This window comes from Triticum urartu, chromosome 7A, assembly GCF_056163025.1.
Source record: "Triticum urartu cultivar PI428250 chromosome 7A, HENAU_Tu73, whole genome shotgun sequence".
NCBI lineage: Eukaryota > Viridiplantae > Streptophyta > Magnoliopsida > Poales > Poaceae > Triticum > Triticum urartu.
The window spans coordinates 79293239-79365327 of record NC_141879.1 but is presented as its reverse complement, the minus strand read 5'-3'; positions in this window follow the sequence as shown (position 1 = coordinate 79365327).

Below are 72089 nucleotides of genomic sequence, written 5' to 3'. Positions count from 1 at the left end.
AAAATTAGTAGTCATGTAATTTAAATTATCTTCTTTGGATAATTTTGGCTCACATATTTTTGCTATAATTTCGTTCTCTAATTATTGTTGTTACGACTTTTGTAGTGCAACACAAAAAGGCAGCAATGCATATGTTGTTGGCAATCACGAACAAGTGTTATAGCCAATAATTAATCCGCTACTTAATTGTTTCTTTTATCTTTTCCATATTATATATATACACATCTAAGTTTTTTCGGGTTGAACCAGTAGAACAGGCCAATGTTTTCTCTTATTTCTCCCAGATGTTTAGTTACATCATCAAGTTTCAAGTACACACACATCTCACCAGGAAAGTTGCCGATCCATGTAGATTAGTATTTGATGAGTTACTAGGAACCTTTTAGGCTATTTTTACATCTTCAGATATACTCTCATATGGGCCATATATGGACATGAATTAACAGAAAATCCGTATCCAGTCCTTTCGTATAAGTGTGAAAAAATTACAGCTAATTTGTTATTATGAAAAAGAATAGTAATCAGCTAGCTGAATCGAATAACATTCCAGATTTTGATAATAAATCAGCATGATGATTTAATTAAATCATTTGTGGATGTTGACATGGGAAGGAGGCCCCTGTTGGTTTGCCAAGATAGAAAATGTTGTTTTTTTCAGCAACAATCCAAACATCTATGATGTTTGAGACGTCTGGACTTTGTCGTTCATTTTCCTTTCTCTTATACTACATATTTTACTCCTAAAGGTTCGTTCTGACACTACGTATGACCCTCATCGGCACATAAAGTTATCCTCTCCAGCATATCACCCGGTGGAACTTTGATGGGGAACCTTCAGATTCATAAACAGCTAATCTTTCTGCCTGCCATTTATATACATATAAATAATGGACAATCACAGGATTTTCGTCGTGTGCATGAGCGTATCCCCCCCCCCCCACATAAATGTGTCTCTTATCCTGCATACATTCTCACATATTAGATGATAATTCATAGATGATCGCCACATATATAGATGTACAAATCTATATCCTGCAGAGCTTACATCTGTGTTGAGACAAAAATGTTTCTACAACTGTTAGTCCAAGTATAATTAAGTCAATGGAGCACCTATCGAATATATGTTCGTTTGGCAGCTACCAAAGTAATTCTTTTCTTATGAAACAAATTACTTACATATATTCTGATTCTTCCCATAGTTGTTTCTTATGGAACAACCAATGGCGGAGGCAATATATTTTACCACTTACAGAGTGACCTTGATTTTTTTTAATACATATATACATTCAGGATCTATTTTACATGTTTATTCCAAACCGTGTTGGGATGCTTAATAGCTTTTCCTATATATGAACAAATTGCAAGAGATACTTAACACAATTTCGGACCTGTAAACGACAGTTTTTATACCTTATCAATCTCACAGATTTACCATCTATGTAGAGGTATCTATCAGTTCCTTTTTCTTCCAAGACAGATATATATGTGAGTTCTTTGTACTTCATATGATGTAATATATATAAGTATTATGATTATGTTTAGTTCAATATATGTACCCTTTGCTAGAGGCAGTGAGAACTGAAAAGTGCCATAGAGAAAATTGTCTGGTTAAACCAATAGGTAATGTTGTAGTCGTAGTTGGCCGACAATGGTTCATTGTTTGTTAATTAACTTTATCTACTATTTTCCATAGTTTGGACTTCCTGACCAATCCATATAAAGAAGAAGTTTGTAATTATACAATAACTTTATAATTGCTTTCTCCTTTCTACATAATTGTTTTGATTGGAAATGTGTGCGCTTCAAGTTTAGATGGAAATTTATCAGTGTGGGCCAGTCAATGGACACAACAACGACACTACGAAATCACCAACAAGAATGCAAATGTGTAGAGTATGATCATAATCCTCAATTTGAGAAGCCAATGCAATGGAGACTGCTAAACACGTTCTTCCTTTCCTCATGTTTGTTGGCTTGCCCATTCTAATATGTCCGACTTAGATGAAGCTTCATTATACACTTGGCATTTGATTCACATCACACTTTTACTTCTGGTGCAAGATCGTCTGAGCTGATGACGATGGTAAAGCCCATGTGCCTCAAATAACCCATGTCTAATCCGGAGGAATCCACAATATTAAGGCCTCGCACGAACGGGATAAGTTGGAAATAGGAAGAAAAACATGGTTGTCAACACAGAAGCACATAATTATTAGCTTTTGATGGTTCACATGACAAAATTAGAGATATATTGACATAAAGGGAGGGAGGCAACCCGTCGTTGTTGCATTGTTTACTTCCCAACTTAATAGCGATCGTGGTTCACATATTTTGGTTATAATTTAATCAAATTTATAGATTTTTGGTGGGCACCCATGCTATTGTATTTTTTGTTTGTTTACTGATCATATTGATGCAAGAAATTGTGGTACTTAAGAATAAAGGAAGAATACAAAAGAAAAATTCATTGATCTGACTCCGACCAAAGTACTATCTTGCGAATTCTCTTAGTGCCTTCCTGTGTTTTAAGAATTCTTAGAAAATAAAACCTAGCCCGTGCAGCGGCACGGGTTGATGACTAGTGTTAATAACTACTTTTCAGCATCCAATTGAAACTCTTTAATTCCTTGTTTGTTTAACTGGTTTGCTGTTATAACTCCCAATTGAGATGTTTTGCTAACTTCAACTTTTCTGAATCCAATCGGGACTTTAATGGCAAAACAGGTTAGCCCAAGATCAAAGAGCGAGGTCCCCATGGACGTTGCATCATCCCACAGCAGTGGCACCGGCCCAATCGTGCATTATGAATTGCCAACTGCTGATACTCTAGAGGCTAAACTAGTGGTAGAAAGAGATTCTGCTTCTGCACTTAGAGATGAAGTTGACATGTTGAGGAAGCAAACAACACAATCACAAGCAGTACTCAAGACAACCATTAAATATTTGGTGGATGTCAAAACGAAGCAAGCTGAGACTGACCAGATTATTAAGGTCCTGAAGGAAAAAAGGAAATTAAATTCCTACTTGGTAAATCATAGGTGAAATGTTCTTTCCATAGTTGAATAACATTTGTGTTGTCTGTTCATGTAATCAATCAAACCATTTGTTTTACAGATCGTGTAATAATTTTTTTTTGTTTGTAATTTTATTTGAGCACAAGTCTGTATTAATTGATAAGACTCGAAGACATTTCATTTGGATTGCTGTGCCAGGCCTACAAATATGGCAATCGGGCTGAATGTGCATTCAGCAATAGTAGTATAGATGGACCATAAGTGACACACATCAGAAAGGGCCAAGATGCTGGCTAAAAAGGATGCTGTTGTAGCAAAAAAAGTACAGCAACCTGGCTTATGTATGTTAGTTGATATTATTGATCCATATACTCTATAAGTGTTTATATGTCTGTTAGTTCCGTACATTCTTGGTTGATTGACTTGGTATTTGAATCTTGATACATCGCTTGTGTACATATCTAAATGGGAGTACACATTATGCTGCGTGTGACATTTGAGTTGGACATGAAGCGTTCCAAATATTTGAATTCACCTTAAACTGGATTCTAGTTTCTGACTTTGAGTATTGGCATTTGTAAACCATATTCATATATGACAGTGGAATACATCTTTGTCGTCCTTTTGAAGATATATAAAAACACATAGAATGATTTATAAAGATTCATATAGGAATACAAAATGGATTCGGATTTAGTTGCCAGGGTAAACGTGGATGCTTATTGTCCCAAAATTCAAAAGAAACAGCAAAATGTCCACTCCCACATCGGCTGCCCGAAGCCAAGTGTTTGGGAGACGGAAATTACTGTCTACCCATTACACGGACAATCCATCGGCCCGATTTCCACTGCTCTAAATAGGGGTAGGTTAGTAACTTCAATTAGACGTGACACGACCGCCTTTGAGCCCATTCCGACATGGTGGGCGTCAAACATGGGTGGCAAAACTCATTTGATTCAAACTCGTCCGAAAGACCTCTATTTCTCCCTCCATTCCCCATTCATACACGGTGGGCGGCAAAACACCCTCTCCTCGTCCGAAATAGATGTAGGCTAATATTTTAAATAGGGGCAGATGTGTAACTTCCATCAGACGTGACACAACCGCCCTACCTGTCAGCCCCATTCATACACCGTGGGCGCCAACCGTGGGCGGCAAAAAAATCCTCTCCTCGCCCGAAATAGTTACCGGCAAATATTTGGGAGATGCGAGATTACCATCCTATCCCCAACCGACGAGACGTCCAAATTTGAAACGGGGGATAAGTTCGTAACTTTCCCATATTTCAGACAGGCGCGTCCCAAAAACATGGTTCCCCGTACCTCTCCCTCCATTTTCCCATTCATACACCATCTGCGCTAGAACACCCCATTCCCACACCAGCCTCCGTCCGCCACCCCATCCATCGCTGCCGTCCTCCACCACATCCATGGCCACCGTCCTCCACCATGCCGGAGCGCCTACCAAGACCGCGTCGTCCACTGCTAGAGATGGACGTTTCTCATCCATGGCGACGGACCAATAGCCTTGCATCGCGTCCTCTTGCTTCATCGGCGCCGTCATCCTCTTTGTCGAGGCCGCTCACACGACCTTCTCTTCCACCGCAACGGGACTTATCCCCCGATGCACCCGTCTACCGTCGCAGATCTGCTTCAACGCCACCGACAGCCATCGCACCCCCGATGCCTACACGGCGCCGCAAGAGAGGTGGTACTTCATATCTCCTCAACTTTTTGATCTCAACCAAAAAATAGATCTTAACTTGGTTACTCTACTTTCTTTTCAGCTCTTAGAATTTAGTTCTTAGTTCGAAGCAAACAATGGATGCTAAATATCATTTCTTCGGTTTGCAGCTTCAAATCTGCCATGGCATAGCCATAATACGGTTTAATTGATCATGCTTAGGGTTTAATTGATCATGTTGGTTCCGTGGTGGTTTATTTAATAGAAATCAGAGGGGAAACCCTCTTTTGCTAAAAAAATATATGCTTAGAGTTTCCCCCTTTTATGATCACTATACGATCAGAATACATGCTTTGTGTCATAATAACATTGCTCCACCCATCAAGCTAAACAAGCTTAGTTGTTCAAATACGAATCTGATATTATTAAAACAAAGTTGTTTAATTGGTCAGCTAAATGTTCCTAAATTAGTTTTGAAAATGCATGTTCGCCGCTCGGGTGTGTATCTCTGTGTGTGGTCTGGTCAGCACGGTGGGGGAGGTGAACTTTGCATATGCAGGGGTTTATAGGGAGACACTCTCCAAGTTGAAACCGCAATGCATTCCATAGATAATCTGACTACTTTTTATGTTTTCATGAATCTCATATTCTGAACAGCATCATAATGATTATGAGCTTGCGCGCATGAAAACAATAAAGCAGAACAATGCCATGGCTGTCAAACTTGGCATTAAGGGACTGAAATCAAGTCTGGATGCAATGCAATGCAAACACTCTCCACCTACAGATTCATGCTCAGAATATGATCCTAACAGTGATTCTGAGCTAGAGGGAGACCTAAGTCAATGTAGCTCCCTAGTGGAGGAGTCATGGGAAGATGCCCTATCTTATTCACCCATCAAGGTACTTGCTCTAACTTTCCAAGGTTACATTGCTCGCACATATCTTGCAACTGATGCTTTACATTGCTTCTACTTTGTTGAACTGCCATTAGCTTAGTTTACACATCATGTATGTGAATACGCCCTGCCTATCCATTTTCAATACATATTCCATCTGTCATCATACCATATTTATCCATTCAAATGTTGTTCTTGTGTATCAGACGTTCAAGAGGAAGAGGGCGATTGATGATCGTGGAGGAGCACAAGCAAAGTATTTGGAAAAGGTAGTGGCACCTGATAAATCAAATAGCCCATTAGGGGTAGTTGCAATATCACCTGACCCACAAAATACCCCAATTCTAGCAGACTCTAGCCCTACTACACTGGTCATTTCTAATGCCCCAACTCAGCAGACCCCAACTGCAGCAAACAGTATGATTATGCCAGTTGACATAGCACTAGTTCTATGATGCAAAACCCCCATTCCAACAAAGAGTACACCAAATCCAGTTGCCAAATCCCTTTTCGAACCAGAGAGAGCCCCAATTGCAGCAAATAGGACCCCTCTTCCATTTCTTCCCAGTTTAGAAGACGAAGCTTATGTTGTTGTCAGTAACTTTGTGCACATCTTTCCTTCATGGAAAGATTATACTGCAGACACAGAACAATTTCTAGTCTTCCTCCGCAACTTACGGGTAAGTAATGTAATAATGTTATTCATGGTCATTACTGCATATGTTTTTGCTGACAGAAGACACAAGATTTCATTCTTTTAAATAGGCGAGGTGCAAACTGGATTGTGATGACAAGCAAGGGTTGGTTGCGCTTTTCAAGCACTCGTTGATAAAGTATCGTTCCTACCTGAGGCAAGCGCACTTCGATGGCAAGCCTCTGAACGAAATTTCTGTAAAGTCTCCGGTGCTACATTTATCCGACGGTGACTGGAATAATCTTGTTACACATTGGTCTCGGCTGCAGCGTAAGGTACTGTCTATGATATCACATCACAATTTGAACTACATTTCTGCATTTGCCTTAATGTCTCACTTGTACGAAAACTGTTAGCAGAAGAACATTCGTTCTCAAGGGACCACATAATCTCGCAACTATACTGCACACTGCATTGCTCTTGTGAGTACCTCTTGCCCTGTATGACCATACTTACTTTCATAGCTGTTTGATATGTAGCATCACTGCACATGTTAGCCTCGTAATCGTCCATTTGGTGGACATTATAAGATCCATATGGACTCATACATAAATTTAGAATCAACCCAATGCTTTTGAAGAGGTTTAGCTCTGCAGTCCTCTTGTAAGGACTGAACATGGTCTATCACTGTACTTACATTAACAGCTACTCCCTCCGTCCCATAATATAAGAATGTTTTGTATAGTACACCAGTGTTCAAAACACTCTTGTACTATGGGAAGAGGGATTGGTTCATTTTGTAGCATTCTGCATCTTATCTCCCTCGCCCACCATTTACTAAAAAAGATCAGATCTATATTTAATCTTACCAACAAGTAGAATACACAGACAATGCCAGTGCAGAAGTGTAGCTCATTGCTCTTGTCAGTACATTTTGTCCTGTAACGCTTGTACTTCCAGGGATTGGTAGTTGATTATGTAGCATCAATATGCATCTTATCTTCATTATCCTCTATCCCTTCCAGTATTATCATATCTATAATTACTCTCTACAAAATGTAGAGTACAGGCAATGCTTATGAAGAAGATTCTGTGCTGAAATTCTTGAGTTGTCCTTCCCTTGCCATGGAGAAGGGCATTATAAAGCCGGTGTTAACTGTTAATGTAAGTCAGTCCTTCTAAAGCCTTTATCCTCAACTGCTGTTTAATTTGCTCATATTCCCTATCGTTTACTATTGTTTAGTTTGCTGTTTCTACCAAAATGCATGTTCGTAAGAACCGTAAGTTGTAAGTTTTACTTGTAAAACCAAATTCCTTATTCATACCATGCACATTACTTAATACTCCATATACGTATGCTTGTTTTGTGGATCTGTAATCCAGTGTGTGGTGAAGCAGCCCACGTTTGCACCTTGTCATCTCCTGTTTTATCTTACTGATCTGGCTGATGATATGAACAACATGACATGCACATTATCCAAAATAGATACAATGATTTTCTTTGCCCTTCATCTATGCTTGTTATGTTGACATGGTAATCCAGTAGTGTGGTGAAGCTCCCCGCATCATGAACAATGCCAAATTATGCTATTGATATTTTGAACATACTCTTTATTTTCTAATTTGAAATTGGATAGAATTGATAGAACAGTTATCATCTTTGTTTATACACGTTCAAAACCTGTCATCTCTTTGCTTTGTTTCAGGGTGATATGCTTGATGGCATGCACAAGTCTGCTGAAGGCTGTGAGACAAACCCAACATATATTGCAGCAAAGAAGGCAAAACATCTTGAAGATAGTGAGACAACCCCAAAGTCTTGTCTTGATGCACTGTTCAAGTTACTTGAGACTAACAGTCAGACAAGCTCACAGAATTCGTTTTCTGAATCAGTTCGACTTCTTCAGTCCCAAGTTCGAGCAGAAAGGCATTCTGCAACTCAACTTCGACTTGAAGTCCTATCTCTAAGAAAGATTGCGGAGAACACCAATGAGAACCTCATCGCTAAACAGCTACACCTGGAAGCTATGACCGACATGCTAGGCCGGTCTCACAACCTTGCTCAGCAGCTTGCGCAGCAGTTCCCCCGCAAGGCTAACCTTTCTTGAATTGTCTTGGAAGTGGTCTCGGTTTAGTATTATTTTGTTACGCTGCAATGGTGCCCGGTTTTTGTAATCTGCTTCTTCGTTGCGCTTTATGATCACTGGTGGCGAACTTCGATACCCAATGGATGTAATATACCTTAAATCCTTTATTGTGTAGTGTAGGTTTATTCTTAGTTACTATGCCGTAATTTCTTTATTGTATAGAGTAGGTTTGTTCTTAATTCCTACTAGTTACGCAGTAGCCCGAAATGAACCCCGGCCCATGATTGTGCGAATCAAATCATGGGCTTTTAACAGGCCAAAATTGTCTGGGTCCTTATTTGGCCCAATCAGATATCGGGTGCGAGCAGGCCGGATGCAAACCGGGCCGTAGTTAGGACCAACTATATGACGGGCTTTTAACAGGCCGAAATTAATATAGGGCCGAAATGTTAAACGGGCCCTTAACAAGACAAAACTAATATCAGGCCGAATTACTAAGTGGGCCTTTAGCAAGTTGGCCCAAAAGCATAGTGTCCAGTTGAGGGGCCGAATCTGATATGGGCCATAATTGAGCCCAAAGCCTCTTAAAGGGCCGCACCTGATCTGGGCCGTAATTTGGCCAAGAACGTGGTAGGCTTTTAACGGGACGGATCTCATATGGGCCACTATTAGGCCCGGAGCATGGCAGGCCATTAATGGACCGGATCAAATATGGGCTGGCATTTGGCCCAAAACATGGCAGCCAGTTAATGGGCCGGCCTAGTAGGGTCCTCAAAATCTTCTAGGCCTACAGCTGGGCCGGCCCATTGATGTCGGTGAAATCTCGTGGGCCTTTAGCTGGGCCAGCCCATTATGACCCGCAAGAATCTTATGGGCCTTTACCTGGGCCGGCCCATTATGGCACACAAAAATCTTATGGGCCTTTACCTGGGCCCGCCCATTATGGCCCGCAAAATCTTGTCGGCCTTTAGCTGGGCCAGCCCATTATGGTTCGCAAAATCTCGTGGGCCTTTAGCTGGGCCGGCCCATTATGCTCCGCAAAATCTTGTGGGCCTTTAGTTGGGCCGGCCCATTTAAACTTATTGGGTCGTGCCACGTGTCGACGTATCATAGGCGCCTTCTGTCCAGTGAGTGGATGACATCTGTCCCGACGATGAGCCGACACGTGTTTCCTCTAGCCAATGATGATTTTACACGTGGAAAATCCCCATTGGTCGGGGCTGTTAACGGGTTATCAGATCCAAAACCCGACCCGATAGCTTAACGGCATTCCGTTATGGTGGATGCCACGTGTCGGTCACCCTTGACGAAAGCACTTCTGTGACATGCGATTTATCGTCATGGAAGTGGACACTTCCGTGACGATAATTTTGGTAATGTCATGGAACACTTCTACGATAGCAAAGGTATGACTATCTTGATTCTGTCATAAATTTGTCATGGATGTACATGCATGACAAAAAAAGCGACCTACTGTGACAAACATGTATCATCACGGAAGTTTATTTTTTTGTAGTGTATCATCATTTCACCCACATAGCATGTGCTAAAGAGTTGAGAGGGTTACGGAAAAAACTGGATGCACTTCGTGTACAAAATGGACAATCTCTTTCGAAGTATCAGGGTTTCATACGGAAACTCGTCTATTACAAAAGGCATTTCATTTCTTCACTTGTAAGTGTAGTGATATTCTAGATCAAAGGCATCATCATAATAGTTGTGGAGAGAAATTCTTCACTTTTTCTTCGCTTGTGTCCTTTGCTTATTGCACCATAACCATGGATATTCTTCATAGCTTAACAGGGTGCTTGGGTCAGCCTTGACTTTGAAGGGAGGAATTTCATGAAACTTTTCATAATCTTCGGACATGTCTATCTTGCCCTCCACTCCCACGATGTCTCTTTTTCCTGAAAGAACTATGTGGCGCTTTGGCTCATCGTATGATATGTTCGCTTCCTTATCTTTTCTTTTTCTCGGTTTGGTAGACATGTCCTTCACATAGAAAACCTGCGCCACATCATTGGCTAGGATGAATGATTCGTCTGTGTACCCAAGATTGTTCAGATCCACTATTGTCATTCCGTACTGTGGGTCTACCTGTACCCCGCCTCCTGACAGATTGACCCATTTGCACTTAAACAAAGGGACCTTAAAATCATTTCCATAGTCAAGTTCCCATATGTCCACTATGTAACCATAATATGTGTCCTTTCCCCTATTGGTTGTTGCATCAAAGCAGACACCACTGTTTTGGTTGGTCCTCTTTTGATCTTGGGCGATCATGTAAAATGTATTCCCATTTATCTCGTATCCTTTGTAATTTAGTCAATATAGTCGAAGATGGTCCCCTGGACAACTAGTACAGCTCATTAGAAACAGTGTTGTCACCTCTGAGACGTGTTTCCAACCAATTGTCGAAAGTCCTGATGTGTTCACATGTAATCCAGTCGTCACTCTGCTCCGGGTGTTTGGAGCACAGACTGTTCTTATGTTCATCGACATACGGGGTCACCAAGGTAGAGTTTTGTAGAACTATGTAGTGTGCTTGAGACCAAGAATGCCCGTCCCTGCATATTATTGAGTCCCCTCCTAGCGTGCCTTTTCCAGTCAGTCTCCCCTCATACCGCGATTTAGGGAGACCAATCTTCTTAAGGCCAGGAATGAAGTCAACACAAAACCCAATGACATCCTTTGTTTGATGGCCCATGCAGATGCTTCCTTCTGGCCTAGCGCGGTTACGAACATTTTCTTTAGGACTCCCATGAACCTCTCAAAGGGGAACATATTGTGTAGAAATACGGGGCCCAGAACGACAATCTCGTCGACTAGATGAACCAGGACGTGTGTCATGATATTGAAGAAGGATGGTGGGAACACCATATCGAAACTGACAAGATATTGCGCCATATCACTCATTAGCCTTGGTATGATTTCTGGGTCGATCACCTTCTGAGAGATTGCATTGAGGAATGAACATAGCTTCACAATGGCTAATCGGACGTTTTCCGGTAGAAGCCCCCTCAATGCAACCGAAAGTAGTTGCGTCATATTTATTATTCCCTTTATATTCGACGAGAAGCCAGACGGGACCTTCATACTAAGCAGGCATTCAAAGAAGATTTCCTTCTCTTCTTTGGTAAGAGCGTAGCTGGCAGGACCTTCATACTGCTTTGGAGGCAGGCCGTCTTTTTCGTGCAAACGTTGCAGGTCCTCCCATGCCTCTGGTGTATCTTTTGTCTTCCCATACACGCCCAAGAAGCCTAGCAGGTTCACGCAAAGGTTCTTCGTCATGTGCATCACGTCCATTGAAGAGTGGACCTCTAGGTCTTTCCAGTCGGGTAGGTCCCAAAATATAGATTTCTTCTTCCACATGGGTGCACGTCCCTCGGCGTCATTCGGAAAGATAGTCCGCCGGGACCCTTTCCAAATATTACGTGTAAATCACTGACCATAGCAAGTACGTGATCACCGGTACGCATGGCGGGCTTCTTCTGGTGATCTGCCTCGCCTTTGAAATGCTTGCCTTTCTTTCAACATTGATGGTTGGTCGGAAGAAATCGACGATGGCCCAGGTACACATTCATCCTGCATTTGTCCAGGTATGTACTTTCGGTGTCAACTAAACAGTGCATGCATGCGTGGTATCCCTTATTTGTCTGTCCTGAAAGGTTACTGAAAGCGGGCCAATCGTTGATGGTTACAAACAGCAATGCATGCAGGTTAAATTCCTCATGTTTGTGCTCATCCCACACACGTACACCATTTCCATTCCACAACTGTAAAAGTTCTTCAACTAATGGCCTTAGGTACACATCAATGTCGTTGCCGGGTTGCTTAGGGCCTTGGACGAGAATTGGCATCATAATGAACTTTTGCTTCATGCACATCCAAGGAGGAAGGTTATACATACATAGAGTCATGGGCCAGGTGCTATGATTGCTGCTCTGCTCCCCGAAAGGATTAATGCCATCCACGCTTAAACCAAACCATACATTCCTTGGGTCACCTGCAAACTCTGCCCAGTAGTTTCTCTTGATTTTTCTCCACTGCGACCCGTCAGCGGGTGCTCTCAACTTCCCGTCTTTCTTATGGTCCTCTCTGTGCCATCGCATCAACTTGGCATGCTCTTCATTTCTGATCAGACATTTCAACTGTGGTATTATAGGAGCATACCACATCACCTTGGCAGGAACCCTCTTCCTGGGGGCTCGCCCTCAACATCACCAAGGTCATCTCGTTCGATCTTATACCGCAATGCACCGCATACCGGGCATGAGTTCAAATCCTCGTACGCACCGCGTGATAACCCACAAGTATAGGGGATCGCAACAGTTTTCGAGGGTAGAGTATTCAACCCAAATTTATTGATTGGACACAAAGGGAGCCAAAGAATATTCTCAAGTATTAACAGTTGAGTTGTCAATTCAACCGCACCTGAAAGATTTAATATCTGTAGCAAAGTATTTAGTAGAAAAGTAATATGGAAGTAACGATAACGGTGGCAAAAGTAATAGTATTGGTTTTGTAGTGATTGTAACAGTGGCAACGGTAAAGTAACTAAGCAAAGATCAATATGTGAAAATCTTGTAGGCAATGGATCAGTGATGTATAATTATGTCGGATGTGATTCCTCATGCAACAGTTATAACATAGGGTGACACAGAACTAGCCCCAAATATAGTCATACGTGCTTATGGAAAAGAACTTGCATGACATCTTTTGTCCTACCCTCCCGTGGCAGCGGGGTCCTATTGGAAACTAAGGGATATTAAGGCCTCCTTTTAATAGAGAACCGGACCAAAGCATTAACACTTAGTGAACACATGAACTCCTCAAACTATGGTCATCACCGGGAGTGGTCCCGATTATTGTCACTTCGGGGTTACCGTATCATAAAACATGGTAGGTGACTATTGACTTGCAAGATAGGATCAGGAACTCACATATATTCATGAAAACATAATAGGTTCAGATCTGAAATCATGGCACTCGGGCCCTAGTGACAAGCATTAAGCATAGCAAAGTCATAGCACATCAATCTTAGAACATAATGGATACTAGGGATCAAACCCTAACAAAACTAACTCGACTACATGATAAATCTCATCCAACCCATCACCGTCTAGCAAGCCTACGATGGAATTACTCACGCACGGCAATGAGCATCATGAAATTGGTGATGGAGGAAGGTTGATGATGACGATGGCGGCGGATTCCCCCTCTCCGGAGCCCTGAACGGACTTCAAATAAGCCCTCCCAAGAGAGATTAGGGCTTGCCGGTGGCTCCGTATCGTTAAATGCGATGAATCATTCTCTCTTATTTTTTTTCTCCCCGAACGTGAATATATAGAGTTAGAGTTGAGGTCGGTGGAGCCTTAGAGGGCCCATGAGACAGGGGGGCGCGCCACCCACCCTCGCGGACAGGGTGTGGGCCCCCTGGTGTTGATTCTTTCCCCAGTATTTTTTATAAATTCCAAAAATATTCTTCATGAACTTTCAAGTCATTTAGAGAACTTCTATTTTTGCACAAAAATAACACCATGGCAATTCTGCTGAAAACAGCATCAGTCCGGGTTAGTTTCATTCAAATCATGCAAGTTAGAGTCCAAAACAAGGGTAAAAGTGTTTGGAAAAGTAGACACGATGGAGACGTATCAACTCCCCCAAGCTTAAACCTTTGCTTGTCCTCAAGCAGTTCAGTTGACAAACTGAAAGGGATAAAGAAAAACTTGTGCAAACTCTGTTTGCTCTTCTTTTGTAAATATGTAAAGCCAACATTCAAGTTTTCAGCAAAGTTTATGAACTAACCATATTCACAATAACACTTAGGTCTCACTAGTCATCAACCCGTGCCGCTGCATGGGCTAGGTTTTATTTTTTGAGAATTCTTAAAACACAGGAAGCCACTAAGAGAATTCGCAAGATAGTACTTTGGTCGGAGTTAGATCAACGAATTTTTCTTTTGTATTCTTCATTTATTCTTAAGTATCACAATTTTTTGCATCAATATGATCAGTAAACAAACTAAAAATACAATAGCATGGGTGCCCACCAAAAATCTATAAATTTGATTAAATTATAACCAAAATTTGTGAACCACGATCGCTATTAAGTTGGGAAGTAAACATTGCAACAACGACGGGTTGCCTCCCTCCCTTTATGTCAATATATCACTAATTTTGTCATGTGAACCATCAAAAGCTAATAATTATGTGCTTCTGTGTTGACAACCATGTTTTTCTTCCTATTTCCAACTTATCCCGTTCGTGCGAGGCCTTAATATTGTGGATTCCTCCGCATTAGACATGGGTTATTTGAGGCACATGGGCTTTTCCATCGTCATCAGCTCAGACGGTCTTGCACCAGAAGTAAAAGTGTGATGTGAATCAAATGCCAAGTGTATAATGAAGCTTCATCTAAGTCGGACATATTAGAATGGGCAAGCCAACAAACATGAGGAAAGGAAGAACGTGTTTAGCAGTCTCCATTGCATTGGCTTCTCAAATTGAGGATTATGATCATACTCTACACATTTGCATTCTTGTTGGTGATTTCGTAGTGTCGTTGTTGTGTCCATTGACTGGCCCACACTGATAAATTTCCATCTAAACTTGAAGCGCACACATTTCCAATCAAAACAATTATGTAGAAAGGAGAAAGCAATTATAAAGTTATTGTATAATTACAAACTTCTTCTTTATATGGATTGGTCAGGCAGTCCAAACTATGGAAAATAGTAGATTAAAGTTAATTAACAAACAATGAACCATTGTCGGCCAACTACGACTACAACATTACCTATTGGTTTAACCAGACAATTTTCTCTACGACACTTTTCAGTTCTCACTGCCTCTAGCAAAGGGTACATATATTGAACTAAACATAATCATAATACTTATATATATTACATCATATGAAGTACAAAGAACTCACATATATATCTGTCTTGGAAGAAAAAGGAACTGATAGATACCTCTACATAGATGGTAAATCTGTGAGATTGATAAGGTATAAAAACTGTCGTTTACAGGTCCGAAATTGTGTTAAGTATCTCTTGCAATTTGTTCATATATAGGAAAAGCTATTAAGCATCCCAACACGGTTTGGAATAAACATGTAAAATAGATCCTGAATGTATATATGTATTAAAAAAATCAAGGTCACTCTGTAAGTGGTAAAATATATTGCCTCCGCCATTGGTTGTTCCATAAGAAACAACTATGGGAAGAATCAGAATATATGTAAGTAATTTGTTTCATAAGAAAAGAATTACTTTGGTAGCTGCCAAACGAACATATATTCAATAGGTGCTCCAGTGACTAAATTATACTTGGACTAACAGTTGTAGAAACATTTTTGTCTCAACACAGATGTAAGCTCTGCAGAATATAGATTTGTACATCTATATATGTGGCGATCATCTAAATGAATTATCATCTAATATGTGAGAATGTATGCAGGATAAGAAACACATTTATGTGGGGGGGGGGGGGGGGGGGGATACGCTCATGCACACGACGAAAATCCTGTGATTGTCCATAATTTATATGTATATAAATGGGAGGCAGAAAGATTAGCTGTTTATGAATCTGAAGGTTCCCCATCAAAGTTCCACCGGGTGATATGCTGGAGAGGATAACTTTATGGGCCCATGAGGGTCATACGTAGTGTCAGAACCAACCTTTAGGAGTAAAATATGTAGTATAAGAGAAAGGAAAATGAACGACAAAGTCCAGACGTCTCAAACATCATAGATGTTTCGATTGTTGCTGAATAAAACAACATTTTCTATCTTGGCAAACCAACAGGGGCCTCCTTCCCATGTCAACATCCACAAATGATTTAATTAAATCATCATGCTGATTTATTATCAAAATCTGGAATGTTATTCGATTCAGCTAGCTGATTACTATTCTTTTTCATAATAACAAATTAGCTGTAATTTTTTCACACTTATACGAAAGGACTGGATACGGATTTTCTGTTAATTCATGTCCATATATGGCCCATATGAGAGTATATCTGAAGATGTAAAAATAGCCTAAAAGGTTCCTAGTAACTCATCAAATACTAATCTACATGGATCGGCAACTTTCCTGGTGAGATGTGTGTGTACTTGAAACTTGATGATGTAACTAAACATCTGCGAGAAATAAGAGAAAACATTGGCCTGTTCTACTGGTTCAACCCTAAAAAACATAGATGTGTATATATATAATATGGAAAAGATAAAAGAAACAATTAAGTAGCGGATTAATTATTGGCTATAACACTTGTTCGTGATTGCCAACAACATATGCATTGCTGCCTTTTTGTGTTACACTACAAAAGTCGTAACAACAATAATTAGAGAACGAAATTATAGCAAAAATATGTGAGCCAAAATTATCCAAAGAAGATAATTTAAATTACATGACTACTAATTTTCTCTACTGAATGGGTCTAGAATTGAAGAGTGTCGAGGAGGTGCACAACAATTCACTGCTAGTCTTTACCAAGAGGTTAACTTGCGCATAATTTTCCAATCTACCATGTTGCTTCCAACAAATACTGCTAGGTTGAGACATTCTTGTCCTCTTGAATGCATATATGCTCCAGATTTACCAACAGTTGTACAAAAAGTATCCATGAGAACAGACTGTCTGTGCTTCTAAGATATCAAATCGTAGTGGACTGTTGGGTGATCATAGTTGAAAGTACAGATCCATATGAAAATAAACATGTAGCTTTTTCTGTAAGAATAAAAGAGAAGTTGACTGGAAGCCATGTAATGCTCCAAAACGACTTATCCACTTTCCGACAAAATTGGAGGAGGTGCGTTTGTACCCAAGTACGTTCCAATATTTGGTGAATTGAATCCCCTAATTCAATGGCACATCACCTACAAATATTACCCATCCTAGTAACACGTCTATAAACAGGTCTGAAACCAAAGGATGCACATCTCCAAAATCCCACAAATAAAAATCATAGGATTTACTTGCTTATTAGAGACCAAGTCTGCAATCGAAGGATGGAGAACATAAAAATTCAAAAAAGAAGTGTGCCTCAGCCTTGTTCCTTACGTGCATTCAATCTGTCACCATAGTTCCTTGACCCTGCAGTTTCCTGGACTTTGCAGCTTCACCAACAGTGGCGGCTAGATGATGTGAAACAAACTTCCTTCGATGTACGTACGACCTTCTCCACCGTATCATCCACCACGATTTGTTGTTTGATCTGAACATGAAAGCATAGATTGAAAAGATCTCCTGAGGCAAGATTCATTGCTGCGTGTTTGGGACAGCATGGATCAAAGATTGCATATGAAGGGACAGGAAGAAGGAACATAGGCACCCGGAGGAGGAGGAGAATCCCTAGCCGAGGGTGGATGATACCTGGGTTCCTCGGATGTGAAGGATCCAGGGGGAATTAGTCGGCCAGAGGTTTTTTTTAGGGAGATACATCCCGTGAAACTGTATTTTTTTTTCTTGAAGGAAGCATCACGTGAGGCTAAAAGGGTGCAAGTTGGGCGACTCGTGACTTGTGAGGACTCTCTAATATATATCTCAAGGGTGCACGTGGGACAACTGGCGAGGACTCTCTAAAATACCTCATCTGACGGCTATTAATTGTTAATACGGATATCCGATGGACAGAGTGCTTAGTTTTGAGGATTAATTTGGAGCCTTGGTTGGTGCCTCCAATTAGTAAATATAAGATATTTACTCATATCAATGGCATAATCAACTAGCGAGCAATAATAGTAAATCTCGGATGACAACACTTTCTCAAAACAATCATAATATGATATAACAAGATGGTATCTCGCTAGCCCTTTCTAAGACCGCAAAACATAAATGCAGAGCACCTCTGAGGACCAAGGACTGACTAGACATTGTAATTCATGGTAAAAGAGATCCAGTCATACTCAATGTAAACTAATAGTACCGCATGCACATGACAGTGGTGCTCTGCAACTGGTGCTTTTTAATAAGAGGATGATGACTCAACATAAAAGTAAATAGATAGGCCCTTCGCAGAGGGAAGCAAGGATTTGTAGAGGTGTCAGAGCTTGATTTTTGAAATAGAGATAAATAATATTTTGAGTGGTATACTTTCATTGTCAACATAACAACCGAGAGATCTCGATATCTTTCATGCTACACACATTATAGGTTGTTCCCAAACAGAGTGGTAAATTTTATACTCCCCCACCACCAACAAACATCAATCCATGGCTTGTCCGAAACAACGGGTGCCTCCAACTAACAACATTCCTGGGGGAGTTTTGTTTGCAATTATTTTAATTTAAGCGTTGGACTAGGCATCCCGGTTACCAGCCATTTTCTCGTGAATGAGGAGCGGAGTCCACTCCTCGTGAGAATAATTCACCTAGCATGGAAGATATAGACAGCCCTAGTTGATACATGAGCTATTCGAGCATACAAAACAGAATTTCATTTGAAGGTTTAGAGTTTGGCACATACAAATTTAGTTGGGACGGCAGGTAGATACCGCGTATAGGAAGGTATGGTGGACTCATATGGAATAACTCTTGGGGTTTATGGAAGTGGATGCACCGGCATTATTCCCGCTTAGTACAAGTGAAGGCTAGAAAGAGACTGGGAAGCGACCAGCTAGAGAGCGATAACAGTCATGAACATGCATTAAAATTAATCAACACTAAGTGCAAGCATGAGTAGGATATAATTCACCATGAACATAAATATCATGGAGGCTATGTTGATTTTGTTTCAACTACATGCGTGAACATGTGGCAAGTCGAGCCACTCGAATCGTTCAAAGGAGGATACCACCCTATGATACCACATCACAACCATTTTAATAGCATGTTGGCACGCAAGGTAAATCATTATAAACTCCTAGCTAATTAAGCATGGCATGAGCAACTATAATCTCTAATTGTCATTGCAAACATGTTTCATTCATAATAGGCTGAATCAGGAACGATGAACTAATCATATTTACAAAAACAAGATAGGTCGAGTTCATACCAGGTTCTCTCATCTCAATCAGTCCATCATATATCGTCATTATTGCCTTTCACTTGCACGACCGAACGGTGTGGATAATAATAATAGTGCACGTGCATTGGACTAAGCTGGAATCTGCACGCATTTAATACAAGGGAGAAGACAAAGTAATATGGGCTCTTGGTTAGATCAACAATAATGCATATGAGAGCCACTCAACATTTTCATTATGGTCTTGTCCTCTTGACCCCCAAAGAAAAGAAAGGAAATAAAACTATTCACATGGGAAAGCTCCCAACAAGAAAAAGAAGAATGATAAATCTTTTTGGGTTTTCTTTTAACTATTACTACTACAGGCATGGAAACTAAACTAGCTAAAAGCTACAACTAATGTTTTTGGTTTTTCTTAAGGTTTTTCAAACACACAAGAAGAAAATTGGAAAAGGAAATAAACTAGAATGGATAGTACAATAGAAAAGTATGAGCATCGACAACTGGAATGAGTGTGTGAATATGAATGTAATGTCGGTGAGAAATACGTACTGCCCCAAGCTTAGTCTTTTGGCCTAAGTTCGTCTATAGCCACGGCTGGCCTGGTGGATATCCAAAGTTGTAACTGGGGTCGTACTGAGATGCAGCAGCTACTGCCTGACGAGCTGCAGCTTGGAGGCGAGATACCTCCGTCCTCCTCTCATATTTGTTTGCTTCCTCCCTGGTTATAACATATCTCCTTTTTTCCTGAAAGTCAAAGAAAGTAGGAGTAGGGAGGGCGATATGGATGGTGCGCCGTCTGTCAAAGATTAGTCGGTACTGGAGAAATTGTTCATTCCTCTCAACAAACTAATGGCGAACCATGCACTACTAGGGAAAACCTTATACACAGAACTTTAGCAGTAGCGCGGGTCAAAAAAGCACGCTGGGGCTAAGTAGCAGTAGCGCGTCTGTGCAAACCGCGCTGCAGATAAAGTTTTAGCAGTAGCGCGTCTTGTTCTAAACACGTTACTACTAAAATTCCCACGGCTTAGCCGATAGGCTACACATAGTAGTAGCGACCTATATCGAACTGCGCTACCGCTACTTTCTTTGTAGCAACGCGTTTTAATCTAAACTCACTACTGCTAAAGGATCTAAAATTAAATGGAAAGCAAATAGAAAGGTAATTGGAAATGAAAGAAATAGAATAAGGTGAAAGGAAAAAAATAAAATGTGAAGAAAACTAAATGAAAAAGGGGGAAGGAGAAAGGAGTAGCAGTAGCGTGTATCCCAGAACGCGATGTAGCTAACGTAGCAGTAGCGCGCTTTCTGGAACGCACTACTGCTACGTCTGACTTAACCACGGGGTTCGTCCTTCCCCACGGCCACTTCCCCAAAATCCAGCTCTCCACTCTCGCCGCCGCTGTCGCCCGTCGGCCGCCGCGCGCTCTCCGCACACCCTCTATGCCGCCCCCGACCTCAACGCCGCCCCGGACGCCGCCCCCGACCCCGACCTCGACGCCGCCATCCGCCGCGCGCCCGAGCCCCGACCCCGACCTTGACGCTACCTGCCCCTCCCTCATCGCAAGCACCCGAGGTGAGCACGCCTGCTCCTCCCTCTCCCCTACCTCTGCCTAGGGTTTCTTTATATTTTAGTTGCATCAAATTAGTTAGGGTTCATGTAAGGATGGAAACGAATCGGATGCGGATGCGGCTCAAATGAGTTAGGGTTCATGTAAGGGTGGAAACGAATCAAATTTCTAAGAGGAATCATAAAACGAGTAAAATTTGACCACTTATTTCACTTTATAGTTGGATAATTGGAATATCCGCTACCACTTTCCACCCCTAGCTTCATCAAATTAGATGGTAATTAGGGCAGTAGTTCATAGGTACTAATTAGTTAGTAAGAACTAGGTACTAATTAGGTACTAGTTTATTTTTATTTATAGTAAGTTTATTTTTAATAAGAACTAGTTGAATTAATAGAACTAGTTAGTAAGAACTTGTTGCTATTTTTTTAGTTAAAGCAATTTTTCCCGCATCGACGTGGACGATGCCTATCCCGCATCCTCGTCGTCGAGTCGGCGGAGGACGACACCAGCTTGACCAGATGGGCCATGTCCGGGACTGGGCTCCGCCGGGGTGGTACTGGGAGGCGCTACCTACCGGGGGGGCACAGGTTGGTGACGAGCCAGCCTGTCGTTGACCCGAACCTTCTTTGGTGGCGGTCGCGTGGGCCAGTGACGGTCCAGAGGCTCGAGGACCCCCGCGGAGGTGGTGCGTCACCGTGTCAGTGAGGAGGATGCGCACGTCCATCGCTATTTGTTTGCGTTGGAGCACATGCTCTCCAATACCTGGCAGGTTCTCCAGGGATCTCACTGGAGTTATGATCCCGTGATGGTTCCTTCTCTGTGGGTGTCCACCGCCCGCGCCGATACACATCATGTGCTAGGGTTTTAGTTGTATTAGTGATGTTACATGTATGACACTATTCGGGATGTATTAGTGATAATATTCGACGATGTACGGACGCATGAGATGATTTACTTTTGCTTATTGGATGCATGCTAATTTGAGTCCTATAAGATATTTTGAAATGTATATCTTGTGTTGCTCAAATAGGATATGTGCTTGCCCAAGTGGCCGGTCATGTTTGCAGGTTACACCTCCGAGTGGCCTATGTTTTGCCGGAGTGTTGATTCATTTCCGTTCCGGCAAATTTCAGGCGCTCGATATGTCCTATTTTAGCAAAGGTCATGCCGGATTTTTCCGTGAATTTTGGCATGACTTGTGCCAGAATATGTAGGAAATATCGAGTGCCCCAGATTTGTGTGTTGAGTATCCTGGTAGTTTTCTTCGATCGATTTTCAATTAATGTTTTAACTATGAACATAGGAAATGTCTGACGACAAAAAGGATTTCGGTATTTGCAAATACTGCAAAGACGAGCGCGGCCTGTGTGACGGAATCTTCCTAGATGATGATAGGTGCTTCAGCATCAAGCTGGACGAGAACTTCGAAGTGGATACAGTAAGTCACAACGACAAGTCTTTTTCGTAATTAAGCATGACATTTGCTTCATTTGCTTCAAGTTATAATTTAACCATGACATTAAGCATGACAAGTCTTTTTTACTATTCTACTAGCGTATCCCCTGCCATGCAAGAGTTTTTGTATTGGATAAGATAGGTTTCAATCATACTATGGAGGAAAAGAAAGTTTACTTGAAGACCAAGCATGGTTATATTTTCCATGCAAAATTATACAATTCAGACGACTACACCTATTTTGGATGCAAAACATGGCGAGCACTATGCAAGACTTATGCATTTGAGCCTGATATGGTTATCACCTTTGATATTCGTCCGGAAGGTGATATTGAAGGTAATACCGACATCTGGGTCAATGTGCAGACGCCTCCAGTTATACCATTATGTAAGTTTCTCAACCATATTTATGTCTTTGATATTGTTTATTCAAAAATAGTTGACAACTAATTTGTATTGTCGGCTTATTTCGGTGCAAGCAAACATGTCCAGCGCTTGGTAGACAGGACCCTACTACTGTCCCGGGGCTGAACTAAACTACGAGGAGTTAAGTCATTATGTTTCGTGGCTTGAGGATCTTGATACTGTCAAGACAAATTTTCTTCCTGCACTTAGAAATGTTAGTACTGAAAACGTGCGACCAATAGTGTTCGTAATGAACTACGGTCACATCTTTTTAGGAAGGATGGTAAGATTTTTACTATTTGTCCTCAGTGCATCTTTTCCATACATTATTTTTGAAGCTAAACTTCATTGCTAAGTATGTTACCATACGATGTTCTTCAACAGGGACTCCCGATGAATGTTGTGCCTTATGGGATCGAGACTAAAGGTACCATGAGTATTATTAGCTTACGGACAAGATATCCTACATATTACTTTAGTGCATTCAAGATTAGCGACGGATGCTTAATAGTGCAAGACTGGACCAAATGTGTGATGGAGAAGCACAGAGAAGTACTAGGGGGCAGCAAACAGATGCGCTACCCACGATTAGGAGACAGGTTCATCTGCATGCTCCAACTTGATCAAGGAGGAGCGCTACACATGTTTTATGTTATTTTACCTAAGAGAGAGCAGCAGGAGCGATAGCTAGCTAGAAATGAGTTTGAGGATGATGATGTGCTACACTATTACTATGATGATAAAATAGCTAGTGTTGGTGGTAATGACTATGATGATTATTATTAGCTAGTGTTAGTGGTGATTAAATAAATATTGTTGGTGGTAATGACTATGATGATGATTAAATAGCTTGTGCTGGCGGATTAGATTCAAGTGGAGGCAACATGTGGTGCACATCGAAAGTACTACTAGTCCAAACTAGATCAAGTTTGGATTAGTAGTATACTTTTGACATGCACCACATATTGCCTCCACTTGAACCTAATCCACCTTCATTTGACACACTGTTATGGACATAATGATGTAAACCTCATAACTGGTATTGTACCAACATTTGTACGATGGCGCATAAATACACTAAAAATAAAAAAATAAAAAAAGAATACTAGTAGAGATGGAGAGAAAACACGCTGCCAGTAGTTACATTAGCAGTAGCGTGGGAGTGAACAAACGCTGCAGCTATTTGTCCTAGCAGTAGCGCATGTGGGCACGCGTTACTGCTAAGCAATAGCTGTAGCGCCTTATTAGTAGCGCGCCTACCCACGCTACTAGTGAGCACAAAACCAGCGCTACTGCTAGGGTTTTCCCTAGTAGTGATGGCATTATAATCTAGGTAAGCAGGAGGTAATTCTATATCATTTCCATGTATGGGTATATCAAGATAGTTAGCTACACGAGTTGCATAAATTCCATCAAACAAATCTCCACTTATACTGTTGTGATGCAACCTACGTGCAACAATAGCCCCCAAGTTATATTGTTTATCACCTAATACCGCACTCTTGAGGACACTAAGATCTGGAATGCACATGTGACAAGCCTCATCTTTACCGTTAATGCATCTACCAATGAAGAGAGCAAAATAATGTATGGAAGGGAAATGAATGCTCCCTATGGTAGCTTCTGTGATTTCTCTAGATTCCCCCACAGTAATACTAGCAAGAAAGTCTTTATATTCAGGTTTGTGAGTGAGGGAGTCCTGGATTAGGGGGTCTCCGGACAGCCGGACTATATCCATTGGCCGGACTATTGGACTATGAAGATACAAGATTGAAAACTTCGTCTCGTGTCCAGATGGGACTCTACTTGGCGTGGAAGGCAAGCTAGGCAATACGAATATGGATATCTCCTCCTTTGTAACCAACCTTGTGTAACCCTAACCCTCTCTGGTGTCTATATAAACCGAAGTGTTTTAGTCCGTAGGACAACAGCCATAACATACAATCATACCATAGGCTAGCTTCTAGTGTTTAGCCTCTCTGATCTCGTGGTAGATCTACTCTTGTACTACCCATACCATCAATATCAATCAAGCAGGACGTAGGGTTTTACCTCCATCAAGAGGGCCCGAACCTGGGTAAAACATCGTGTCCCCTGCCTCCTGTTACCATCCGGCCTAGACGCACAGTTCGGAACCTCCTACCCGAGATCCGCCGGTTTTGACACCGACAATGGTGCTTTCATTGAGAGTTCCACTGTGCCGTCGCCACCAGGAAGGATGTCACATCCCGTCTTTAAAGACGGCACTGTTGCTGAGGGAGCTTTGGCTATCGGCCAAACTCTCCGGCTAGTTGGTATTCTTATGACCGCCTGTTCGGCCGCTGCATCGACAATGACTTCTCGGGTCATCGAAACTAATCTTCACGTCAACTCGGAACTCGCCGAGCAGTTAGATCCAATGGAGCTCTCTTCCCTGAACGAGCTCTTGGATCACATCGCCGCCCTGGGAGTCGCTACAGACTATGATCAGATTGGGCCTAAACCCGATCTGAGAGAGATCAACTCTCCCCAGGTCACCCATCACGTTGCAGTGGTGGAGGAACAATGCGGCAACCCTTCATCTATCTTAAGGACTAGCTATGTCCGGATTCCCAATCTCTCCAAGCCGGATATCCGCGGAGGGGGGGACATCACTCAAGGCCTGAACCTAGAATCAGGCAGTGGGCTAGATTCATCGGAAAGCATCCAAGAATCCAAATTTCCGAGTTCGGAAACTCCTTGGCCCCTGAGTCTCAGATTGGGTGTGGATTCGGATTCAATTCCACCCACCCAGCCAAACATATGCGATCTATCCCAAATTAGGCAAGAGCCCGAAGAAACAGTACACCATTACTGGGCCAGATTCCTCCTGGTCATGAACAGGATAAAGGACTGCCGCGAGGAAGACGCAATTTCATTCTTCTACAATAATTGCACGGACAAGGGAATCCTCAACGCCATAAGTCGCCGCGAAATCACACGCTTTGCCGACTTGGCGTCCATAGTACAAAAGTTTTGGCTGACTTCGTCGCTGAATGGACGGAAGCCGAACTCCCTAAAGAGTACGGCACATATTCAAACTGGATCATGCACTTCGACGGCTCCAAAATGTTGGCTGGTCTCGGGGCTGGCGTCGTTTTGACGTCCCCAACAGGAGACACCATTCAATACGTACTACAGATAATGTATACGGACTCCAACAATGCCGCCGAATATGAGGCCCTCCTACATGGTCTCCGGATGGCAGTATCCATGGGCATTCAATGCCTCGAGGTGCGCGGGGATTCGAACCTCGCGATATCCCAAATAAATGGAGACTTTGATGCCAAGGATCCAAAAATGGCAGCTTATCACAATGCCGTCCTAAAAATGTCTGCTCGGTTCGAGGGGCTCGAATTTCACCATGCGGCTCGGGAAAACAATCAGGCGGCGGATATCCTCACTCGCATCGGCGCAAAATGCGACGCGGTCCCTCCCAACATATTTCTGGAAAGGCTTTTCAAGCCATCCATAGCATGGGAAGGGGACACCGGTAACAACAGTCTGGACCAGGCCAAAATACCCGATACCGAACTCTCTGACACAATCGGAGGCTCCGCCACCGGAATAACACAATCAGCCCACGAAATAATGGCCATTATTGCCCCGTGGACAGAACCATTCCTGGCCTACCTAACTAGACAGGAACTTCCAGAGGACCAAAATGAGGCACGCTGCATAGTGCAGCGATCCAAGGCCTACAGGGTCCATGAGGGAGAATTGTACAAAAAAGTGCTACCGGAGTCCTTCAAAGGTGCATCTCCGAAGAGGAAGGGGGAATCCTTTTGGCAGAAATTCACGCCGGACTCGGCGGTCATCACGCCGCAGCCCGGGCTCTTGTAAGCAAGGCCTTCCATACAGGATTCTATTGGCCAACGGCCCGGGCAGATGCACAGGACATGGTCCAACGTTGCGCTGGTTGCCAGCTCTTTGCAAATCAAAGCCACATGCCACCCACCGCCCTCCAAACAATCCCCATTACATGGCCCTTCGCGGTCTGGGGGCTTGACATGGTTGGACCCCTTAAAGGGGGAACCCACAAGAAAAAATACTTATTGGTCATGGTGGATAAATTCACAAAATGGATAGAGGCTAAACCGGTTAAAACAGCCGAATCCGGACCGGTGATAGATTTCATATCCGGGGTTGTACACCGTTACGGAGTCCCCCACAGCAGCATCACCGATAACGGCACGAACTTCACGGCTGACGAGGTAAAACTACAGTGCATCAAAATGGTCATCAAGCTCGATTATGCTTCAGTCTATCACCCACAAACCAACGGTCAAGTCGAACGAGCAAATGGTCTTATAATGAGCGGCATTAAACCCAGATTAGTGCGCTCCTTAACGGAGTCTGACACGCACTGGGTAGAGGAGCTCGACTCCGTACTCTGGGGGCTGCAGACCACACCGAATCGTAGTACCGGATATACACTGTTTTTTATGGTGTACAGCACAGAGGCAGTCCTGCCCTGTGACATAATTCATGACTCACCTCGAGTGCGCATGTACGAAGAAAGAGAAGCCGAGCTCGATTGGCAGGACAGTCTGGACACCTTGGAGGAAGAGCGTGATGTAGCCAAAGCCCGTTCCGCATTTTACCAGCAACAAGCTCGCAGATACCAAAGCAGAGAAGTACGGGCCAAAACTTATAACGTTGGAGAACTAGTTCTACGGCTGCCGGACAAGAAAAAGAACAAGCTCGAGCCCAAATGGGAAGGTCCCTTCATTATCGACCATGTTCTGACCGGTGGAGCGTACCGACTGCGGGATGCATCGACTACTCGACTCGAGCCGAACCCATGGAACGCAGCCAGGCTCCGAAGATTCTACGCCTAGCACCGGACTTTATGTTAGTCCCCTCCCTTTGTCCATTTTCTGCATATGCATCATCTGTCTTGTTTCCCTTTCTTTCTTTTATTTCTCTAGGCCTTCAAGGGTCACCTTGTGCCTCACTCATACATTACAGATGTGCTAGCCGCACTCTTCATACCTAGGGGCTTATTTCACCGAAGCTTAAGTTATTTACCTGGGCCTCACGCCCGACACATGTGTTATACTTCCGCATGTACCTTTTTTCACCATTATATGCATCGATATGACTTAAGTTTTGGCCAAGCTGGGTTGCCTGGCTCTTGTATTTATGCCCTGCGTTCCTATTAATTCGGTAGGGCATAAGGGGAGCACCTCTGCGATTGTTACCGCCGGGTCAGCCGGACGTGTACCTCAAACTGGGTGAAGCCGAAAGCTAGCGTTCTTAAGGGAATATTCGGTCGATGAACAAAAGATGACTTTTATTTATTATCCATATCTACCCCCAGATGCTTTTTCTGCGCTTCTTGTCGCAGTCCGGACATGCAGTTTAGGGCATGCTTACCCAGGGAAGGGAACCCTTAACGGAACTATTCTCCCTGGAAGATGTTTCTTACTACCCATGTAATATAACATAACTAGTTGGGCACTTGTCTGATAAAGAACTAATGACCCCTACGCCTGGTCTCCACGCATGCCCCGGTTCTTACATAACCGAGAGGGTATTCGGATACACTCTGGACTGTCGGGTCCCGAGGTTGAAGCGAAAAGGTCCGCCACGACAAACGATCTACAATCCGGCTAGAAGGCATTATACATGTCACTTTAATATTGCATAGTCAATTTGACTGGTTGAATTCCTCTTCAATACCATCCAATAGGCTGTCTAGTCTATAGTCCTGTTGGGAATACTTTGCGGCCAATTCTACTTGGCCGTACACTAAGCTCACAGGGATCTCCTTCCCATCGGGCCCCACAGGTCCGACTTCGGCCATGTGGTTCGGGTCAGCCTTCGTGTACCGTGTCTTCACCATTGCCCAGGCTTCCCTGGCACCCTGACGGCAGGCCTATATCTTCCATAATCGGAAGCGCCGCCGCGCTCCCTTTAGCTTTTCTGCAAGCTCTCCAAGGCCTTCGGGTGTGGAGACGGATGGCCACAAGGCCTGGGCGACGCCTTGCATCACCTGCCGAGCTTGTTCCTGCAGCTGTGAGAGCTCGAGAAGAAGGTCACCCGTTGAACCGGGCATTTCCTCGGCAGGACGGCCTGTTAGCATACCTACAGATATAACTCTGTCAGCCAGCTTCCTCGCCAAACTCTTTTTCAATGTTCGTTCAAGCACTAACTAAATATGCCGCGTCGAAGCCGCCGATTTTCCTTAACATAGTCCGATAGTTGGGCACGAACATCTTGTAGTTCCACGCCCATCTTGGTGTTGGCATCTTGGAGATCATTTTTCTCCTGCCTCACACTCGTAAGCACGTTCTCACCGGCCTTCAGCTGGCGTTGGAGCTGTTGCTTATCCGGATTTACTCCAGTGTCATCTGCAATTTTATCATCAGATCTGCATACACACCGCATTCTATATGATACTTATCATTTGAAGCATATGTTACCAGAGGGGGTCTCTTTGGGCTCCCCTGCTGCGGCCAGTGCAGCCTGAAGTTGGGCTTTGCACTCTTCCAGCTCCTGGGACAGTTGAGTATTCTTTTCTGTAAGAACCTGCATAGCAAATGATCCTTAAATCAGTTATCCTAACTGTTTCAAGTCTCAGGGGCTACTGATATATATAATCACCAAATTTTCTCACCCGTATGTCTTTTACATACTGTTACTGGCTCTGGCTAGACCATTTTGAGCGGCACGGAGGTGCGCGTCTCCCGAGTTGAAGGCATCCAATGCCTCTTGGGAGAAACAAGCGTCACGAAGAATAGTCCGGTGACGCCTGTGGTTAATGGCACTTTCCACCTCGGAATGGGTGGCGGACAGTTTATCCGCATCCTCTATCGGAGGAGCACCCGGCGCACGCCTTGTTGTGGTATTCTCACGGGGGGTGCAAGACGACATATGCCACAAGGTAGCTTCGTGTGAGGGCAAGACTGCTGCCGGAATATCCAGGGACAGGTATGCGAGTATCACGCGCTAGTTTACCCAGGTTCGGGGCTCTCCGGAGAGATAACACCCCTACTCCTGCATGTCTGAGTATATGTCTGGTAGAGAGTGCTCCTGGAGCTGTATCTAAGGTCAGTGCCATAGGCATCTGGCCTCGTATATGCATGTGGCATGGTGGCCGTTGCTCTTGGCCGAATGGGTGTGCTTGGGCATGCTTTCCCGTAGGAGTGGATGGATGGATTGCTAGCTAGCTCTCTTGCTAGCTAGCTAGCTTGTGTGTGTGCGTGAGTGTGTCCATTCCCCGATGGACGGATGTGTGCCTATATATATAGGAGTTGGCATGGGTGGTAGTGGCTTTGGTTGTAAGCTACCTTGGGTAGCTTACAAGCCAAGCTATGTAGGCATGGCTAGTGGCATGGTGCATATCATGCTTGTCCCCTGGGGTACTTTATAAATCAGTACCCAGGGGACACGGTACACTGTAGATGACGTCGCGGTATGGTCGTCCCGTCGGTGTCTCGTCAGGCTGCAGTTGATTTCGGGCAGTCAGCCTGGCGGAGGAGTCGGCAGCTAGCAGTCAGCCTAGTGGAGGAGTCGGCAGCCAGCAGTCGGCAGCCAGCAGTCGGCCTGGTGGAGCAATCAGCAGCCAGCAGTCAGCCGCCGGCCAGGTAGTTGGACTGAGGGGCTTTGCTAGCCCCGATATCTTGAATTCTTGTCTCGTCGTCTTCGGGGTATCCGTGTCCAATTACTCCGACAGTAGCCCCCAAGCCTCCGGACAACTTGGCAAAGTTGGGCGGAGGTTTTTTGGCGAGTGTTCATAGAAATGATCATGAAAAAGACAAAGTTAGTCCACGCAGATATATCAAATGTTTGCTTTCAGCATTGCAAGTTTTATGCGGAGGGTGCCGACTCAGTTTCGTTTGAGCCCCCTTCAATCTTTTTCATGTTCCCTCTGCCTTTTGTCTTGTGCTCTCGCTCGCCGGACAGCCGCTCTACGGTCTGTGGCTGAGAGTGGGCCGCAAAGTGGAGTGTACAGTACTCAGACTCTGGGAGTGGATTTAACCGAGCATATACTTGTAAAGGAAACGGTCGGGTCGCCCGAAGCATTTTTCTCCCCGGACGTTTTTCGCGTGGGTGGCCTCCAGCGTTCACTCTTGCTAGTCAGACAGCCGTTCTGCAATCTGTGACTAAGAGTGGGCCTTTGGTACCGCGCACGATACTAAGCCGTCTGCGGGGACTAACGTCTCAGGCCAAGCGGCCAGCCCCCGAGCCAACTCTGGCTGGCGCCGGGGCGAACAATGATGCTATTGTAATAAAATGCGGAGACAGCCCCCGAGCATCGCTCGGGGTTGTCCGTGCTTGCGTGGTGCAAAAATATGCGGGTGAGGAGCTCACATTGGTTTTCGTGTAGCCGAGGCGGAGTTTGCTGAAAACAGCCGGCGCACCCGCTGGGTGCAGCCTTCGAGCCTCCGGGTGCTCGAAGGGAGTCCCGGCCGGTTAGGCTCGACCGGCCAGGTGGTGAGGCGTCTTGCAGCACCCTTTTTTTCTTCTTGTCTTCTGCCGGCTGCTCGGAGCCGGACAGAACTCTTCTCTTATTTGCAATCTTCCGTGAGGGCGCGCCAGCGCACCCACTGGCTGTAGCCCCCGAGATTCGGGCCGACTGCTAAGCACTCGGGCCGGATCTCCCGGCGACTATTCCGTCTTCTTCTTTGCAGGGGCGCGTCAGCACACCTGCTGGGTGTAGCCCCCGAGATCTGGGTCGACTGCTGAGCAGTCGGGCCGGATCTCTCGGCAACTACATTGTCTTCTTCTTCGCGGGGGCACGTCAGCGCACCCACTGGGTGTAACCCCGAGATCTGGGCCGACTGCTGAGCAGTCGGGCCGGATCTCCCGGCAACTACTTTGTCTTCTTCTTCGCGGGGGCACGTCAGCGCGCCCGCTGGGTGTAGCCCCCAAGATCTGGGCCGACTGCTGAGCAGTCGGGCCGGATCTCCCGGCAACTACTTTGTCTTCTTCGCTGGGGCGCGTCAGCGCACCCGCTCGATGCGTCGTCGGAGCAGGAGGCAGTCCAGCCGGCCTGACATAGCCGGCAGCGCGGGTCACGACTGACCGTCCGAGTGGTGAAGCAGGCGGACGGACAAACAGACATATTTTCTTTTCTTCTCTTTTTCTCGTCAGCCGGTCGGGCAGGCGAACTCCGGCATAGCAGTCGGGCTCTTTACAGCCGGCCAGGCAGTCAGCGGTCGGACGCACATCTGGCAGTCGGACGCATATTCCAGCCAGTTGCATGCTGTCGAACGCACATCTCTCTCACTCTTTTTTGTCTGACTCCACGCGGGGAGTCGGACCCTTCTTTCCTCTGCCTGCTTGGGCACTCGGACTGACTTTTCTCCATCCGACATTTTCTCTTTCTTTTCGCCCAGCAGCCGGTAGCCGGCTGTTGACTTGGTCAGTGTGAGCAGCCAGACACGCTTTTTCCAGCCGGCCAACAGGCAGTCGGCTTCTTCTTTCTTTCTGTTTTTTAGACAACCTGCCAGCCGGACCCTTGACTTTTTCTAGCAGCCCGATTCTTCTTTTTCTTTGCTTATCTCGAGCAGTCGGTTGGAGTGGTCGGTTGGAGTGGGAGGCGTCCAGCAAGTGCGGGCTGGTACAGCAAGCCTGACGATGGGAGGCGGCGCAGCCGGCAACCGGCAGGCGGGCATGGGGCATCCAGTCGCGGGGAGAAGCGACGGGGCGGACGCCAGCCAGCGGAGCAAGGCGGAGCCGGCCGCGAGGCGGCGCGGCACAGCCGGCCGCGGGGCGGGGCGCCGGCTGGGGCAGAGGCGGAGCCGCCCAGGGGCGCTGGCGCGCAGGAGGTGACCGGGCGCGGAGCCCGCTGCGGTGAGTCAGAGCGGAAGAGGCCGGATCTGCCCGGGCACGGGACAGCGCCAGCCCGGCAGCAGCTGGACTCTAGCGCGGCAGAGGCCGGCGTGCGAGAGCGGAGCCGGTGACCGACGCGGCAAGTTGGAAGCGCTAGCCGGAGGCAGATGAGGACGCGGCAGCGGCCGGCCATGAGGGAGGCGCGGCGCGAGGGGCGACGAGGGCGCGGACGCGCTAGCGAGCGGGCAGGCGAAGCCGGCCAGAGGAGGAGCCGGTCAGGGCATCGGAGTGGGCCAGCCAGCAGCGAGCCGGCAGGCGCGGCGGAAGGCGGCCGGGCGCGGACGGGGCCTCGCCCGCATGAGGAGAGCAGCAAACGGAGGAGAAGGCGGCCGGCCAGGGGTATCGGGACGGAGCGCGGCCGAGGGGCGGCCAGCGACCCAACGGAGCAGGCAACGCGGACGGAGCGCGCGAGGATGAGGGAGAGCAGGCGGACGCGTGTGTCGGAGGGCGGCCGCAGACGAGAGCCGCAGGGGCCATGCGGACGCGCGGGCCGCGGGAGCCAGGCGCGGCGCTACGCACGCGCGGGCGCGCAGGAAGCCGTAGCCAGGTGCGGGCGCGGACTCGGGCGAGGCGAGCGGAAGCAAGGACGCGCAGCGGGACTCCTGCGCAGGCCTCAGCACCGCTGCTGGTGACGGCGCGAGCTGCAGACAGAGGTAGCAGCCATGGCGAGGCGAACAGGCAGGCAGCAGTTTGGGCGGTGACGCTGAGGTAGTCATGGCCGTGGCGGTGTATGGGGAATATCTGGGAACTATCTGTGTAGTGTAGGGCCAATGGTTTGACCATTGTTGACTAGCATCTAGCTAGCTTGTAGATGGTATGGACTGGAAAATGTGTGCTTCGGCCGGAGCAAGGCACAACGCAGAGGGGAGCAGACGCGAGCGGCGCGTGGACGGACATGGCCGACCAAAGCAAGGCCCCGTGTGCGGCGCGTGCAAACGGACAGCCGGCGTTGCGGTGGTGATGACGAAGATGCGCCGCCCCTCACGGACGCGCCGAGGGCGTGCTGATGTCGAGCCCTCGACCGGTGCCGGAGAGGTGGCGACGTCGCGGTGATGATGAAGATGGCAAGGCCGACGGCGAGGACGCGCCGCCCCTCGCGGCCGCTCCGAGGGCGTGTCGATGTCGAGCCCCCGAGGGCTACCGGAGAGACGACGGCGACGTCGCGGCAGAGATGACGAAGATGGTCCCGCCCGGACTGTGAAACCAGCAGCAGCGCGGTAGCATAGTACCGCCCCACGGTGGGCGCCAAATGTCATGGTATTCTCACGAGGGGTGCAAGACGACATATGCCACAAGGTGGCTTCGTGTGAGGGCAAGACTGCGGCCGGAATATCCAGGGACGGGTATGCGAGTATCACGCGCTAGTTTACCCAGGTTCGGGGCTCTCCAGAGAGATAACACCCCTACTCCTGCATGTCTGAGTATATGTGGTATATCTGGTACAGAGTGCTCCTGGAGCTGTATCTAAGGTCAGTGCCATAGGCATCTGGCCTCGTATATGCATGTGGCATGGTGGCCGTTGCTCTTGGCCGAATGGGTGTGCTTGGGCATGCTTGCCCGTAGGAGTGGATGGATGAATTGCTAGCTAGCTTGTGTGTGTGCGTGAGTGTGTCCATTCCCCGATGGACGGATGTGTGCCTATATATATATAGGAGTTGGCATGGGTGGTAGTGGCTTTGGTTGTAAGCTACCTTGGGTAGCTTACAAGCCAAGCTATGTAGGCATGGCTAGTGGCATGGTGCATATCATGCTTGTCCCCTGGGGTACTTTATAAATCAGTACCCAGGGGACACGGTACACTGTAGATGACATCGTGGTATGGTCATCCCGTCGGTGTCTCGTTAGGCTGTAGTTGATTTCGGGCAGTCGGCCTGGCGGAGGAGTCGGCAGCCAGCAGTCGGCCTGGTGGAGGAGTCGGCAGCCAGCAGTCGGCAGCCAGCAGTCGGCCTGGTGGAGCAGTCAGCAGCTAGCAGTCAGCCGCCGGCCAGGTAGTTGGACTGAGGGGCTTTGCTAGCCCCGATGTCTTGAATTCTTGTCTCGCCGTCTTCGGGGTATCCGTGTCCAATTACTCCGACAAGCCTTGTATTCGTTCCCGCCTCCGAATCCGGCCTTGGAGCTTGGCTTGTGGAGGCGCGATTGGTAGCCTCTCCGGGTATAGTCCGGTGAGTGATCTTTTTCCTGAAAAGAAGGCGTGGGCATTAATATGCCTCTGAGAATAATGTCTTGCAATAAAGACGGCGCGCTGTACCGCTGCGCCGGTGTCTTAATCCGGACTGCGGGTCTTTTCAGCCTGCTTGGCCTCGCGGCCCCTTGTTGGCCAGTCGCCGTAGGCTCGGCCTTCTTCCTCGAGGACCTCCCCTGCAAAACACGGCTGTTATACGGCGATCAAAAACACGCAAGGACGGATCCCTTTTTGAAGTGTTGGGACTTCGGTCTCAGTCACCTGTGAGGCTGGAACTATCCCAGGGTAATCGGCCGTAATGGCCACCAAAGCATTATCATTGCTCAATTGGTAAAACACCCCATCGATCAGCTCCACAGATATGTCCGAATCCTCTTGGGAGGCGGGTCAAGGGACCGTCCAGGGTCCTCGGGTTGTGGAGGGGCGTTGTCTATCTCCCTTACATCTTGGCGCAGTTCCTACGTAGAAATCGCTAGACTGAGTACTTAATTGCGGAAATATGAAACGGATGGGCGAGAAAAAGTCTCCGCTTACCCAGCTCGGAGGATTGTACATAGAAAATCTGCCCTGCGGGTTGACACGAAGGAATTCCTCCTCTTCTCCCTTGTACAAAGTGGATAAGATCTTTATTAGATCAGCAACCGATCCCGGCCCTTTACGGCCATAGCGGGTGGCGTCATCCTCCCCGTTGAAATCCCACATGGGGTGGCCTCTATACTGAAGCGGTTGCACCCCCCGCATGATGCATATGGCCATGATCTCGATCATGGTCAATCCGGATCTAGCTAAAAAACTTATCCGGCTAATCAGGTAAAGAATGTCCCTGTCATCTTCCTCCAGGGAGCTCCGTGGACGCCAGCTACGGCGCTTCTTCAAAGGGGCATTGTCGAACTCAGGAAGGCCGATCCGAATAGGATCCGGGAGGGGGACGTCTTCTATAAAAAACATTCTGAAGGCCAGTCTTCGGACGTCTTCTTTGGGGTCCCGAATAGGTATCCGGTCCCGGCAATATGCCACACTTCGGCTCCGCCCACTTGATATATTGACCCCTTCTGAGAATGGGGCACAAGGTAGAACAGCTTCTTCCACAGAGCGAAATGAGCCTCACAGCCCAAAAACAACTCGCAAAGGGCTACGAATCCCGCGATATGCAGCATGGAGGCAGGCGTAAGGTTGTGCAACTGAAGGCCGTAGAACTCCAGGAGCCCCCGGAGAAACGGATGAATTGGGAATCTGAGCCCTCTTACCAAATAAGGGACAAGGCATACCCACTCTCCCTTGGAGGGATTGGGAAAGCTCTCCTCTTGCTCTCTGCCATTATAGGTGGCAAGCCCGGCTCGAACCGGGACCAGGTACGCTGGGGGAAGAAATCCCTTGGTCTGAAGCATCACTAATTTGCTGTGCGGGACGGAACTTCTCTCCCAATCTCCAGGCTTGGAGCTAGGGGATCGAGAGGAGGAGCTGTGTCGATAGGCCATGATGGAATGGATCTCTGTCAGGTGCGCTCCGATGAAGGCTCGCCAAGGGAGGATGGTGTGATTTGGATCTGAATCCTCGTCTTTTTAAATAGGTGGCTCATTCACACAGCTAGGGGGGTAAACATGAAAACACCCTGGCTCTTCACGTTCGCTTGACACGTAGAAAGTGGCCATTATTGGGCGTGGAAGCCAAGGAGTGCAACATTCACAAGAATTTGGAAAGGAACCCGCCTTGCAATGCCGAAGACAATACTGCGCGCCAGACTCATCGTCATTGAAGCCTGGTTCGGGGGCTACTGAGGGAGTCCTGGATTAGGGGGTCTCCGGACAGCCGGACTATATCCATTGGCCGGACTATTGGACTATGAAGATACAAGATTGAAGACTTCGTCTCGTGTCCGGATGGGACTCTACTTGGCGTGGAAGGCAAGCTAGGCAATATGAATATGGATATCTCCTCCTTCGTAACCGACCTTGTGTAACCCTAACCCTCTCCGATGTCTATATAAACCGAAGGGTTTTAGTCCGTAGGACAACAGCCATAACATACAATCATACCATAGGCTAGCTTCTAGGGTTTAGCCACTCTGATCTCGTGGTATATCTACTCTTGTACTACCCTTACCATCAATATCAATCAAGCAGGACGTAGGGTTTTACCTCCATCAAGAGGGCCCGAACCTGGGTAAAACATCGTGTCCCCTGCCTCCTGTTACCATCCGGCCTAGACGCACAGTTCGGGACCCCCTACCCGAGATCCGCCGGTTTTGACACCGACGGCGAGGTTCACTAACATTGCCCCACTGCGGGAGTTTACAAGAAATATTAAAATCTTCTACGCCCATGGTATATGATTTATCATAAAGATCAAATAAAATAGTGTGAGAATTGCGCGAGGATGTAAATTTAAACCTTCTCACAAAGGAATCGGTTAAATAGCGGTATTGCCAGCACTTATCTGACAAGAAGTCGTCAAGATCAGCATTACGCATATACGCGTCAAATTCATCCTTGATGCCTGCCTGAACCATGAACTCCTTTGACGGCCATTCACAAGGCCGCACTTGAGCTTCCCTCGGTGGTTCATCGTCCTGCTCGTATCGCGAGCCTTGGTCCTTGCTTCCTTGAGGAACCACCTTGGTACATTTTCCTAAACATTTGTCTTCCTCTGAAAAATTTGTGAAATTTTTAGTGACTCAAAATAAAAGTGAACCAAACTTAACAAGATTGATAGCAACTACTCCTACAAATGCCTAGAGGCTATATCATGCATTAAAACTAGTTTTGACCACATAAATTTGACATGCAATCTCAAGAACAGGGTCACCTAAGCAGCAAAAAATTGCAATAAATAAAGCACTAGAACAAAAACTAATTGGACCATTGGAGGAGTCACATACCGAAGAACAATCCCCCAAAGCTGTACACACCTTTTGGGAGAGACACACATGAATCGGAATTTATTAGAATACTCTATGTGCTTCACTTATATCTTTTGAGCTAGATAATTTTGCTCTAGTGCTTCACTTATATCTTTTTAAAGCACGGTGGTGGTTCTATTTTATAGAAATTATTGATCTCTCATGCTTCACTTATATTATTTTGAGAGTCTTTTAGAACAGTATGGCAATTTGCTTTGGTTATGAAATTAGTCCTAATATGATAGACATCCGGGATGCGTATAATGAAACCCTTCATATAGAGTGCACTAAATGTTATGAGAAGTTTGATTATTGATAGTTGTTTTGAGATATAAAGGTGGTAATATTAAAGTTGTGCTAGTTGAGTAATTATGGAATTGAGAAATACTTGTGTTGAAGTTGGCAAGTCCTGTAGCATGCATGTATGGTAAATGTTGTGTGACAAATTTGAAGCATGAGGTGTTCTTTGATTGCTTTCCTTATGAGTGGTGGTCGGGGACGAGCAATGGTCTTTTCCTACCAATATATCCCCCTAGGAGCATGCGCGTAGTGCTTGGTTTTGATGACTTGTAGATTTTTGCAATAAGTATATGAGTTCTTTATGACTAATGTTGAGTCCATGGATTATACGCACTCTCACCCTTCCATCATTGCTAGCCTCTTCGGTACCGTGCATTGCCCTTTCACACCTCGAGAGTTGGTGCAAACTTCGCCGATGCATCCAAACCCCGTGATATGATACGCTCTATCACACATAAGCCTCCTTATATCTTCCTCAAAATAGCCACCATACATACCTATTATGGCATTTTCATAGCCATTCCGAGATATATTGCCATGCAACTTTCCACCCTTCCATTTATGATGACACGCTCCATCATTGTCATATTGCCTTGCATGATCATGTAGTTGACATCGTATTTGTGGAAAAGCCACCTTCATAATTATTTCATACATGTCACTCTTGATTCATTCACTAGTGCAGAACTGGGCAATAGCACCGGTTCGTAATGCCCTTTAGTGTCGGTTTTGTAACCGGTGCTAAAGTGTAGGCACTAAAGCCCCCCCCCCTTTAGTACCGGTTCAGCACGAACTGGTGCTAAAGGGCAACCACGTGGCACGAGCCAGCTTCGGGGGCAGGGAGCCCTTTAGTACCGGTTGGTGTCACCAACCGTTATTAAAAGGTTGGGGGGGTTTGGGTTTATGATTTCTTTTTCATTTAATTTTGTGTTTACAATTTAATTCTTTTTCGTTTGCTGGTATTTTACGATACTACATATTGTACACGTTATGCATATATATAAATAGAATTTCTAGTAGAACCGATCATAATATATATATATATCATCGAATGTCTCACAACCACCATTAATTAATTCACACATATATACACACATGTATATATATATACAATTTCTCCTAATTGGTGCCTTCGGAGCCAGTGGCATTAGCCTAATTGGTGCCTTCGGAGCACGATAACAATTGGAAGTGGTTCATGGGGGCGGTAGCGGGTAATAGTATTCTCCTTTGGGATCTATGACCTGGTCGAGCAAAAAATCCCGCTATTTCCTCTTGAATTGCTTGTATGCGCTCCTCTGTTAGGAGCTTCTCCCGCACCTCTTTGGACTGTTAAGAAGGAGATCAATATGCATGTGTATAAGGTGTGTGACTATATATCGATAATGGTGTAAAAATTGTGAATAGTGTTTTGACAAACGTACCCACTCCTGTCTTTGAGATTTGCTCCTTTCGGACGCCATCATGCGAATGTTCTCGCAAACGTAGTATGCACACAGATTATTCCTCGGCGCCTGCTTCAGGGCCTTTACGAGAATGGAATTTGATCAGATAATAATTAATCAAGAATGATAATTAAAGAGATGGCAGCTAGCTAGTACTACTTAATTACTTACCTGGGGTCGATACCATTTCAGATTTTGGTTCCATGGGCCTGGAGTGGCCCTGATGAACTTTGCCCAAGCCCTGCCCGCCGACAAAGAAAATGAATAAATGGGTTATTAAATAGTTGTTATCAGGAAATGACGAACTAATTAAATAGGCCGAGATAATATAGTTAATAATGATTGAAATTACCTGTTGACTATCCCCTTCACGATGGTGTAGTCACTTGCTTTCTTAAGTAGTGAGTCTAGTACTTCAACTGTTCCTTCATCAACTTTAATGATTAACAAGATCCAGTGAAATCTGCATGCACACACGTTTGCATGTCTTAATTAAGCGGGCATATGTAGGAGAAAACAGAATTTGTAGTACAAGACAGTGTGACTCACTCGAAGTTGTAAGGAAGTAGTATATCTTCATTGTATTTGAGGCGCTTGAAGAACTCTAGCATGCTTTCCTCTACACTTTTTTCATGATATGGATCTAATTTCCATGTGTATTCATTAATGGTATTTGGGTCAACAAACCCAATGCCATAGTGTCCACCTTTTTTCATTTCATAAATCTTCATCCTGCATAATACCACAGAAAAGAATATAGTGAGGATAATTACAGGTAATGATTGATCAAAATGATCACTACAGCTAGCTTGAGAGTTAAATTACAGAAAGAAATCACTTACAGACAATAGCAACTGATGATAGATTTGTTGAGTGCGTCTTGATTGTATAGCTGAAACAGTTCTGAATACTCAACGGCCAGAGCTTTCTCATGGTAGTAATGCTCCTCCTTGACATTCACCATGAGGGACTCTCGATTGGAAATCTTGGTAATGTCCATGTACCATCAATGCAATTCATACATTCTCGTTGGGAGGTTCTTGACCTCGTCTGGCTCGACCAAAGGTTGGCCCCGGACATATTTCCGTTTTATTTCCTCCTCTCTAGTTGGAGACATGGGCTCGATATCGAGGAGTTGTCCAACAGTGATCCCGATCTCTTCAGCCTGCGCAATATGCTCCTCGGTTATTACCACATTTCCCACCCCGGGAATGTTAACGGTTTGCCCACAATAATATTGGGCGCGCCTACTCTCATGTGTTGTTGGCACAACAAGTGGGGGGATTGATTGTGCCGCCTGTTCTCCCAGCTGGGGAACGGTTTTACCGCTCCTTTTGCCAGCTGATTTGCTCGAGCTCGAGCTCGCCTCTTTCTGTAGACGTTCTCGATTTAACTTCTTGATGTGGCGCTCATAGTCTGTGTCAACAGGCTTGGGAGCTGGTGCTCTAGCCATACGAATGAAGTGGTCAATCTTTTCCATAGGCACTTTCTCCCTTGGCGGCGATGGCGGTTTCGGTGCAAAATGGGCTTCCACCTCGGCCTTCGATATGGCTACATTTTCCTCCTCGGACTTGTCGTAAGGCCTCTGCGGAAGAGGCGCGAGGCTTGGACCATATTGAAATCGCTTGCCTCCGCCTGTACCTCCAGTACTACCTCGACTTGTACCGCTACGCACCATAGCTGAGGCGGCTCTCTTCCGTGATTGCTGAGGCGGCGAAGACGGCTGATGTGGCTGAGTTGGAGGAGGAGGAGTGGCCTGAAGCTATGCCGGACTTGGAGGAGGAGTGGCCTGATGCTTTGCCGGACTTGGAGGAGGAGGAGTGGCCTGAAGCTGTGCCGGACTTGGAGGAGGAGTGGCCTGACGCGTTGGTGGACTTGGAGGAGCGGGAGTCTACTGACTCGGTGGCGGACTTCGACGAGGAGTCGGATGACGCGGCGTCAGTGGCCTTCAAAAGATGATGCAATCCTTTCTCCATAGGATGATACGATGGTTGGCCTCTCCCAGTGTGTGCTCATCGTCACCTCTAGGAATGTCAAGCTCTAGCCCGGAATATTGGTCCACCACCTCATCAACCAAGACACGAGCATAGCCCGCTGGAATCGGGTTGAATGGAAGGTTGCCTCGGGGGGATTTGTAAAAGCAAGGGTGTCCACCACCTTCATGGATATGTTCTTCATTTTGAAGTGTAGCTCGCAGTTAGTGTTCTCCATGATGTCATCCAATGGGTAGCTATCCAGCAATGCATCGCCTGGGGCGGAACCCACGCTGCTTCTCGGCATGGATGGGACGGTGCTATCCAATGGTGGATCATCCGCTAGCTGCTGAGACCCCCTTTGCTGGCTAAGTGAGTCGATCTACTCCTGCTGCCGCTGGAATTTGACTGCCAAGTCCGCTTGTGCTGATTCTAGGCCTTGAAGGCGTTCATAGTCTAGCTTCCTCTGCTCCTCCTCCATCTTCCTCTTCTTCACCTCCGCAATCTTCTTTCTCGCACGGGTTCTGTAGTCAGCGTTCCAGTCCGAAAACCCCTCATACCACGGCATAGTGCCCATGCCTCGTGTTCTTCCCGGGTGTTCAGGATTTCCCAGGGCACGCGTAAGCTCGTCGTTCTCTCTGTTGGGCTCGAACACCCCCGATCGAGCCTCTTCTATTGCAATAAGTATCTTATCTTCGGCTCCGTCTAGACATGCCTTCTTCGAAACTTTGCCTGTCTTTGGGTTCAACTCCCCCCCCATGCGCATAGAACCAAGTCCTGCACCTGGGGGGCCAACTCAATGTTTCTGGAGTGACACCTGCATCCAGCATCTCTTTCTCAGACTTATCCCACTTAGGCATTCCCACCGCATAGCCACCTGGCCCCAGCTTATGGAACTTATCCTTTTTTGCGGCATTGGCCTTGTTTATTCTTGACCGTTCCTTAGATAATTCTGAATCCTTGAATTTCATGAAATCGTCCAAATGAGCACTTTGCTTCTCTAGTGTTCCCTCGAATACTGGAGTCTTCCTTCCTCCCTTGACGTACTTGGGCCATTCACGAATCTTGTGGTTCTTTAATGCAACCGCCATCTTCCTAAGAGCAGCGTCCTTGACTTTCTCCACATCTGCATCTGTGAAATGATCTGGTAGAGTGAAATGTTCCATGAGCGTTTCCCAAAGCAGAAGTTTTTGTCTGTCGTCGACAAAAGTAACTCCTGGACGTGGCTTTGCCGGCTCTCTCCATTCTTGAAGGGAGATCGGGAGTTGGTCCTTCACAAGAACTCCGCACTGACGAATGAACTTGTCCGCAATCTTCTTAGGCGCTAATGGTTCGCCATTAGGTTTGATGGCCTCGATATTGTACGTTACGCCCTCCTTCAACTTTTTGTTCGGGCCTCGTTTCCTGTTGCCTGAACATTTGCTCGATCTGGATGGCTGAAAGAAGAAAGATCGATTCGTTAATATATCTTCAAGTCATTTAAAACATGTGATGATCACCAGATGCCTGCTTATATAAATATATATACCTCGCCAGTCTTTGTTGTTTCAAGATCAACATTTTCTTCGTCATGTTCATAGTTCATGACTTCATCAATTCGGTCATCGCGATCGAATATCATATCACCCTCCCCGGTGTTGTTTAGATATTCGGAGCCGTCATAATCTTCTTCATTCTGATCATCATCTGGCCCGCGACGATTGCGTATGATATTGAACAGGGCCTCTTCTCCCTCTCTGTCAGTATTGTCCGCCATAGGTTTTGTTTAACTAATCCAAAAGAAATATATTCAAATTACAATGCATGGATGCAATCAATTAATAAGGAAAAACTGAATCAATCATAGTACATAATAAGCATCATTGAATATAATCTCGAATACGTCGTCTCGAATAATAGATATAATCTCGAATACATCGTCTCGAATAATAGATATAATATCGAATACATCGTCTCGAATAATAGATATAATATCGAATACATCACTAGCTAGCTAGCTAGCAAGCTAATAAAGATCGAATACTACAGAGTAATCTAGGCCACTCGCGGTTCCTGAGGTGCGGGCGGTGGACACCCAAAGAGAAGGAACCATCACTGCATCATAGCTGGGGTGATCTCCCAAAAGAACCTGCCAGGTATTGGAGAACCTGACGTCCATAGCAGCCATGTAGCGATGGACGTGCTAGTCCTCCTCCCTGACACAGCGACGTACCACCTCCGGCGGGGCCGGCTCCCTCCGCACCGAAATTGGCCCACGTGAACGCCACCAAAGGAGATGAGGGTCGACGACGGGACCCGGGGCCGGGTTCCTCACCAAGCGTCGCGCCCCTGAAGGTAGAACCTCCCAGTGCCAGCCCGGCGGAGCCCAGTCCCGGACATGGGTCCTCTGAAGCAGGACGTCGTCGCGAATGGGTCGACGGCGAGGATGCGGGCCGGGCATCGTCGACAACAAATAATATATGCCGCAAAATTAAAGTAACATTTTTTAAATGATGGATTGTGATTTCATATATGCAAATTCTAAATTTTATAACTAAAACTAACATTTCTAATATTTCTATAACTAACATTAACATTTCTAATATTTCTATAACTAAAAAACATTTCTATATAACTAACATTTCTAATATTTCTATATAACTAACATTTCTATATAACTAACATTTCTAGAACTAAAACTAACATTTCTAATATTGCTAACAATTCTATAACAATGTGTGTGTGTGTGTGTGGTTGGTGGCCGGGGCAGGAGCAGCGCGACGACGGTGGGCGGCGACGGGGACGGGGACGGAGATGGAGACGGGGCGGCGACGAAGGGGACGGGGCGGCGACGACGGGGACGGGGACGGGCCGGGCGGGGACGACGTACGGGAGGACAGGCCAGGCGGGGACGACGGAGGACGGGGCGGGGCGCGGCGACAGGGCGCGACGCGGCGACGGCGACGGCGACGGACGGGGACGGCGACGGGGGCGGCGACGAGGGATGACGGCGACGGGGCAGAGGAGAAAGAAGTAGGGAGAGATGAGAAACTGACAATTTTTTTGAACTGTTTTCTTATATAGAACCCACCTTTAGTACCGGTTGGAGCCACCAACCGATACTAAAGGTCTGTTTTGGCCAGGCGAAGCGGCGAGAACCGCACCCCCTTTAGTACCGGGTCATGGCACCAACCGGTACTAAAGCCCCCCCCCCCCGTTAGTACCGGTTGGAGCCACGACCCAGTACTAAAGGGTGTGCGCTGCCAGGCGAGGGGCGCAAAAGTTTAGTCCCACCTCGCTAGCCGAGGGGCACTCGCACCTGCTTATAAGCCCCGCCGTCGCTGCTGTCTCGAGCTCCTCTCTTAAGCAGGCCTTTTGGGCCTACCTCTTCTGCGATGCCCTGTTGGGCCTACTGGGCTAGCGGCCTGCATCCTGGCCCAACTAGAATTTGGGTTTCTAGTCGTATGCAGGCCGTTGTGGCCCAGTAGGTGGGCTTTTTTTCTTACTTTTTTTGCTTTATTTATTTTTGTTTTATTTATTTTAGAGTTGTTTTTTGCTGTATTTAGAGTTTGTTTGTAAATATTTTTGCTTTAGGTACAAAAAATTACAAACTTTCTGTTAGTACCGGTAGTTTACAAATTTGAATAGTTTAAATTTTGAATTATTTGAAATTTGTGTGAATCACTAGTTTGTGAATAACTTAACTTAGAAAATAGATTTTTTAGTGATTCTTTTTTCTTATGTTTAATATTAGTGTGTTTTATCATTATATTCAATTTGGTAATGCTTAGGTTATTTAAAAAATGAAATGCCTTTGTAACGGATGAGTTTTCGTCCGAAACCCTGATACTTCGAAAGAGATTGTCCATTTTGTACAGGAAGTGCATCCAGTTTTTGCGGTAACCCTCTCTACTTTTTTGCACATGCTATGTGGGTGAAATTATGATACCATGCCAACTTTCAACCTTTTCTGAGTTCATTTGAAATGCTTTTCAATTTCAGGGTCATTTAGCTGAAAAAATCAGTAAATGCATGAAAGAATTTGCTTGCACATAAAATTTCTTCGCGTTTCAAATGCCAAAACACATAACTAGCTACCCTAACTATTACAGAGATTCCCTCCTGGGTGTGAAACACAGAAGAAATTGATGATAGTGAAGCCGATCACATCCCAGATCTTTGGGTGTGAAACTTTTTCTTCGCGTGTGTCCCTTTGCGTCATAGCCATGGAAAATCTTCATCATTTAACTGGATGCTCGGGTCAATATTCACTGTGAATGGAGCAATTTCATCAAACTTTTCATAATCTCCTGACATGTCTGTCTTGTCATCCACTCCCACGATGTTTCTCTTCCCAGAAAGAACTATGTGCTGCTTTGGCTCATCGTACGATGCATTCGCTTCCTTATCTTTTCTTTTTCTCGGCTTGGTAGACATGTCCTTCACATAGAAAACCTATGCCACATCATTGGCTAGGACGAATGGTTCGTCTGCATACGCAAGATTGTTGAGATCCACTATTGTCATTCCGTACTGCGGGTCTTCCGTTACCCCGCCTCGTGTCATATTGACCCATTTGCACTGAAACAAAGGGACCTTCAAACCACGTCGATAGTCAAGTTCCCATATGTCCTGTATATAACCATAATATGTTTTCTTTCCCGTCTTGGTTTCTGCATCAAAGCGGACACCACTGTTTTGGTTGGTGCTCTTCTTATCTTGGGCCATCATGTAAAATGTATTACCATTTATCTCGTACCCTTTGAAAGTCATTATATTCGAAGATGGAAACTGGGACAGCAAGTACAGGTCATCTTCAATAGAGGCGTCATGCATGGTACGTGTCTGCAACCAGCTGGCGAAACTCCTCGTTTGTTCACGTGTAATCCAGTCATCAAACCGCTCCAGGTGTTTGGAGCGTAGCAAATTCTTGTGTTCATCCATATATGGAGCCACCAAGGCGGAATTCTGTAGAACTATGTAGTGTGCTTTAGTGAGAGAATGTCCGTCCATACATATTATTTGTTCCCCTCCTAGCATGCCTTTTCCATCCAGTCTGCCCTTATGCCGCGATTCAGGAACACCAATCGGCTTAAGGTCAGGAATAACGTCAATACAAAACTCAATGACCTCCTCATTTTCATGGCCCTTGGAGATGCTTCCTTCTGTCCTAGCACGGTTATGAACGTATTTCTTTAACACTCCCATGAACCTCTCAAAGGGGAACATATTGTGTAGAAATACAGGACCCAAAACGTTAATCTCTTCACATAGGTGAACTAGGACATGCGTCATGATGTTGAAGAAGGATGGTGGGAACACCAATTCGAAACTGACAAGACATTGCACCAAATCATTCTCTAACCTTGGTATGATTTTGAAGGAAATATGCCCTAGAGGCAATAATAAAGTTATTATTTATTTCCTTATATCATGATAAATGTTTATTATTCATGCTAGAATTGTATTAACCGGAAACATAATACTTGTGTGAATACATAGACAAACAAAGTGTCACTAGTATGCCTCTACTTGACTAGCTCATTAATCAAAGAAGGTTATGTTTCCTAACCATGGACAAAGAGTTGTTATTTGATTAACGGGATCACATCATTAGTTGAATGATCTGATTGACATGACCCATTCCATTAGCTTAGCACCCGATCGTTTAGTATGTTGCTATTGCTTTCTTCATGACTTATACATGTTCCTATGACTATGAGATTATGCAACTCCCGTTTGCCGGAGGAACACTTTGTGTGCTACCAAACGTCACAACGTAACTGGGTGATTATAAAGGAGCTCTACAGGTGTCTCCAAAGGTACATGTTGGGTTGGCGTATTTTGATATTAGGATTTGTCACTCCGATTGTCGGAGAGGTATCTCTGGGCCCTCTCGGTAATGCACATCACTTAAGCCTTGCAAGCATTGCAACTAATGAGTTAGTTGCGGGATGATGTATTACAGAACGAGTAAAGAGACTTGCCGGTAACGAGATTGAACTAGGTATTGGATACCGACGATCGAATCTCGGGCAAGTAACATACCGATGACAAAGGGAACAACGTATGTTGTTATGCGGTCTGACCGATAAAGATCTTCGTAGAATATGTAGGAGCCAATATGGGCATCCAGGTCCCGCTATTGGTTATTGACCAGAGACGTGTCTCGGTCATGTCTACATTGTTCTCGAACCCGTAGGGTCCGCACGCTTAAGGTTTCGATGACAGTTATATTATGAGTTTATGAGTTTTGATGTACCGAAGGAGTTCGGAGTCCTGGATGAGATCGGGGACATGACGAGGAGTCTCGAAATGGTCGAGACGTAAAGATCGATATATTGGACGACTATATTCGGTCATCGGAAAGGTTCCGAGTGATTCGGGTATTTTTCGGAGTACCGGGTAGTTACGGGAGAAGCAATGGGCCTTGATGGGCTTTAGTGGGAAGAGAAAAAGGGCCAAGGGGCTGCTGCGCCCCCCCTCCCCTCTAGTCCGAATTGGACTAGGGAAAAGGGGGCCGGCCACCTCTCCTTCTCCTCCACTTCCTTCTCCCTTCCTCCCCTCTTGGTGGACTCCTACTAGGACTTGGAGTCCTAGTAGGACTCCACATCCTGGCGCGCCTCTCCTTGGCCGGCCTCCTCCTCCTCCATCCTTTATATACTGAGGCAAGGGGCACCCCATAGACACAAGTTGATCCACGTGATCTATTCCTTAGCCGTGGCGGCACCCCCAGCCACCATAGTCCTCGATAATATTGTAGCGGTGCTTAGGCGAAGCCCTGCAGCAGTAGTACATCAAGATCGTCACCACGCCGTCGTGCTGACGGAAGTCTTCCCCGACACTTTGCTGGATCGGAGTCCGGGGATCGTCATCGAGCTGAACGTGTGCTAAAACTCGGAGGTGCCGTAGTTTCGGTGCTTGATCGGTCGGGCCGTGAATACGTACGACTACATCAACCAAACGCTTTCGTTGTTGATCTACAAGGTACGTAGATCACACTCTCCCCTCGTTGCTATGCATCACCATGATCTTGCGTGTGCGTAGGAAAATTTCAAAATTACTACGTTCCCCAACAGATTTCTGGATCGATTACCTTCTGAGAGATTGCATTGAGGAATGCACATAGCTTCACAATGGCTAATCGAACGTTTTCCGGTAGAAGCCCCCTCAATGCAACCGGAAGCAGTTGCGTCATAATCACGTGGCAGACATGAGACTTTAGGTTCTGGAACTTTTTCTCTGCCATGTTTATTATTCCCTTTATATTCGACGAGAAGCCAGACGGTACCTTAATACTGAGCAGGCATTCAAAGAAGATTTCCTTCTCTTCTTTGGTAAGAGCGTAGCTTGCATGACCCTGATGTATGCCGTCTTTTCTGTGCATACGTTGCTGCTCCTCCCGTGCCTCAGGTGTATCTTTTGTCTTCCCATACACGCCCAAGAAGCCAAGCAGGGTCACACAAAGATTCTTCGTCACATGCATCACGTCGATTGCGGAGCGGACCTCTAGGTCTTTCCAATAGGGCAGGTCCCAAAATATAGGTTTCTTCTTCCACATGGGTGCGCGTCCGTCAGCATCATTCGGAATAGGTTGTCCACCAGGACCCTTTCCAAAGACCACCTTCAAATCCTTGACCATATCATGTACATCAGCACCAGTACAGTGGCGAGGCTTCGTCCGGTGATCCGCCTCACCTTTGAAATGCTTGCCTTTCTTTCTTATGGGATGCCTGCTCGGAAGAGATCGATGATGTCCTAGGTACACATTCTTCTTACAATTAGCCAAATATATACTGTCGGTATTGTCCAAACTGTGCGTGCATGCGCGGTATCCCTTGTTTGTCTGTCCTGAAAGGTTACTGAGAGCAGGCCAATCATTGATGGTCACGAACAGCAACGCCTTTAGGTCGAATTCTTCCCCCATGTGCTCATCCCACGCACGTACACATGTTCCATTCCACAGTTGTAAGAGTTCTTCAACTAATGGCCTTAGGTACACATCAATGTCGTTGCCGGGTTGCTTAGGGCCTTGGATGAGCACTGGCATCATAATGAACTTCCGCTTCATGCACAACCAAGGAGGAAGTTTATACAAACATAGAGTCACAGGCCAGGTGCTATGGTTGCTGCTCTGCTCCCCAAAAGTATTAATGCCATCTGCGCTTAGACCAAACCATACGTTCCTTGCGTCATCTGCAAACTCCTTCTCGTACTTTCTTTCGATTTTTCTCCACTGCGACCCGTCAGTGGGTACTCTCAACTTTCCGTCTTTCTTACGGTCTTCTCTATGCCATCGCATCGCCTTGGCATGCTCTTTGTTTTGGAACAAACGTTTCAACCATGGTATTATAGGAGCATACCACATCACCTTGGCAGGAATCTTCTTCCTGGGGCGCTCGCCCTTGACATCACCAGGGTCATCGCGGCTGATCTTATAGCGCAATGCACCGCATACTAGGCAAGCGTTCAAATCCTCGTACTCACCGCGGTAGAGGATGCAATCATTAGGGCATGCATGTATCTTCTGCACCTCTAACCCTAGAGGGCAGACAGCCTTCTTTGCTTCGTACGTACTCTCGGGCAATTCGTTGTCCTTTGGAAGCATATCCTTTATCATTACCAGCAACTTTCCAAATCCCTTGTCAGATACACCATTCTCTGCCTTCCATTGCAGCAATTCCAGTGTGGTGCCCAGCTTTTTCTTGTCACCTACGCAATTCGGGTACAACATTTTTTTGTGATCCTCTAACATGCACTGCAACTTCTTCTTCTCCAAATCACTTGCGCAGTTTCTCTTTGCATCGGCAATGGCCGGACCTAGATCATCAACGGGCTCATCCGATGCCTCTTCTTCAGCTTCTTCCCGCATTGCCGGCTCAGCTTCTTCCCGCATTATCGGCTCAGCTTCTTCCCTCATTGTTTTATCATCGTATTCAGGGAACCCATGGCCAGGATAGTTATCGTCGTCCTCTTCTTCTTCATTGTCTTCCATCATAACCCCTCTTTCTCCATGCTTGGTCCAAACATTATAGTGGGGCATGAAACCGGACTCAAATAGGTGGACGTGAATGGTTCTTGACATAGAGTAATTGTGACCATTCTTATAGCCAGCACATGGACAAGGCATAAAACCATCCACCCGCTTGTTTGCCTCAGCCGCAAGTAGAAAAGTACGTACACCATTAATGAACTTGGGAGAGCATCGGTCATCGTACATCCATTGCCGGCTCATCTTCAATACACAGCACCAAAAACACCAAATTAATACAATACATAAAGTTCATACATAAAGATCATACAACACTTAAATGCAACAAACAAATAACTCTCTAGCTAAAGAATTTAAATGCAACAACAAATGCGATCAAGATCGCAACTAAGGTAACAATTGATCCAACAGCATAATGATACCAAGCCTCATTATGAATGGCATATTTTCTAATCTTTCTAATCTTCAAGCGCATGTTCTCCATCTTAATCTTGTGATCATCGACGACATCGGCAACATGCAACTCCAATTCCATCTTCTCCCCCTCAATTCTTTTCAATTTTTCCTTCAAATCCTCGTTTTCTCTTTCAACTAAATTTAACCTCTCGACAATAGGGTCGGTTGGAATTTCCGGTTCAACTACCTCCTACGTACAAATATCTATGTCAACTTGATGGGCATAATTTGTCATAAACACGAAATGCAATGAATAGTTTTAAAAGAGAATATACCACATCCGAATCATAACTCGGACGAGGGCCGACGGACGGATATCAAAACCATGGCACTATGTATAACAAACAACGTATGGGTAAGATAATTATACGAGTAACTATATATCCAAATCACACAAATATCAATTTTTTTATATAAAACTTCATGAACAAGAGGCTCACCACAAGGTGGTGCCGGCGACGGGACGTTGCGAGCGATCGATGGTGGTTACGACGGAGATTTAGAAGGTACTAAGTAAACCACACCTACATATGCAAACTAAGTGTTATTTTTGACCTCAAATTGAATATAAATCAAATACTAGCACATATATATAATTCCTCCCAAATTACTAAACTCAAAAATCAATCACTATATAAAGCATTGCACGAGCTAATCTAGCAATGAGAGATGAAAGGACAAAGTTGCTAATAGGGTTGGCAATTTTATCCACGGATCTGGATACCCATGGATACCCGACCCGGTTGGGCAAGGGTATGGAGCACATTTTCTCCCATGGGTCCATGGATATGGATACCCACGAACAGCCGGGTTGGGCAAGGTTATAGTTTGTGCTCCATGGATATCCAATGGATACCCATATGACATGTGTGGCCATATGCCAGTGATAGTAGAAAGAGCGAATCAATGGGAAATGGCAGGAAATATGCAACTTGTTCCATGAGCTATATATTGAAGAATCAACCTCTGGTATGTCACACTTAAGGACTCATCGTATCACTAGTAGAAAACAGGGTTATGGTCCAGGCCGGCTCAGCCCATTATTCCCGGTTCAGTGTAGAACCGGGACCAATGTGGGCATTGGTCCCGGTTCGTGAGCCCAGGGGGCCGGCCGGGCCACGTGGGCCATTGGTCCCGGTTCGTCTGGACCTTTTGGTCCCGGTTGGTGGGACGAACCGGGACCAATGGGCCTCGCTCCTGGCCCACCACCATTGGTCCCGGTTGGTCGCTTGAACCGGGACCAAAGGCTCCCCTTTGGTCCCGGTTCATGCCACCAACCGGGACCAATGAGGTGCCTATATATACCCCCTCGCGCAAGAGCAGAGCACAGTGCTCTGTTTTTTCTCGCCGAGGGGGAGAGGGCTTTGTGGTGCTCTAGCTCACCTCCTATGCACATGAGGTGTTCGATGGAATGCCCGAGCCACACTACTTAAGCTTTCTCCTCTCGAAGCTCGACCTCCAAGCTCCATTTTCCTCGAGATTTGTACACTTCTATTAATTTGGACACTTAATTATATATAATGCACGCAGATGAACCGGCAATGGATGTACGGTGACAGACACACCCGCGAGTACATTAAGGGCGTGCATGAGTTTCTCGATGCGGCTGAGGCAAACAAGCAGAATGGTTTTATGTGTTGTCCATGCACTGAATGTGGGAATACGAGGTCTTACTCTAACCGGAAAATCCTTCACTCCCACCTGCTTTACAAGGGTTTCATGCCACACTATAATGTTTGGACGAGGCACGGAGAAATAGGGGTTATGATGGAAGATGGCGAAGAAGAAGAGTACGATGACAACTATGTGCCCCCTGAATACGGTGATGCTGCAACGGGGGGAGCTGGTGAAGATCAAGAGGAACCAGACGATGTGCCCAATGATGCTGCCACGGGTGAAGCTGCTGAAGATCAAGAGGAACCAGACGATGTGCCCGATGATGATGATCTCCGCCGGGTCATTGTCAATGCAAGGACGCAATGCATTAGTCAAAAGGAGAAGCTGAAGTTCGATCGCATGTTAGAGGATCACAGAAAAGGGTTATACCCCAATTGCGAAGATGGCAACACAAAGCTCGGTACCGTACTGGAATTGCTGCAGTGGAAGGCAGAGAATGCTATGGCTGACAAAGGATTTGAGAAGCTACTGAAAATATTGAAGAAGAAGCTTCCAAAGGATAACGAATTGCCCGACAGTACATACACAGCAAAGAAGGTCGTATGCCCTCTAGGATTGGAGGTGGAGAAGATACATGCATGCCCTAATGACTGCATCCTCTACCGCGGTGCATACAAGGATCTGAACGCATGCCCGGTATGCGGTGCGTTGCGGTATAAGATCAGACGAGATGACCCTGGTGATGTTGACGGCGAGCCCCTCAGCAAGAGGGTTCCTATGAAGGTGATGTGGTATGCTCCTATAATACCACAGTTGAAACGTCTGTTCAGAAACGAAGAGCATGCCAAGTTGATGCGATGGCACAGTGAGAACCGAAAGAAAGATGGGAAGTTGAGAGCACCCGCTGATGGGTCGCAGTGGAGAAAAATCGAGAGAAAGTACTGGGATGAGTTTGCAAAGGACCCAAGGAATGTATGGTTTGCTTTAAGCGCGGATGGCATTAATCCTTTCGGGGAGCAGAGCCGCAATCACAGCACCTGGCCCGTGACTCTATGTATGTACAACCTTCCTCCTTGGATGTGCATGAAGCGGAAGTTCATTATGATGCCAGTTCTCATCCAAGGCCCTAAGCAACCCGGCAACGAAATTGATGTGTACCTAAGGCCATTAGTTGAAGAACTTTTACAGCTGTGGAATGGAAACGGTGTACGTACGTGGGATGAGCACAGACAGGAGGAATTTAACCTTAAGGCGTTGCTGTTCGTGACCATCAACGATTGGCCCGCTCTCAGTAACCTTTCAGGACAGACAAACAAAGGATACCACGCATGCACGCACTGTTTAGATGACACTGAAAGTATATACCTGGACAAATGCAGGAAGAATGTGTACCTGGGCCATCGTCGATTTCTTCCGACCAACCATCAATGTCGAAAGAAAGGCAAGCATTTCAAAGGCGAGGCAGATCACCGGAAGAAGCCCGCCATGCGCACCGGTGATCACGTGCTTGCTATGGTCAATGATTTACACTACGTAATCTTTGGAAAGGGTCCCGGTGGACTAGCTGTTCCGAATGATGCTGAGGGACACGCACCCATGTGGAAGAAGAAATCTATATTTTGGGACCTACCCTACTGGAAAGACCTAGAGGTCCGCTCCTCAATCGACGTGATGCACGTGACGAAGAACCTTTGCGTGAACCTGCTAGGCTTCTTGGGCATGTATGGGAAGACAAAAGATACACCTGAGGCACGAGAGGACCTGCAACATTTGCACGAAAAAGACGGCATGCCTCCGAAGCAGTATAAAGGTCCTGCCAGCTACGCTCTTACAAAAGAAGAGAAAGAAATCTTCTTTGAATGCCTGCTCAGTATGAAGGTCACGACTGGCTTCTCGTCGAATATAAAGGGAATAATAAATATGCCAGAGAAAAAGTTTCAGAACCTAAAGTCTCATGACTGCCACGTGATTATGATGCAACTGCTTCCGGTTGCATTGAGGGGGCTTCTATCGGAAAACGTCCGATTAGCCATTGTGAAGCTATGTGCATTCCTCAATGCAATCTCTCAGAAGGTGATCAATCCAGAAATCGTACCAAAGCTAAGGAGTGATGTGGCGCAATGTCTTGTCAGTTTCGAGCTGGTGTTCCCACCATCCTTCTTCAATATCATGGCGCACGTCCTAGTTCATCTAGTCGACGAGATTGTCATCCTGGGGCCCGTATTTCTACACAATATGTTCCCCTTTGAGAGGTTCATGGGAGTCCTAAAGAAATATGTCCGTAACCGCGCTAGGCCAGAAGGAAGCATCTCCATGGGCCATCAAACAGAGGATGTTATCGGGTTTTGTGTTGACTTCATTCCTGGCCTTAACAAGATAGGTCTCCCTAAATCGCGGTATGAGGGGAGACTGACTGGAAAAGGCACTCTTGGAAGAGACTCAATAATATGCAGGGACGGATATTCTTGGTCTCAAGCACACTACACAGTTCTACAGAACTCTAACTTGGTGACCCCGTATGTCGATGAACACAAGAACAGTCTGCGCTCCAAACACCTGGAGCAGTGCGACGACTGGATTACATGTGAACACATCAGGACTTTCAGCAGTTGGTTGGAAACACGTCTCAGAGGTGACAACACTGTTTGTGATGAGTTGTACTTGTTTTCCAGGGGACCATCTTTGACTGTACTGACTTACAAAGGATACGAGATAAATGGGAATACATTTTACACGATCGCCCAAGATCAAAAGAGCACCAACCAAAACAGCGGTGTCCGCTTTGATGCAGCAACCGAGAGCGGAAAGGACACATATTATGGTTACATAGTGGACATATGGGAACTTGACTACGGACCTGATTTTAAGGTCCCTTTGTTTAAGTGCAAATGGGTTAATCTGTTAGGCGGCGGGGTACAGGTAGACCCACAGTACGGAATGACAACAGTGGATCTGAAAAATCTTGGGTACACTGACGAACCGTTCGTCCTAGCCAATGATGTGGCACAGGTTATCTATGTGAAGGACATGTCTACCAAACCGAGAAAAAGAAAAGATAAGGAAGCGAATACATCATACGATGAGCCAAAGCGCCACATAGTTCTTTCAGGAAAAAGGGACATCCTGGGAGTGGATGGCAAGACAGACATGTCTGAAGATTATGAAAAGTTTCATGAAATTCCTCCCTTCAATGTCAAGGCTGACCCAAGCATCCTGATAAACAATGAAGATTATCCATGGTTACGGCGCAATAAGCAAATGACACAAGCGAAGAAAAAGTGAAGACTTTCTCCCACAATAAGCAAATGCTATGTGGGTGAAATTATGATACCATCCCAACTTTCAACTTTTTCAGAGTTCATTTGAAATGCTTTCATGTCTTATGGTTCGAAACTTTGATACTTCGAAAGTGATTGTCCATTTTGTACACGAAGTGCATCAAGTTTTTGTCGTAACCCTCTCTACTTTTTGGAACATGCTATGTGGGTGAAATGATGATACCATGCCAACTTTCAACCTTTTCAGAGTTCATTTTGAAATGCTTTCCAATTTCAGAGTCATTTAGCTCAAAGAATGAATTAATAGCAAACAGAATGAACTACAAAACTTTTATGAAAATAAAAACAATCAATTAAAATATTATGTTATGATCAACTAAAATAAAACTATAATATTCTTCAATAGCAAAAAGAATATAATTTTTGTGACCTAAAATCAAACTATAAGTATTTAATTGTAAGTATAAATAAAAAATAAATAGCAAAGAAGAAAAAAAATCTATTTTTATAGTAAAGTTATTCATAAACTAGTGATTCACACAAATTTTATAAAATTCCAATTTAAACTATTCAAAATTTTAAAACTAATGGCACTAACAGAAGGTTTATAATTTTTGTGACCTAAAATCAAAAAGAAATCACTAAAAAACTATAAGTATTTAGTTGTAAGTATAAATAAAAAATAAATAGAAAAATATTTCTATTTTTATAGTAAAGTTATTCATAAACTAGTGATTCACACAAATTTTATTAAATTCCAATTTAAACTATTCAAAATTTTAAAACTAATGGCACTAACAGAAAGTTTATAATTTTTGTGACCTAAAATCAAAAAGAAATCACTAAAAAACTATAAGTATTTAGTTGTAAGTATAAATAAAAATTAAATAGAAAAAAATTCTATTTTTATAGTAAAGTTATTCATAAACTAGTGATTCACACAAATTTTTAAAAATTCAAATTTAAACTATTCAAAATTTAAAACTAATGGCACTAACAGAAAGTTTATAATTTTTGAGACCTAAAAGCAAAAAGAAATCACTAAAAAACTGTAAGTATTTAGTTTTAAGTAGAAATAAAAAAATAAAAAACCAAAAAAATGTAGAAATAAAAAAGAAAAAACCAAAAAAAATGCCACCTACTGGGCCTCCACGGCCTGAATACGACTAGAAACCCTACATGGGCCAGGATTCAGGCCCGCAGAGGCCCAATAGGCCCACAGGCAGTAGCAAGTTTAGGCCCGAAAGCCTGCATTAGAGAGGAGCTCGAATGGAGAGGCACAGCGGGGCTTATAAACCAGTGTCGGCGCCCTTCCGCTAGCGATGTGGGACTAAACTTTTGGGCGCGGGCAGCACAAGGGCATTGGTCCCGGTTGGTGGCACCAACCGGGACTAAAGGGTGCATTGGTCACGGTTCGTGCCACCAACCGTGACCATTGCACCCCTTTAGTCCCGGTTGGTGCCACCAACCGGGACCAAAGGCCGCCGCTTCCCGCCCTTTGGGCTGCCGAAAATTGGCCTTTGGTCCCGGTTGGTGGCACCAACCGGGACTAATGTCCACCTTTAGTCCCGGGTTGTGCCACGAACCGGGACTAAAGGCTTTGCTATATAAGTTCAGACTTTGGAAATTTTCTGTCACGACCGGGGTTTTCCAGACATAAATTTCCAGAAAAGACCGTCGTGCTCATCAGCCCCAGGATTACTGTTAGCTGATGAGGCTCCAACTTGATACAGAAATCTCAAGCAAAATACAAAATATGGAGTACAAGATCATTCTGGCCTGTGAGTACAACAATTGGGTTTCTAGTGGTTGATGGCGGAAGCGGTTTGTGAATCATCAGTGTATGGGACTCCATTTCCCACGGGAACAGCTGACCAGGTTAACTCCTATCTTCGCGAGGCTGCTATCACCGTTGCTTAAGTCTCGAGGCTGTCATCGCCACGCTCTTCTCCAAGCAAGCAATCTAGCCAAGACAATAGCCAGGGACAAGCCAGTGAGTACTTTGAATGTACTCGCAAACATTATGAACACAGGTATAATATAATTGATAATCATGCACGGAAAAATTTTATGATCACATCGTCAGTCAAAAATAAAATATCATTTATGCATGCAAGCAGGTTATTATCATGCAACATGAATAAGCGGTAATAGAGAGAGAGAAAAATGCCGCGGTCGGGCGTCTGAGCGATACCACATAAAAGGCTTTAAAAGAAATGCCACAGTCGGGCGTCTGAGCGACACCACATAAAGGGCTTTAAAAGAAATGCCACAGTCGGGCGTCTGAGCGACACCACATAAAGGGCTTTAAAAGAAATGCCACAGTCGGGCGTCTGAGCGACACCACATAAAGGGCTTTAAAAGAAATGCCACAGTCGGGCGTCTGAGCGACACCACATAAAGGGCTTTAAAAGAAATGCCACAGTCGGGCGTCTGAGCGACACCACATAAAGGGTTTTAAAAGAAATGCCACAGTCGGGCGTCTGAGCGACACCACATAAAGGGCTTTAAAAGAAATGCCACAGTCGGGCGTCTGAGCGACACCACATAAAGGGCTTTAAAAGAAATGCCACAGTCGGGCGTCTGAGCGACACCACATAAAGGGCTTACAAGATAAATAATCACAATGAATATCCAGGAGGTAGAACCGTCCTAGGGATATTTGACAATATAAATAATGCAACGGGTTAGTCCATCACAAAATAATAATCATGGTCCTCACAAGTAACCAGTCGGTATCCAAGTTTGGTTTAATAATATCTCCTCCGAAGACCGACACTAAGACCAACACTTAACCCATCCCAGACTGTAATCCTTAACCATGGACACGGCTATTCGAATAGGTTTTAATCTCTGCAGAGGGTGTACTCTTTACCCACGAGTAACGGATTCCTTTAGTCCATCGGGACTAATTCCGTCTACGGTCTTTTAGTTGAAAACACGCCTAACTTGCACACACCAGCTTAACTCATCGGTGTCTGGAATCACCCACGACACTTGTTAAGCAAAACTCTAAGTGGGGAGGCTACAACCTCGCGTAGCATGGGATCAAATTTATATCGCGCGCTCTAAGGGGTGGCCTCCCCTCTCGGTCCCAACCGGAAACACCCATGCCCCCGGACCAGGTGGCCTGCCTACCGGCTACAACCGATATCTTCCACCATGGCCTCTCTGTACGGTGTGTGCTTGAAAGGGGTTGACGACTTACTGAACCATACCCTACCTGCGGCAGGGACAAGTGGTAGTACATAGCAAGTATGGGGGTTACTGGAAACAAGACTCGGTCTACGGTCGACTCAGGAGGTTTATAAGTTCCCTGCATGTCATGTAAACAAATATATTTCAATCAACAAAATCACCACTCAATATACCTTACCATGCCATACCAGACATAACCGTCCCGACGGGGACCGGCGACAAGCTCACTCCTACCGAAGGCAGAGGCTTTCCCGGATTCCATACCGGCATGCATGCAAGGCACATGAGGGTGATTACCATCACAAGTATATTCATTACCAACAGCAAGGAAATCACTAATATGCTTCTATGCAAATGATCATGTCACATGAAATAACAAGTCCTCCGATATAAGGTGGTGTTATAAACGTGTCAAATAACACACCAAAAACATTATGCCAGGGTTCAGAATGCTTGCCTTTCAGTTGTGGAGGGGTGAGGTGCTCTCCAAAACTTTTGAAAGTTTCTTCTCTCTCTCCAAAATCCTATTTTGAAATATATTTGAATTAACACACATTTCAAAAACAGTACAAAAAAGTTGTTTGGAAAATTTTCAAATAAATCTTAAAATAAACTAGACAATATTTGAGAGAGGTAGGAAAAAGAATTAATTCATTTGGAGTTATATTTAAAAAGTTATAGGAAGTCAAAGTTGTGGTCAAAATCTGTTTTTAAATAAGACAGAAAAAGAAAAACGTTTCAGAGAGGAATACGCTTTCGAAGCGGGAGAGACGTACGGGGGTGGATTACGCCTTCACTTAAACACGTGGACGGCGCCGTGAGACACTGACAGTGGGTCCAGGAAGTCCCACTAGTCAGGTTTGACTAGTCTCTCTTTCCCCCTCCTTCCCCTGTCCCGAGCGGAGGCGGAGCTCAGGCGATCGTCGCCGGCGACTGGCAGCTCTTCACGGGGCCCCGAGGGCGGGGATGGATGCGCCACTCCAGTGCGGTCCTCCCGGTGGTTGCCAGGCCGGTGGGGACGGAGGGAGCTGCCGGCGGCGAGCTTCGCGGCGGAGGAGGCTTCGGGGGCGGAGTGAAAATTCTCCCGCAGTGAGCCCCGATCGAAATCGAGTAGTGGGAATGGTTCACGGGAGGATGAGGAAGCTCTTGGTGGAGAGAACGGAGAGGAGGAGGCCCTGCTGGTGCCGAATTGGCCAGGGCAGTGGTGGCGGCTGCAGTTGCCGGAGGTGGGGAAGAAGACCTCCCCCGGGTCGATTGGCTGCCATGGGAGAACTAGGGGAGCATTCTAAGGTTGCCTGTGTGCTCGGGGAAGCTCGGGGGCCTCCTTTTATAGCTCGTCGAGGTCGGTTCCGCGGCGGCCGGATAAGCTCTCCGGCGACCGCCATTCTGTAGCTGCAGGGCATCGTGGCGAGGCTGGGGATGGCGGCAGGAGCTAGCGGACGAGCGGCTACTGCTCCAAGGGCGAGCTGGCGAGCGAAGGTGGCTTGGGCGGCGCTGGCCAGCGCAGGGGCTGTCGGGCGGCGGTGGCGGCTAGCTGTTGGCTTGCCGGGGCGTGGCGAGGGGCGGCTTGGCGTGTTGCGGTGAGAAGGGGAGCGCGTGGCGTGGTGCTGCAGAGCGGGCCAAAACCGTGGGGGCCAGCGTGTCGGCTCGGCGCGCGTGCGTGCCAAACGCACGCTCTGCTCGCGCCCTGGGCGTGCACGGGATGTGTTCGACGAAATGCCAGAGCATGCTACAGAGCTTGGGTGAGGCTGGCATTTAGCAGATCTAGGTTAGGAGTAACGGGGAGTCTAGTGGACATGCTTGTTTGATCAGAGGTGCAAGTTCACAGTGCAATGCCACAACTCATGTCAAAACTGGTCATGCCTACAGGGTGCTCGATAGAATGCCACGTGCACCTAGGCATCTCTTGGGGTGGTCAAAACTTCCAGATTGGGGTCTCTTTAGATGTACAAGAGGGTGGTAAGGTTGGTTTGCCAAAAGCAGAAACTTGTTAGTGCAAGTTTTGCAAAACTTCAATTCTGGACAGGAAATAAATGGCATTATTTCATGAACCAAAAATATGCCAATGGGTGCATGCTCCTGGACTTAGGGGTTTGGTAGGGCTGTCTACAAGTGGGAGAAAGCACAAGATCATTGGAGCAAAATTAAATAGGGTTGTAGTAGAAATCACAAGGCTGGACCAGAATGAAAATGAGGTTGATTCACTCAAATTTTTCAAAGAACAGCACTAGGTTTTTTGCATAAAGTTGAATCATATGCTACTACCAACATCCCATAATTTTGGTGGAGACTACAAAGAAATATTTAAATGGGTTGTAGTGCAAATTGCACTCTGGACCAGAGAAGAAAAATTGAGTGTAGAGCTCAAAGTATTTCATGAATAAGAGATATTTTTGTATAAAAGTGATTTAAAAACATCACATGACATCTCCAAATTTTGGTTGGAATTTTAAGTGAATTTATTAAATGGTTGTAGTTCAATTATGGCCATATAACCTTGAAAAACCATTTTCAAGAAAGTAAAGATCAAGCAACTTAATTATTTAATTAGTTATATTAAATAAGGGAAAGTTTCTCTTGAGAGATCAAGTGTGCACTCACTTCGCGGGCCAGTGTGCTGTCGGCACTGCTCGCGGATTCGACTCCGAACACCGGCAATCGGCGACGAGCGGCGTTGGTGGACTTCGCCCACCGTACACCGAGCTCGAGCTATAAAACGGCCGGGGTGCCTCTCTATTTTTTCACACCTGGCCTCACTGCTCCTCCTCCTTCTTTCTCCATTACTGCTTACAGAAGCTCGGGTGAGGCTCTAATGGCGGAGGCGATGCCGGACTGGTTTGCGATCCTGATATGCGGAGGGCTGGCGACACTGCTGGGGCTCTCCGTGCTCCTGTGCGCGATGATCCTCGACGATCGCCGCGACGCTGCTGCTCGGGTGTTGGCTCTCCGCGGTGGTGGTGATCATGAGGAGTAGATGGGGTGTGCCGGGTGCTAACTGTTGTTAGGGGGTGATTAGCTGGATGCAACACTGTTGCAAAGTTTTGCAAATAGTATATGTGTCCGAATGATTATGGTTGTGAGTCTGCTGCCGTGGTGCTGTGTGAAATTAATAAATCCACGCTATGAGAAGGGGCAGATGTAGAAACTCAGGGAAAAGAAATCTCACTCCAGGATTTTGCGAGGGAAAAACAGTTAATTTAAAGGAGCATAAACCACAACAAAACTACGCACATTAGTAGAAACCAAATAATTGACTCGTCGTACAACTCAGGGTATCACGCATAAGTCACACACATAAATAAATGTCGCAATAATGAACACCGCAGCGATGTTCTAAAATGGAAACGGTAACTGGATGGGGTCCCTAGAAAACGTCTCTAGTACTGGGATACACTCCTCTTCTATCGGGGAAAGTGGATTGACCAGTCGATGCACGTGTCTCTCCTGGTCGGGCCTTAGTGCTCTGCCGATGGCGATCTGAGGATTTAAAACTGCGAGGCTCTGAAGATAACCCATCACACATTGGGATAAATGCTCTTGAGCGATGACGTACTGGACAAGGTTGGCCAGGACTGGGTCTCTCTCAATTCGTCCACCGGGAAAAGATGTCACTCCTCCGGGTGCTGCACGGCTCGGAAAGTAATAATACCCTCGTTCGCTGGCATAGGGTACCGCGAATCGAAGGCGAGCAAGCGCTTCGTATGCAACAGCTTCTATGGCCATCTGTGGGGTTGGCATAGATTTCCCCACGAAGGAGACTTCTGTTGGGTCTTGGTTTGAGTTTACGGGAGGGATGTGCACTGCTGCCCAATATCTTGAGGTGGAAGGGGTAATTCTCGATTTGAACAGCTCGTACTGGGGTGGCTGGGTAGCGCCCATGGTACTGCAGGTAAAATCCCGCAATATCTTGACAAAACTACCTGGGGTTGCATCTGGGGTTCTCAGATAAATGCTAGGGCTCGGCATGGCTAGAAAATGGCTGTGAGGGTGGTGCACAAGGTGAGAGGTGCTTGGCAAGGTCACGCGGTGGCCTTTTATAGCACCGGAGCTGGGTCATTTTTACCGAGGTGAATGGTAAAGAAAATTTCAGCTCTGTCCCAAGGGTCGGGGTCAAGCCACAGATTCACACATTTCACTATAGTGATGTGTTACTGTGGGGTTGACGGGTGGTCTTTCATTTGTAGAATTTTTTTATGTATCTAGGAATATTTTTGTTTATAGATGATAGATGATCAAATGATGAATATTCTTGTTCATAAATGATAGATGATCAAATGATGATTTTTTTGTTCATAGATGATAGATGATCAAATGATGTTTTTTTGTTCATAGATGATCATATGATTTTTTTAGGTTATTTTAATTTGTAGAAATTTTTTATGTATCTAGGAATATTTTTGTTCATAGATGATAGATGATATATATGATGATGATATATATGATGATGTTTTTTTTCATATATGCATTTTTTCATATATATGATGATGTTAGTGGAGAGGAAAAAGTACAATAAGGAAAAGGAAAATAAGTAGAGAAAGAAGGAGAAGAAGAAGGAGAAGACGAGGAGAGGAAGAAAAGGAAGAGGAGAAGAAGAAAGGAATAGAGGAGAAGAGAAAATTAGAATATATATTCTATTTTCTCTTTTCTCCTCTATTCCTTTCTTCTTCTCTTCTTTTTTTTCTTCTTTTTTTTCTTCGACACATGGGGGGGGTCGAGAACGTCGGACATTCATGAGAGAGGCGAGGAAGAAGGGGAAGAAGAGGGAGAAGAAGAGGAGAGGAAGAAGAGGAAGTCTTCTCCTCTATTCTTTCTTTTCTTCTTTTTTCTTCTTCTTCTTCCTCTTTATTTTATCGGGAACGAGGGTCGTCGAGAGGTCGAGGAGCGGTAGAGGAGAAACCCTAAATAGAAAGTATCATCGGTGTGAGATACATATACCGTCGGTGTCGGACACTACACCCACATCCCACAAGTGGCGCGGGCTTCGACGCCCACGTCACTTGTGGGACGTGGATGTAGTGTCCGACACCGAAGGCCACATGTATCTCACACCCACGATACTTGCTAGCTATTTAGGGTTTCCTCTACCGAAAAGAAGAGGAGAAATAAATAAGAAGAAGAAAAAAGAAGAAAAAGAAGAGAAGAAGAAAGGAATAGTGGAGAAGAAGAGAAAATAGAATATATTCTATTTTCTCTTTTCTCCACTATTCCTTTCTTCTTCTCCTCTTTTTTTTCTTCTTTTCTTCTTCTTCTTCTTCTTCTTCTTCTTCTTATTAGCCGGAAGTAGAGAGAGGTTTCCTAGTGTCAAAGTATTGAAGAAATCCATGCCTTCATCATTAGCCGGAAGTAACCAGGGCATGTTGGTACGAAGTTCTGCAAAGTTATTCTGGAATGGAGTCCCGGATAGAATAATCCGCTTTTTGGTACGAATTCAGCAAAGGCCTTCCAAATAGTGATATTCGGAAGGCTCTTGCTGAACTTTGTACCAAAAAGCGAATTATCCTATCTGGGACTCCGTTCCAGAACAACTTTGAAGAGCTTCGTACCATCATGCACATGTTACTTTTGCCTAATGATGAAGACATGGTTTTGTTGAATCCTTTGACACTAGGCAACCTCCCGACCCCTCGGCGATCCTCTCGAACATGAGAGGAAGAAGAGGGTCGTCTAGGGGTCGAGGGTTCCAGGGTCGTCGAGGGTTCGAGGGGTCGAGAGAGGTTTCCTAGTGTCAAAGTATTGAAGAAATCCATGCCTTCATCATTAGCCGGAAGTAACCAGGGCATGTTGGTACGAAGTTCTGCAAAGTTGTTCTGGAATGGAGTCCCGGATAGAATAATCCGCCTTTTGGTACGAATTCAGCAAAGGCCTTCCAAATAGCGATATTCGGAAGGCTCTTTCTAAACTTTGTACCAAAAAGCGAATTATCCTATCTGGGACTCCGTTCCAGAACAACTTTGAAGAGCTTCGTACCATCATGCACATGTTACTTTCGCCTAATGATGAAGACATGGTTTTGTTGAATCCTTTGACACTAGGCAACCTCCCGACCCCTCGGCGATCCTCTCGAACATGAGAGGAAGAAGAGGGTCGTCTAGGGGTCGAGGGTTCTTCTCGTCTATTCTTTCTTCTCCTCTTATTTTTCTTCTTCTTCCTCTTTTTTTTATCGGGAACGAGGGTCGTCGAGGGACATAGATGTAGTGTCGTCGTTGTCGATATATACCCCCTCCCGGTAGCTTACTATGATTAGGTAGCTAGTTCTACGTTTGGCACTAATATATCCATCTGTCATGTTTGAATAATAATTGCCATGTTGTAAATATTTGTAGAAACTATGGACACCGCCCTAGACGAAGCAACAAAAGAAGCGTTGTTGAAGGACATAATCGCAGAAGGAAGTGATGCCATCTCGTTGTTTCTCCACGAAACCGATGGTCTGGAAGGAGAGGGTGAACAAGCTGGCTACGGTGACCTAATGCCGGTGCAAGAAGAAGAACATGAGGACGGCTCCGGTGACCCAATGCCGGTGCAAGAAGGAGACCGTGATGACGGCTCCGGTGACCGAACCGAGTCCGGCCAGGTATATATATTAGTTAAGCCTATGCTGACTAGCTGATTGATGCATTCATTGTTTTGGTATGTACACATATTAATTAAGTCTTTGTTCTTTTTTCTAGCCCTCCGAATCGAGCACAACTTCGGTAAAGAGACGAGGCCCGAAGAAAAAGTTGAGCTCGGATGAAAAGTTTGAGATCATAGCAATCGCGCCCGACGGCCAACCTATTGAACCCCTCCGGACAAAGAGCGCATTTGTTGCTCAGTGCGGGGTTCTGGTTAGGGACAAGATCCCGATAAGCATCCAACAATTGTTTAAGCCGGCTACAGAAGACCCTGAGGTGTCTTATGTCAATGATATGCAGAAAAATGATCTTTGGACTGAGCTGAAGTCAAATTTCACCCTACCGCCTGAGGATAATCCAGAGAACCCAGTTAAAGAGAAATTAATCAAGTCTTTTGCTCTGAAGAGGATGGCAGAACTATTTAGGAGGTGGAAGAAAGAGCTGAATAAGTTTGTCGAAAATAATGAGACACGATAATTCAAGGGCAGATATGAGAAGATCAGAGATCACTGGCCCGCATTTGTGGCCCACAAGACATCAGAAAAGAGTAAGAAGATGTCGGCGACAAACAAGCAAAATGCTGCGAAGAAGAAGCTTCACCATCGCACGGGGTCAGGTGGCTACCTCATAGCCCGGCCTAAGTGGTCCAAGACTGAGAATGATCTGCTTCATAAAGGGATCGAACCAGAGACAATTAACTGGCCAGACCGTTGCCGGACTTGGTTCTTCGGGGCTGGCGGAACACTGGACCCTGTAACAGGGAAGTGCATTTGGACGAACGATCAAATGGACATACCAGTCAGTAAGCTTAAGCAGTATATCGAAGCAGCGCAGGAAGGGACGTTCTTTCCAGACAGAGAGAACGACGAGCTCACAATGGCCCTCGGGAATCCTGAGCACCCTGGACGGACACGAGGCACGCCAGGCTCCATTCCGTGGAAGGTTGGGTTTCCGGACGCAGGCGGTTACAAATCCCATGAGAGGAGGAAAAAAGTGCAGCAGACCCAAATACAGGCGCTGCAAGCAAGGGTAGACGCGATAGAGGAACGAGAAGCAAATCGCAGCAAACGTACTGCCGAAGCCTCCCCCGAAGCTACCCCGCCATCTCAGCGTAGAAGCAGCGTGGCTTCCACCGAGCTGCTTCAGCTGGAGCATGCCTTGACGGCTCCTGCCAGCTATCCCGTGGAGGCTATAACAGAGTCTCAAAACTTCCACCTTATGATGCAATGGATGAATTTGAAGGTCAAGGCGGCTGTTGGCTCTGTTTATCCTATTGAACCCGGCGCAACTTTTCACTGCCGGCCGATTCCAGAAGGATATGCTAGGGTGATGGTGGATGAGATAACGGAGGGATTTGAGGACCTCCAGCTTGACCACCCTACCGGTGAAGGGGAGACTCGGCTGCGGTCTGCTCTGAAGACTCCATGCCTATGGCGGAAGGAGCTCATCAACCTTCCGAACTGGACGCCACCGCCTCCTCCTCCTCCTCCGGCGAGTCAGGGCACTCCACCTCCACCGCCTCCTCCTCCGGCGAGTGACGATCAGGGCCCTCGGCCGGCTCCTTCTCCGGCGCGTGGCGGCACTCCGCCTCCTTCTCCGCCTGCGCCGACGCGCCCGAGCAGCCAGCCTCCTCCTTCTCCGCCTCGTCAGCAAGGGCGGAAGAGACATGCCGCCGCTCCAGCTGCTCCGGCGCGTCGTAGTCCTTCTCCTCCACCGCTTAAGCAAGTAAAGAAGACAACCGCTCCGTCTGCTCGGTCAGCATCTAGCAGTACAACCAGAGGCGGGAGGACATACAGATTCGGTCCTTCTCTGAAGACTCCAGAGAAGTTACCATATGAGGGGACCCTGGAGGAGAACGCCGAGATCGCGCAAGTAGAAGTGAGGAACTTCTTTGAAGGGGTGAAAGCAAAGAAACATCCACCTCCGGAGGAGAAGGTAGATCGGGTGAAAGTGAAGCGCACTCTGGCTGCCCTGACAAAACCATCGAAGTCTGATCCGCCGAAAGGAAACTATGACCGCATTATTGGAAAGGAATTTGCCGAAGCGGAGCGGTCGGGAAGTACTGTCAGTGATCAAAGGCTGAAGGAACGACGAGCTGGGAAACAAATTGCCCAGCTCGGCGAACAAGCGAAGCAATCGTGCCCCCCGCTCAAGGTGCCTAGCCACAACGTCGATAATGATCCGAGGATGGTGCCCGGTTATAGCAATCTTGCAGATTACCTTCCCGACGAAGTACATTATGAACCCATGGAGGTGCAGATACAAAGATACGAGTACGGGAAGCCTCTCGTCAAAGATGAAAGATCTCTATCAACGATGATGCGAAGATTGCATGATTGGTACTTGAAAATCTGCAGAGACTCTGGGGGGAGGAGTACTTTGTATGCGAGAGTTAAACCGGAGCATGACCTCATTGGAATTGATCTGTTGCCTGTTCCATTTGAGGAGTTCTATCAGTTTTTCAATCAATTGGCCCTCGATAAAACAACGGTCGCCTGCTACTGTCTGTAAGTAGTACTACTTCTGTCATTAAGTTTCTCTATATAGCTTAGCTCTTTCATTGCATGTATTTATAATCATCCTCACTATATTATGCAGATTGAAGATCGCTGAATTGAAGAAAAGACAAGTCGGTGATATTGGGTTCATTAACACATATCTCATAGATGCAACTGAGGTTAAACTTCATGCCGCAGCTACCGAGGCCAACTTGCTACGATCGTTCGTAATAAATCAAAACAAAGATATAATACTCTTTCCTTACAACTTCAGGTGAGTGTTACTGTCTTGTGCGTATTCGGTTTCCCTTATATATTAGTCAAGGTTATAGTAATGTAATTGATGAGTTATGCATGTGTGTGCAGTTACCACTATATTCTCCTAGAGATTAAGCTTGAGCAGGGAGTAGTAACCGTCTTGGACTCTAAACGAAAAGATCCCAAGGAGTATGCGGACATGACTGAAATCCTCAAGAAGTAAGTTAAATCGATCATTATCCACCATATCAGCAACTTTGTTCATTTCCTGATATCAAGTAATTGTTTTCTTTGTCCGGTAGGGTTTGGAGAAAATTCACCAAAACAGTTCCGGGACTGCCGAAGGAGCTGGAATTTAGACACCTGAAAGTAAGTACTATAGTAGCATGTTCCGCGCATCTCCTAGTGATTCAAGCGCTAGTTTCATCAATACCATTTAGCATTCTTGCTTATCAGTTTGATTGACCTCTATTTCTTGTAAAGTGGTTGTGGCAGGAACAAGGGAATGATTTCTGTGGATACTACATCTGCGAGTCCATCCGCCACACGACCTGTGAGCGGGGCGGGTACTCTAACGAACAATATGAAGTACGTAAATAACAACATTCACAATTTTATTTTATTACCATCATTTGTGTTGAGTTTCATTCATTTATATATATATATGTATTGACCCCCTTCTTCAAATTAGATGTTTCGGAAGCGGGATGAACTCCTAGCACCAGCTCGCATGCGAGCAATTCAAGAGGAATTGGCGGCATTCTTTCTTGACCACGTGATCCCTGAAGACGGAGAATTCTATGTGGACCCTGAGTCCGTATGATTATATTTGTAAGAGATAATTATTGTATATATGTAGCCGGTAGTGTCAGATAGATATACGAGAACTTGTTGTTCGACCAATCTCTCGGAGAAGGAGAGGTGGTTGATATCACTTCTCTCTGTATATATGCATATATGTTCATGACGATCTTCTGTTTCCTTCGTTTGCTTACTAGCTAGCTAGCGTGTCTAGTCCTCTCTATATACGTATGTATAGTACGTAGCGTCGACCAAGCACGGACATAAGAGAGGACACTTCTCTCTATTAATTATAACTAGCTAACACAATATATGAAACACCTAAATTAACCCCGCAAAACCTCCAACCCCCCCCCCCCTTTCAAAAAAAACAAAAACCCCAGCCACAGAAGTGCTGACGCGTGGATGCCTATTGGTCCCGGTTGGTGCCACCAACCGGGACCAAAGGGTCTCCTGACTGGGCTCTGCGCACTGCCCACGTGGAGGGCCTTTAGTCCCGGTTCTGGATTGAACCGGGACTAAAGGGGGGAGGTATTAGTACCGACACTTTAGTCCCGGTTCCGGAACCGGGACTAAAGGCCCTTACGAACCGGGACTATAGGCCCTTTTTCTACCAGTGTATTACTTGTTGCCTACTTATGCATGTAGCTTATGTTGTCATTTGTGAGTGAATGATGATGAGTTAATTTGCTCTTTGGGAAGGCTTCATGCTGACTTTTCTATGCCCATGGAGCTCCATGGGTATGTGGGTATCCAGTGGATTTGGACATGGGCACAAGTTTTGCCCATGCATAATTTGGTGGATGGGCAGAGGGTAGGAAGGTGGGTCATGGGTTGGATTTGGACCAGCTCCACCCGCCCCAAACCCGACCCATTGCCATCCCTAGTTGCTAACCTTTGTGATCATTTGAATGGATGGGGGCCTTCAAATCTAGAAAAAATTTGGGCAAAATGTGTGATGAGCTTGAGAGGAAGAGGGAAAAGAACAGAGAGGAGAGGGGAAAGGGGAAGAACAGAGCGAGCTCGGGTGGACGAAGGGTCTATGTAAGATGACCTTTAGTATCGGTTCGTGATACGACCCGGTACTAAAGGTGCTGGAGGGGCCCCGGACTGACAACATCCTGCCACCACTTACTTTAGTACCGGTTCGTGGCATGAACCGGTGCTAAAGGTTCGCCACGAACCGGTACTAATGAGAGCGGCCGGCTAGCCGTTGGAACCGGCACTAATGCACACATTAGTGCCAGCTCAAATTCAAACCGGCACTAATGTGCTTCACGTTTGACCCTTTTTCTACTAGTGATTGCATATCCCGGTACACCACCGGAGGCATTCACATAGAGTCATATTTTGTTCTAAGTATCGAGTTGTAATTCTTGAGTTGTAAAGTAAATATAAGTGTGATGATTTTCATTATTAGAGCATTGTCCCATGTGAGGAAAGTTCTTCGAAAAAAAGAAAAGAGAAAGGACATAAAAAAAAGGAAAGGCCCAAAAATAAGAGAGAGAAAAAGAGAGAAGGGGCAATGTTACTATCATTTTTCCACAAACGTGCTTCAAAGTATCACCATGATCTTCATGATAGAGAGTCTCTTAAGTTGTCACTTTCATATACTAATGGGAATTTTTCATTATAGAACTTGGCTTGTATATTCCAACAATGGGCTTCCTCAAATGCCCTAGGTCTTCGTGAGCAAGCAAGTTGGATGCACACCCACTTAGTTTCTTTTGTTGAGCTTTCATATATTCATTGCTCTAGTGCATCCATTGCATGGCAATCCCTACTCCTTGCATTGACATCAATTGATGGGCATCTCCATAGCCCATTGATTAGCCGCGTCAATGTGAGACTTTCTTCCTTGTTGTCTTCTCACACAACCTCCATCATCATATTCTATTCCACCCATAGTGCTATATCCATGGCTCGCGCTCATATATTGCGTGAAAGTTGAAAGAGTTTGAAAAGACTAAAGTATGAAACAATTGCTTGGCCTGTCATCGGGGTTGTGCATGATGGGAGCATTTTGTGTGACGAAAATGAAGCATGGCCAAACTATATGACTTTGTAGGGATAAGCTTTCTTTGGCTATGTTATTTTGATAAGACATGATTGCTTGGTTAGCATTGCTGGAAGTATTATTATTTTTATGTCAATATTAAACTTCTGTCTAGAATCTTTCTGATCTAAACATTCATGCCGCAATAAAGTGAAATACATTGAAAATTATGTTAGGTAGCATTCCACATCAAAAATTCTGTTTTTATCATTTACCTACTCGAGGATGAGCAGGAATTAAGCTTGGCGATGCTTGATACGTCTCCAATGTATCTATAATTTTTGATTGTTCCATGCTATTATATTATTTGTTTTGGATGTTTATGGGCTTTATTATACACTTTTATATTATTTTTGGGACTAACCTATTAACCGAAAGCCCAGTGCAAATTGTTGTTTTTTGCCTATTTAAGTGTTTCACAAAAAAGGAATATCAAACGGAATCCAAACGGAATGAAACCTTGGCAAGAATCTTTTTTGGAACAAACGCAATCCAGGAGACTTGGAGTGGACGTCAAGGAAGTAGCGAGGCTTCCACGAGGTAGGGCGGCGCGCCCAGGGGCTATGCGGAGTCTGCATGACAGTGTTCTTTCTTTGGAGAAGCGGCGTCTCTCCGAGAATGATGTGGCATACCCGGTTTTCGTGGCCAAGGTGCCAAAGGGCAAGGGCTTTGTGGATAACGCCATCGGGGGTACGATCGTCCTGCGGTTTGATGACATCTTCGCTATGTTTAACCTTCATCCGCTGCACTACACCTTCGTTCGGCTATTTTCGCTGAGTATGGAGATGCGGATAATTAGAGACAAGACCCCGGACATCATGATAGTCGACCCCTTCTACATACGTGCCAAGATCTTGGGCAGCGCTGGGGACCGGCAAGTCGCGAGTTCTTACCTCGAAGGCATCATTCTGGCAAACCCAGGTAAGGATAACTTCCTCGTGCCTTACTTTCCCAAGTAAGTCAT